This window comes from Stomoxys calcitrans, chromosome 1, assembly GCF_963082655.1.
Source record: "Stomoxys calcitrans chromosome 1, idStoCalc2.1, whole genome shotgun sequence".
In the NCBI taxonomy this organism is placed as follows: Eukaryota; Metazoa; Arthropoda; class Insecta; order Diptera; family Muscidae; genus Stomoxys; species Stomoxys calcitrans.
This window is the reverse complement of record NC_081552.1, coordinates 77,747,485-77,819,573: the sequence shown is the minus strand read 5'-3', so window position 1 is coordinate 77,819,573 and position 72,089 is coordinate 77,747,485. Positions and strand designations below refer to the sequence as shown.

At 38.5% G+C, this 72,089-nt stretch overlaps 1 protein-coding gene across 2 annotated transcripts; it reads right to left on the bottom strand.

Annotated features, from left to right (window-relative positions):
• Nucleotides 1–26,874: 26,874 nt before the first annotated feature.
• Nucleotides 26,875–48,202, bottom strand: LOC106094714 (adenosine kinase). 2 transcript variants are annotated; one of them, XM_013261954.2, is made up of 3 exons: nt 48,060–48,202; nt 31,592–32,075; nt 26,875–27,545 (listed from the first exon to the last, which is right to left on the bottom strand). In XM_013261954.2, exons 1-3 carry the CDS (start codon nt 48,071–48,073, stop codon nt 27,009–27,011), a joined length of 1,035 nt encoding a protein of 344 aa, XP_013117408.1. In that variant the 5' UTR covers nt 48,074–48,202; the 3' UTR covers nt 26,875–27,008. The 2 variants fall into 2 exon arrangements, with proteins under 2 accessions (XP_013117408.1, XP_013117407.1); XM_013261953.2 differs by lacking the exon at nt 48,060–48,202 and adding an exon at nt 32,171–32,510.
• Nucleotides 48,203–72,089: the final 23,887 nt, after the last annotated feature.

Here is a 72,089-nt window from a genome sequence, read left to right as displayed (position 1 = left end):
GAAGGTTAGATTCATAGAAATCTGTGTGAATCAAAAAAGTCATGCCCGTTTTAAATCGAAAATCTACAAAAAGCTTTTCTCTCTAAATTTAGCATCATAAAATTACATAACGAAGTGACCCAGATAAATTAAAGGTATTTTCGTTTTCCATGAACATCAATAAAACAGAATTGGTAGCACAGTGTTATTATTAAAACATAAATTATGTGCTAATCTATAAAGTGAGTATGTGGATTTTGGGGTCCTTATAACATGATTATCACGGGAATTTAAGGACCATTTTAGGGAGGGCGAAGTACGGGAGCAGGACATCAAGCTCCATCCATAGAAGAGTGTGTGAAGTGTGTATGATCGTTTTTTATGTGTAGAATTCATTAGACATTAGTGTTTGTCCCTGGACTAAAGTTGTCGGGTTGGGATCCTCCCCAAGATGAAACCGATAGCAGCCGGTGGCCACTTTACTGCCGCATATCCGCTCCATCTATAGAAGAGTGTGTGAAGTGTGTATGATTGTTTCTTATGTGTAGAATTCATTACACATTAGTGTTCGTCCCTGGACTAAAGTTGTCGGGTTGGAATCCTCCCCGAGATGAAACCGATAGCAGCCGGTGGCCACTTTACTGCCGCATAAACAGGAACGTAACTTATATTACCTGTGTATCGGAAGATATAAACGCAAGAATATGCGATTGGGAAGTGTTGGATGACCAAAGCTTCTCTGATCAGCGTTAAATAAGTTTCAGCCTTGGAGAAAATACTGCAAAGGTGTCCACTCGACTAAACAGAAGAAATAGGGATGGGATACATTTCGGCACAAATTATGCACGTCTATTCCTTCCCAGACCCAAAAAGGAAGTGACAACTACGAAGGATATAGATATAATGCTGAAGCGGATCACGAAGGCTCTGAATGACTCGCTTGTGTTAGCTTGTCCTAGTACCAAACTAAGGGGCAAACAACGACCGTCATGGGGGACCCCAGAGCGGGTTGGTCTAAGGAAAGACTTCAGTAAACCCTTCAACAGAGCGAAAGCCACAAGAGAATCACACGATTGGGACATCTATAAGGCTGAGCTAAGAAATATAAGGGCGAGTTGAGAAAGGCTCAGAACAAATTCTTGGTGGAATTCTGTAGCTCCGTGGAGGATATATATGAGGCATCTAGGCTAAGGAAGATTCTGTCCTTGAAAACTTTTACGGTGGGGTATATTCAGAAGTCAGAGAATGTATGTACAATGTCTAGTGAGGAAACACGAGAATAACTCGTTTTCCTGGGAAATTCTTCAACGCACAACGTGGCGCCAGAAGAGGTTGTCACTGGTATGCATTCATCGGAATTGTATCTGAGCCGAAAATGCTTTGGGCGATAAGAAGTTTCGACTCCTTTAAGTCGCCAGGTTCTGATGATGTATCACTGGTTAAATTACAAGCTGTGTCTGATAGACTGGTTTCTTCGTTTAGTGAAATATTCTCTGGGTGTATCAGCATGTCATGGGTTGCCTAAAAAGTTATTGCGGATTTTTTAAAAGAAAGTAAAGGCATTTTTAATAAAACTTAGAATGAACTTTAATCAAATATATAATTGCCATTTTGTTCGATAACCTTTTGCCATCTTCCTGGCAAATTTAGTATTCCACGCTCATAGAACTTCTGGCCTTTATCTGCAAAAAACTGAACCAAGTGCGATTTTATAGCCTCATCATTGCCGAAAGTTTTACCATTTAAGGAGTTCTGCAAAGATCGAAATAAATGGTAGTCTGATGGTGCAAGGTCAGGGCTATATGGTGGATGCATCAAAAGTTCCCAGCCAAGCTCACTCAGTTTTTGGCGAGTGACCAAAGATGTGTGCGGTCTAGCGTTGTCCTGGTGGAATATGACACCTTTACACGATTGACCAAATCTGGTCGCTTCTCCTTGATGGCTGTATTCAATTTGTCCAATTGTTGACAGTTAACATCCGAATTAATCGTTTGGTTCCTTGGAAGCAGCTCAAAATATACCACACCCTTCCAATCCCCCCAAACAGACATCATAACCTTCTTTTGGTGGATATCAGCCTTTGAAGTGGTTTGAGCTGGTTCACCATGCTTGGACCATGATCGTTTTCGACTAACTTTGTTGTAAACAATCCATTTTTCATCTCCAGTTATGATTCGTTTTAAAAACGGATCGAATTCATTGCGTTTAAGGTGCATATCACAAGCGTTGATTCGGTTTGTTAATTGAATTTCTTTCGATACATGTGGAACCCATATTAAAATTGACGCCAAACAAACAAACGTAAACAAAATTTCGCGCACTTTTTTCTAAAGCGAGCTAAAAGTAACAGCTGATAACTGACAGAAGAAAGAATGCAATTACAGAGTCACAAGCCGTTGAAAAAATTTGTCAACGCCGACTATATTACTAGTATATTACCGACAATTACTTTTTGGGCAACCCATATATACCTGTGGGATGGAGGGACACGAAGGTAATTTTCATTCCGAAAGCAAGAAAAACTTACCACACGAAGGCGAAAGATTTTCGTCTTATTAGTCTGTCATCCTTGAGAGGATGATAGAAACATATCTTAAGGTAAAGATCCCTGGAGATCGCCTATCGCGGCAGCAGCATGCATATAGAAGGGCAAATCCATGGTACAAGAACTTAAAGTTATGGTCATGCAAACAGCTGAGTACAATTTTTTAAATTTGACAAATTTCCTAATGTCAAACATTGACATGTGTGCTTTCATGCGTATGTGTTTGTTTACACGAAAACAAAATACTTGGAAAATTAAATACTGAGCGTTGGATTTATTTTTTATTCAGGTTTGCTTTTTGCAAATTCAAAAGTTTCGAGAAATTAAAAAAATGAAAAATGCATGGTCGTTTTACTGTTCTTTTTAGTTGTTTTCGTGGCAATAATAAATCATCTGCTTGGAAGATTTGATATTTTCACCAACACAATTTTCACATGCATATTTTATTGTTTTCATAATTGATTCGGTTTCTATTTCTTGATGTGATGTCTCGTTTATGAAAGGAAATGCTGGTATACGTTTTTCACTCAACATTTAATTTGGCTCTCATCGGTGGGAGAACAAAACAATAACTTATGAATTTCTCTGAGCCAGAAAAATTATTAAGCTTTTTTCTTCTTCTAACCTCGGCAGATATACTGCTGCCCAGCCGGCTTTTGACATTACGAGTTATAAACAATCCACCAGGGTTGCACAAAAAAATGTTGTTGATGGGCAAATGACCCTACCTTCTAAGTTCTTGTACCATGAGGCAAATCCAATAAAACAGCCCTTCATGACAAGTGTTGCCGTTTCTGGTAGATTCCTACCAAAATTGGAAGGATTATTCTTTTGATAGGTTGAAGTAAAATTTTAGTAGGTTCTTCCAACGTACGAGTATTAATACCAAGCACATTACCGAAAAAGTTGGGGATATGTCAAAATTGTTCCACTTCCTTTCGTTTCAGTGTATGCAGAATTAAACCATTTTGTTTAATCAAAGTACAACTTTGACCTCGAGCTTGAAGTTTCAATGAAAATCATCTGATATAATTGTTATAAGCCTTTAATGACCCGATCTGGACTATATTTCTCACGCACTCGGCGTGTACGTCGGCGGTCTAATACTGGTAAAGTGTTCTTACTGTTTCAAATTTCAGAAAAAAAATCCATAACTTCTGATATTGACTACAACTGGTACGAGAGTACCAGTAGATCCCTTGCTCCAAATCTTGTAAATCCAGGGTAAAAATTCGGCTTTTGTCCGATTGTCTTCAATCGGAAGATCAGGCTATATACCTACATACAAGTATGGTAAGATCTGTAGTGCGGACACTACAAAAAGAAAAGAAGAGTAAAGTGAACATTTAACCGAAACCTCAGATAAATATAATAATATTTTCTGTAGTGAAAGTTAAAAAACAAAAGTGAATGGCTACTTCAAGTTTTACAATTAACAGACAAAGAAGTCAAAAAGTGTTTGATCAACGAAGGATGACAGAAGGACAGGCTTAACTACCACCAATGGAATTACTAGAAGAACTCGCTAGACGAGAAAAACAATTATAAGCGATGAGACCGACATACCTTGAATTAAGGATTGGCCTCCTATCCACCGTAGCGCAGAGGTTAGCATGTCCGCCTATGACGCTGAACGCCTGGGTTCGAATCTTGGCAGGACCAGCAGAAAAATTTTCAGCGGTGGTTATCCCCTCCTAATACATTGCCTATAAAAGGGAGGTCCCTTATTATTGAGCTTAAAATTGAATCGGACGGCACTCATTGATTTGTGAAAAGTTTGCCCCAATTACTTAATGAAATGTTCATGGGAAAATATGCATAGATGGCAACCAAAGGGATAGCACAATGAAGACAATAAATAGCCTGCCTGTATTTACGGGAACCGGTGAAATTACTATCCACCCATTCTCCTGCAGCATCGAGGACATTTTATCCACAATTAACAACAACAAAACTAAAATAGAAGCAGTAAGAAGCATATTTTATCGGACGATACAAGGACCAGCAAAAAATTTTATCATCAATATTCCGGAACCTGACAACTGACAGTTAATTAAGGAAACGCTGAAATTTAGATAAAGACCAGACGTGCAACCCTACCAGCTTTACAGGAAAGTGGCTAATCGCAAAGTTAATTCAGTAAGCGAACTTTTGATAGAAATTCAAGATATAAAATATAAATCGGACGAATTAACAGTTTATTACTCGGACGACAATTTCATTAATTTAAGTAACACGGACAGTATATTTGTGAATAGGGTAAAAAAGGGAAATTTAAATAATATTTTGAAAACAATTATAAGTAGAAAATTTGAGGATAATTGTATTAGACTAGAATATAGAAAAATAAAATCTACTAAATAACATAACAATTTTAGTAGCAGTTCTTATAAAAATAAAAATCAAGGAAATGTGTACAAACAAGTGAATAGAGAATGAAATAATTACAACCATAACTACTTTAACAGAAATCCTAATAATTTGCAAATTTGTTGTCCATGAACATTCCACTAAGGAACAGGGGCAAACTTCTCACATAGCAATGAGTGCAGTCCGATTCAAGTTTAAGCTCAATGATAAGGGGGCCCTTTTTATAACTGTGTCAAATTTTAGTGAAATCGGATTGTAAATGCGCCTTTTATGGGGCCAAGACTTTAAATCTAGATATCGGTTTATATGGCAGATATATCCAAGTCTGGACCGATTTGGGCCAAGTTCCAGAAAAATGTCGAAGGACTTAACGCAACTCACTGTACCAAATTTCAGCGACATCGGACAATAAATGCGCTTTATATGGGCCCAAAACCTTATGTCGAGAGATCGGTCTATATGGCAGTTATATACAAATCAGAACCTATCTGAGCTATATTGCAGAAGTATGTCAAGGGGCTTAACTTAACTCAAATGCGCCATTTATGGTCCCAAACCCTTAAATCAAGAGATCGGTCTATATGGCAGCTATATCCAAAACTGGCAAAATCGGACAATAAATGCGCCTTTTATGTCCTCAAGACCTTAAATCGAGAGATCGGTCTATTTGGCAACTTTATCCATATTTGAACAGATCTGAGCCAAATTGCAGAACGATGTCGCAGCAATTTCAGCAAAATCGGATAATAAATGTGGCTTTTATGGGCCTAAGACCCTAAATCGGCGGATTGGTCTATAATGCAGCTGTATCCAAGTCTGGACCGATCTGAGCCAAATTGAAGAAGGATATCGAAGGGCTTAGCACTTTTCACTTACCCAAATTTCAGCAAAATCGGATTTAGACTTTTATGGGCCTAAATCGGCGGATCGGTCTATATGGGGGCTATATCAAGATATTGTCTGATATAACCCATCTTCGAACTTAAACTGCTTATCGAAAAAAAAGAATCTGTGCAAAGTTTCAGCTCAATATCATTATTTTTAATATCGTTCAATATTGTCTTAGATTTTTACGCTGATCAAGAATATACATATATACTTTATAGGGTTGGAAATGGATATTTCGATGTGTTGCAAACGGAATGAACCCCATCCTAACAGAAAACCAAACAGACAAGAATGGTATAGAAATCAAAATAATAATTCGGGAAATTTTCAACGATATGGAAATCAGTATAATAAAAATAATTCAGGAAGTTTTCAGCGGTTAGCACAGGTAGGACACCCAGGGCCGAATTCCGGTCATTTTCGCAGGAATTATCCTTGGCAAGACCACGCTGAACCGGTGGAAATTGATAATTTAGAAATAAATAATCCACCAACATCCGCAAAAGCAAGCCCTGATAGAGACTTATCGAAATACACGCAATATAATAACAAGCAAGGAGAAATAAATCAATATAAGATAAAAGAATGAGCAAATAGAATAGAATAAGCAAAACGAAAACCAAAATTTAATGACAAATAATTTATTTTTGAATATAACATCTAATTTTTTACCAATGATAAAATTAACAATAATGAATAAAGAATATGGAGTCTTGATAGATACAGGTATGCAAGTATAAGCATAATCGATGAAGACATAAATGATTTTAAAAAATATAAGTTGCAACACGTAATTCAATTCAGCACCATTCAATCAACAGGAAAAATAACAAATGAGATATTGACCGACATACCAGAGCAATTAAATATTAAAGAAGGACAAATTAGATGGAAAGCGAAACCATCTACAGGACAAAGATATAACTTTATAATAGGTATGGATTTAATCAATTCCTTTAATACAATAATTCGTTCGACATTCGACAGTAAAACCTCGCCCAACACTCAAACAACAAATTTTATTATAAATCCATATAAAAATCTTTAGTTTCAGATAGAAGTGTCAGACTTTGGCTGGAATAGAATAGTACTAGGACATTTAAATACAGAAGAATTGGAAAAAGTTATCAAAAACTTATTCTTTGAAAAGAAGATAAATTAACCATCACCATGGACATAAAACATGAAATAAGAACAACAACACAAGGATAAATTAAAGCTAAATTGTACAGATATTCAGCAGGACATGAAGTGGAAGTTTGAAGACAAATAAAGGAAATGGATAAGCGAGATATGATCAGGAAAAGTAGTTCAAAATACGCAAGTCCATTAATTGTAGTACCAAGGAAAATGGATAACTCTGGAGAAAGAAAATATAGAATTGTAATTAGCTATCGAAAATTAAATAAAATAACGATAGACGATAGTTTTCCATTACCAAACATTGATTCAATTTTAGATACACTAGCAAGGGCACAATTTTTTCAACTCTTGATTTGGCAAAAGGATGTCATCAACTATTAATAAGAGAAGAGGATAGGATAGGGAAAAAAGAGCCTTTGTAACACCTCACGGACTATATGCCGTTTGGAATCAATGATTGATGAATGAAACTTTACGCGATTTTATAAATAAAACTTGTGTAGTATATATAGATGACATTCTCATATTCAGCACCTCACTTAAAGAACGCGTAAAAGCAATTACAGATATTTTCTAAATTTTTGGAAAAAGCAATTTAAAAAATTCAAATAGACAAGTGTAATTTCATGAAAAGAGAAACTGAATCATTAGCACATATTTTAACAAAGGATTTACTGAAACCTAATCCAAATAAAATAAGAGTCATTCTAGATTTAGAATTGCTTAGAACAGAAAAACAAATTAAGAGCTTTTTAGGATTAACCGATTATTATTGAAAATCAGTTAAAGATTATGCAAAAGTTGCACAACCTACAACAAAATACTTGAAATATCCAAACTTTGATAAAAAAAAAATGTATACTAACTACGGTGCTGTGCTTTATCAAGAAGGACACCCAATTTGTTTTGTTTCAAAGACATTGAATAATCATGAAAGAAATTACTCAGCAACTGATAAAGAATTCTTAGCTATATTTTGGAGGGTAAACTATCTAAGACCATACCTATATGGAAGAAATTTTTAAATATTAACCGATCATCAACCAATTAAATTTTTACATTCTGAATATAAAGGAAATAACATCTCTCCAAGACATCAAAGATGGTTGCTTAAGTTAGGAGAATATGATTTTAATATAAAATATCGGGTTGCCCAAAAAGTAATTGCGGATTTTTTAAAAGAAAGTAAATGCATTTTTAATAAAACTTAGAATGAACTTTAATCAAATATACTTTTTTTACACTTTTTTTCTAAAGCAAGCTAAAAGTAACAGACTATAACTGACAGAAGAAAGAATGCAGTCACAAGCTGTGAAAAAAATTGTGAACGCCGACTATATGAAAAATCCGCAATTACTTTTTGGGCAACCCAATATATCTAGGGAAAAGAAAATCAAGTAGCAGATTTTTTAAGTAGAATTGGACAAAGTAAAGGCAATAATAATGGAGAAAATAAGAAAACATTAACTCATTTACATTAAAAGATAGACCAAAAAACATTTGAAAATATCATAAGCAATAGAAGATGATAATTTAACGTTAGCAACAGTTCATACAGCCGAAGAAAACTTACAAAATCATTCCTTTATAAAAGAGGAAATAGTTAATAAATATAAGACCCAAATAATTATTACTAATAACACAACTGAAGAATTTAAAACACCACATGAAAAAAATATCATTTTTGTAGCCGAATCAGACTTTAAAATATGGGAGACATTTAGGAAGTATATAACAAAAGGAAACATAGGGATTTATTCAGAACTATCAGATCATAATTACAATAAAGCTCAGGAAAAGTTAACAGAAATATTTTCAAATAATACTAAGTAAAAATGTACAAGATATCGAAGCAGAAGTCGAAGCTGTAAAACAAATTTCTTTATACCATATTAGAGAGAGTATGCATTCAGGAATTATTGAAACCTACAACAACATAAAAAATAAAATATGTAATCCAAGTTATTAGAATTAATCCAACTTGTAATAAATCTATTCGAAATATGTCAGGAAGTAAAATATGATAGAAATCCAATTAAAGCTAAATTTTCTCAAACAGAAACTCCTTCTACTAAAAATAGAAAATTTTCGATAAATTTCCTCAATTTGCGGCAGCTTATTTATTGAATGACAATAATACTATAACTATTATTGAAAAATTAGAATTTACTAGAATAGGTATACCACAAAAAATGGTAGCAGACAATGAATTCAATTCTATCAGACTAAAAGATTTTTTCAAAATGAAAACATAACATTACTTCTAACTAAACCAAACAGTCATACAGGAAATGCGGACATAGAACGTTTACATAATACAATAGCAGAAAAATTTAGAATTTTGTACAAAATGTCAAATAAGGACACACCAAAACAACTTATCCAGAAGGCAGTTAGAAACTATAGTGAAAGATTTCACTCAACTATAAAATAAACACCTAAAGAGATTCAGTAAGAGGAAGTAGACGAATGTAAAGAGAAGAGAATATAGAGAAAAATAAAACAAAAGAATTGATAAACATAACATTGCTAGAGAAGAATATACCGAAAAGAGAAAGGCGGGATATATAAAATATTATAAGGCTCTTAGACACAAAGAACAACCTAACTATAAGAAATCAAAATTAAATAAAATTCATTCTTGTAACATAAAACGACCATTAAAATTTACAGGTTTTGATAGTGATGACTCTGATGATAATGACGACAATGACTCACGGGACGATGACAACAAGGCATCTAACTGAGCAATCATGATTTATTGACTTACAAATAAGAGACCAAGACATAGTTATGGACAGTAACATAATTTTACACTTAATAGATACTGAACAAATAGAAAACATTATTAATGAAATGACAGACGATATTATATTAATGAATGCAAGCAGCAAAAATATACTATTAACTGAATTATTAGAGACAAGAAATAAATTAATGACATTAATACCAATAAAGAAAAGACAAAAACGAGGACTTATAGACGCAGTAGATACTTTATCTAAGTGGACATTTGGGACCATGGGCGATTATTAAAGACAGAACATACAAAAACATTTAAATATTACAAACTGACGAAACATTAAATAAACAAATGCATATGAACAATCATTTCAATTTAGCAATAGAACAAATAAAAAATATTGTAAAAAGCGATAGAAAAGAAATTGAAAAAAAATGTAAATACTATAACAAAAATGGAAAATCAAGAATACCGACAACAGATGTACTTACACCAAATGACGAAAATTCAATTGTTAAAAAGCAAAATAGAACAAGTACAAGATAATGTAGTTTCAGGTAAATAAGGAATAGTTCACCCAAAAATTCTAACAAATAACGAAATCATCAAATATAATATTGATCTTAAAAAACTAAAATATTTACAACAAGGTATAACTTTAAATAATAACTAACTTTAAATAATACTTATTTAATAAAAGGAATAAAAATTCTAAAAGCGATCACACATGTTAAAATAAGAACAATTGTGCCATTTCCACTTAATGAACAAAAAGAAATAGAAGAAGTTTTGTACTTATAATAATAAAACTATCAAATTTGAAGAAATTAAACATTTTAGACAACTAAAACCCAGCACTCACTGTATAATAACAAAAAGCTGTTGACTAATAGCTAGCAAAGAATTGGAAATTATATCTTCAGACCAAAAAATAATACAAAATTAAAAATTCAGTAAATTTATTTGTAAACAATACATGTAATAAAAATTATACTATTTTGAATGGAAATAACTTACTTCAATTTAATAATTGTTCGATCAACATTAATGACTACTACTTTTCTAATTTAATTGAAAAAGTCGACGAAAACATGATGAGCTTACGATATGATGAAATACACAATTTTACAAAGAAGCTAACATTTGAGCAAATATATGATGAAAATAAAGTAAACTTTAAAAATATTTCGAATTTGAAGAATCGTAATAAAATAATTTATGGATGTAATATTTTCTTCATATTTACAATAATATTAGTTATTTTCATATGGAGAACAAAATGTATCCACTTCAAAATAAGTTTGAATAATCGAATTCAGGAGAATTCTGATCTAAAGGGGAGGGTAGTTACATATGCAAACACCTACCAGCTTGATAAATTCCGAGAATTCTTAAATGAAATTAATAAAGCCAGACAGTAAATAACCCAAATACCATTTCCGGTACAAAACATTTCCAAATAATTTCAATCAGACCATAAACAATTCCAACTTCTAATTTGAATCAGCTCATAATATTTTCCAACTGACTTTGGCTAAATAATCAAAATTGTAAGTTAATTCACTTTAGCTAAGACCTATAATGCTATATGGTGTGTGATCTGATGGACGGCGCTTCAAAAGTCCACATACTGTTCCATACTCAACCGGATCCAAAGGACGGCTTGTTTGTGCATCACAGCCGCACTGCGGACGGTACCATCTGATGCACTGAATTTAATGCTACACCTAATGCCTTTGGACATTATGGCTCGACAAATTGTTGCGACCAGTGCCGTGAAACTAAGGCAGCTTTCTCTTTAGTCATGTGGCGGCTAGGGACACTGTGTTATCCTTGATACAATTTCCGATGTTTCAGGCAGAGTGGATTACACCCTAGCTGAGCCGCTTTTTAATATAAAGTATTGTACCACTACTCCTGGTACAACCGATTGGATCTACGATATCCCTGGTAAAGATGTTATATAGAGACTTCTATACCGATGGTTCCAAACTAGACGACCCGGTTGGCTTTGGGTTATACTTTAAAGGTCTAGAACTGGTCATATGGAAAAGGTTACCCGACCACTACAATGTGTATCAAGCGGAGATCGTTGCAATAATAGACGACCACAAAGAGGGGGCTGAAGAGGCGTTTGTTCTAGCCACTTTACTGTCACTGGCTAGAACAAACGCCTCGGTCACTGTGTCCGTCATGACAGCTCACTGTCTAATCGGAAAACATGCTGACAGACTGAAAGTTTCCAGCAACGACTTTTGCAGAAGCTGTGAGGACATCGAAGAAAAAGAGACTATAGAACACCTTCCGTGTGTGAGTCCCGCACTGGCAGTCAGAAGGTGTTCCACTTTAGGTTCTCGTTTCTTTGAGAACCTGTCTGATTTAGCGTGATGTGAACATTCGCAAGGTGTTGGGCATTTAAAGCGATCTGGATGGTTCAACGGTAGGAACAGAAGGCATCTTCATTCTTCTGTTACGGTGGTATCACAATGGACGAAAGCGTCTTAGTGAGTCTGATGCCACTTGAACCTAACCGAATTTACCGTATCGTGCATCTAACACGTCTATCACAATTTAATTTCTCGTGTTTTCGGACATTATCTCGTAAAGGCTACATTTTCTGACTGTTGGACCAAAGATGTCTTCCTTCGCTAATTTCGCTTTCAAATCTCTCCAGAAATCTCAAGGGTGGGCAGCGGTCGTATTCTCTCTCTAGGCGCTAGTAGAAAATATCCTTGGTCTGCTCGTCCTTGTCCTCCGTCGCACAGTGGGCTCGTCCTTGTCTTCCGTCGTACAGTGGGCCAAACGACAAAATAAAGTTAAATAAGTCTACAACTTTTTTTCGGTTGGTCTTAGCGTTTCAAAATGTTCTGGACATTTGTTGAGGAGGAATAGGCTTTCAGTACTACCGTGGGTCCCTATCTTTAAGGTGAGATACAGCGTGTCAAAGTTGACCACTTTTAAATTGCATGAGTCAAGTAAGCACTTACAATTTAATCTTTTTTGAAAAATTTTACAAATTTTTGACAAAAAACATATTTTTCATATTAAAAACGATGCCATTTTTAAACCGCTAAAGATATTGATTTTTATTTTGTGCATACATATACTGGGCGCTCCGGTAGCCGAGTTGGTAGCGTGCTTGAATTACCAGTGCAGGGGTCATGGGTTCAATTCCCGCCAGAAGCCTTGATCTGTCGCTACTGTGGTATCACAATGGACTTAAAATTGTTTAAGTGAGTCTTACTCTTACCTAACCTAACCTACCAACGTTATGGGGGTCCATTCTTACTATTCCTTTGTTTCTCATAGTGCAAATGCAAATTTTGCCCATGAATATTCCACTAAGGAACAGGGGCAAACTTCTCACATATCAATGAGTGCAGTCCAATTCAAGTTTAAGCTCAACGATAAGGGGCCTCCTTTTTATAGCCGAGTCCGAACGGCGAGCCGCAGTGCGACACCTCTTTGTAGAGAAGTTATACATGGCATAGTACCTTACAAATGTTGCCAGCATTAGGAGGGGAAAACCACCGCTGAAAATTTTTTCTGATTGTCTCGCCAGGATTCGAACCCAGGCGTTCAGCGTCATAGGCGGACATGCTAACCTCTGCGTTACGGTGTACTTCATAGTATAGTTTTTCATAGTATTTTTTACAATTTTCCGGGGGCGGTTTATTGGCCCCGCCCCAACCACATGGGTTTTGTGGGATGGATTTACGATAAGCTCAGATATCAAAATAAAATGGTTATTAACTCCATAAACCAATTATTTGAAAGTTGCCCCTTCTTTTAAGCATCTTTTTTACTGTTTTAAAAAATTGGTATTTATCACAAAAAACTTTTTATGCAATGGATTAAATTGGTAGGTATATTACTTAAATTTATAAATGTATAAAAAAAGAAGAAAAATTGCCGCTTCCATTAGAACCTCTCTTCATTGTTGGGGGCATGGTCTGTGGAGAGCGTTATAAACAAATTGATTTAAATATATGTATATCTAAAATTAATAGTAATAAATACCAATTTTGCTTACAGTAACACAAAATCTAGATCCACATATGTTATCTTCCGTCCTTAGCACAGTTTTTCTAGTGAATGGATAACAAACTATTAAAATAAAATCATACTAATAATATTTATATGTTATACATAACACATTTGCATTCCAGAATTTCCCCCAGTTTGTTGCGTTGCTTTGCAATCATAATTAAATAAATTCTATTTTAGGGAGAAATCAAAAACTACACTTTCTATTTTTTATTCTTTTTGTGTCTGTGTATGGTATAATCGAGACATATTTTTGACTCATTCTCACTTCTTTTCGCATTGGATATGTGTGAAAGGGACCACAATATAAACTTGGTCAATGCATAAATTATACTATTAAATAACAATTTAATTCGTACTTTATCAATTATAATATTATTAAAGCACCTTGTTTAAAATGTTTTTTATAGCACTATATTAGGTCTATATATTGGGTTGCCCAAAAAGTAATTGCGGATTTTTCATATAGTCGGCGTTGACAAAATTTTTCACAGCTTGTGACTCTGTAATTGCATTCTTTCTTCTGTCAGTTACCAGCTGTTACTTTTAGCTTGCTTTAGAAAAAAAGTGTAAAAAAGTATATTTGATTAAAGTTCATTCTAAGTTTTACTAAAAATGCATTTACTTTCTTTTAAAAAATCCGCAATTACTTTTTGGGCAACCCAATAATTTACTGTGTAATTCATTTAAAAGATCGACCAAAAAATTGCTCGTGGAAAACCAATAGCAAGTGCATCTCTGTCTAGTTGCAAGAGATTTCGTTTGGCTGGAGTTACGGTTCTCTACGCAAATGCAGTTGGTCTTTCGCTGTGGTTAATTAAATGGGAACGAACTCCTGCTATACCTGATGGACTCGGGTCACATGTTAAGTGAAGAATTGGTCTTGCATCGTAGAGGATTAATACGCAGTCACTTGGAATTTTCTTTTTAATTCGTTCAAAAGATTCTTGATAATATGCTGTCCATTTAAATCAGTGGTGGCCAAAATTTAAGTTTTTTCTACACTAGATTTCATACTCAACTCACATGTACGCTTATGCTGTGTTCGGGAACTCAACAATTTGTGCAAATTTGAACAAATTTTTACTGGAAGTCGTTCGCGTACTTTTTTTGCAGCAGAAGAGAGCAAATTTTGACAGTTCGAAAATAGAGATCCTGGAAATTTATACTGGGACTTTTTTTGCCAGCAGAAATTTGCAACTTTGAAAAGATGTTTTGTAAAGGTCAGCTGTTTTATGAAAAACAGCGTAACAGAGAAATACAAAAGCTAATACCAAAATGGATCAAAAGGGCAAAGGTAGTAAAAAATAAAAATATTGGTTATTGGTAATTTTTATATTTGTTTCATTTTTATTTACTTTAAATGAAGATTCATGGCAGCAACTTCTGTTCAGGTACAAAAAATCTCGACATATTAAGTTGTATTTTTACCTCAAGTCGGTTGTTCTACGTTAGAAGGTAAGTGCGGAATTATTTGGAAAATCTTGAAAAATTAAAACATTGTATCCTTCCAGACACCAAGAAAAGAGCAATGATCGGTTTCTTGAGTGTTTTGATGGAATCGTCCTCATCAGAGCGCTACGATGAAACCACCACCGTTCCTTTGAATTTGTTAAGAAGGGAAGATGCTACCATGGTATTTAGTGGGTCTGTCTGGGCAGTTTAAAGTGTTTGTAACTTTAAACTGGAAAAAATTAGTGCAAATTAATTTACAAATTGTGAACGAATACAGATATCTTCAATGATAACACAGTGTCGGAAGCCGTCACATGACCAAATAGAAAACTCCCTTAGCCTCACATCAGTGGTCGCAGCAATTTGTCTAGCCACAATATCCAGAAGCATTAGGTGGTTAGTACAACGTTCCTTTGTCAGCACACCAAGTGCTGCCGACAAGGGACTTGATAACGTTGTTTCTACTTTTGTGTACGGTGATAGCATGTAAAGCAGTTGTAGTCCTATTCAGCCTTGAAATGCATGCTGATGCTCGGCGAATGGAAATGCGTCTTGGCTAATGATGAAAGAAGACAGATCGGTCTGTGCGACTTTCCTTGCTCGTGTCCTTTCCTGGTTTCAGTAGAGAGATCACACTGCCCATCTTCCAAACATCGGATACTATAATAGTGTTCAGACAGGCTGAGGACAGTTGTAAGATACTCGACTCCAGGCAGATTCAGATTTTACTTTTATCAGTCGCAGACAATCAGCGGTATCGAGCGGATAGTCTCCGTGAGAGGTCGGTCGGCACCGGCTCTTGTACACATACTGAGTGCCTGCCATTGTACATAGAATTGGCTGTTAATCAAGCGATATATATATCGCCTTTATTTTAATTATCTGAATCTCATATGATCTTTATTGGCGTATGAATTATCTAGGAGGGTAAAGGGTTATTAAAGTTTGGATGTAAGATGTACTCCATTCTTAAATGACTTTGTTTGAGTCCGATATTCTCATGGGGATTTTGAGATTGGGAAGACCCCCAGAGTGATGGTTGGTGTGTTCAGTGGGTGGTGTGGACCCGCAGAAACGTGGTCCCGAAAGTGGGTATGAATTTCGTGGTCTACTCCCAAATACCTTTTATTTCAGCCCTATATTGGCATGATCGGCTAATATGTATGTTCGATTTAGGGGTGTTTTCGGGGGTGAGGTGATCCCCCATACACTTAGCCCTGAAAAAAATATCAGCATCGTGCTCTACTCTCAAATACCATTTATTTAAAGCCCATAATGTCATTGGTTTAAGGGGAGTTTATGTGGCGTCCCACAAACACTGGGCTTCAATTGGTTAACAAATTCGTTTTCTTATCCCAAATACCTATTATTTGAGCCACATATTGCCAATGTCGGTAAATTTCTACTCATTGGGGGTTGTTTTGGGGAAGAGGCGGCGCCCCAAATACATAGTCCCACATCTGGATATCAGACGATCAGTATAAAATTGTTGTTCTTCTGATAGGGGTAGATCCCCAGAAAACTGGTCCCGAAAGTGGGTATAAATTTCGTGCTCTACTCCCCAATACCTTTCATATAAGTTCCACATTGACATGGTAGGTAAATATGTCCGAAAACACTTAGCTCTAAACATATATTAGCATTGTGCATTAAATATGTATGTCCGGTGGGGTATGGGCCTTAAAACCTATCAATATCAAGCTCGACTCTCTTTAAGAGAGTGGGCGTCCTCCAGACAGTTTGTCCCGAATGTTGATATCAGATTCGTGGTCTAGTCCCAAATACCTTTCATTTGAGCCCCATATTTTTATAATCGGCAAACAGGTCCTATTTGGAGGATGGGGCCACCACTCAGTGACTTGGCCATGAAAATATATATCAGATTTGTGTTCTACTGTAAAATACTTTTTATTAGAGTCCCATATTGCAATGGCCAGCAAATACGTCCTGTTTGGGTGGTGTTATGGGTGTTAGGTGGCTCCATTGAAACTGTTTTCCGAATATTAATATTAAATTCGTTTTCGTTGATATCAGATTCTACAATCAAATAACTTTTATTTGAGCCCCATATTGCAATGGTCAGTTAATAAGTCCTGTTTGGGAGGATAGATAGAGGTTAAACAGTGCCGGAGATATCAAACCACCTTGGGTAACTCCCTGTTTCACTCTACGGTGCTTCGAGTTCTTATCCCTAATTTCTACAAATGACTGGCGACCACACAGATAATTTGGGACCCATCGTTTCAGGCCTGGCTGGAGGGACGTGTTGGCGATGTCCTGAAATAATTTGGCATGGCTGACAGTGTCGAATGCCTTCGATAGGTCCAGTGCCACGAGGACCGTCCCATCACATGGCCTGAGCTGATTGAAGCCACGGCGAATGTGTGCGGTGACGGCAAGCAAAGATGTTGTTGTGCTGTGCAGTCTTCGAAATCCATGTTGATGCTCGGCGAATGGAAATTCTCCTACGAGGCTCGGGAGGAGTAATGCCTCAAGCGTCTTTGCCACTGGTGAGAGAAGGGGGATCGGTCTATACGACTCCCCCAAACTCGTGCCTTTTCCAGGCTTCAGTCGCGGGATCACTCTGCCCATTTTCCAGACATCGGGAACTATAAGAGTGTTCAATGACAGGTTTAGGACAGTGGTAAGGTACTTAACTCGAGGTGAATCCAGATTCTTCAACATCAATGTAGAGATTCCGTCGGGGTCCAACGCCTTAGATGATTTGGCGCCACGGATGACATTCGTAACTTCGCCCACGGTAAATTGTGGTGGCTGTCCATCGGCTCGGAGACCACAAATACGGCGATTGGGTCTCCTTCTTGCCCTGTCTCTCTCGGGATGCACAATTAATTGACGGTTGAACAAACCGGCGCATCTCTTCGGATCAATCACTGTTATTTCGACAAAAGTGACTGTTTGAGTCTGTAATATTTTTTACAGGCTGTTCGAATCGAAAACAAAACAACAAACTTTTCACAAAAAAATAATTTCCGAATTGAACAACTTTATTGATCTGGTTGTTGCTAACGAAAAAGACTAATGATATATGCAAAGCAAAAAATTTAATTTCAACCCAATATGCAACAGCAGTCATGTATAAAAAAAGGCTTGTTGTACAAAAAAGGTTTATTTACATACACTCATACATACATAAAAGTGCACCCCCAATCTTTTAGCACAGGCAGCGGCTAGACAGCGATCAGACAGAAATGCGCATGCGGATGTGTGAAAGTGTATGCATGCATTTAGATGGTAGGCAGGTAATAGATTTGAGATGTTGCACAAATGCAAAAACAATAATTTGCATACAATTTTTGGGTAACAGCAGCAGCCAAACCAAACAGGGCCGGACTGCGGCTAACATCCTCCCCCCGTTGAAGGACGTGGGACTTCAACCGATTCATCAATTGGTAGTACGGCTAGTTTAGTTACAGCTCGCCTAAACATTCCGCCACTCGTTCGAACGTTCACCACTCGCACAACTCCGTCTTCGTCATTTATAGTTTCAACCACTCGTCCCATTTGCCATTTTAGTGATGGTAAATTTTCATCCTTTACTATCACCATTGCATGAAAGGATGTGTTGTCACTTTGAGACTGCCATTTTGACTGCTCTTGTAGAAGAGTTAAAAACGAACTGCTCCACTTTCTCCAAAAAATCTGTTGCAATTCCAAAACCTTTTGCCAACTGTTGAGACGGCCGAAATTCATCCATGACATATTTGGTTCAGGTATTGAAATAAGTAGGCCATCCACTAAAAAATGGCCAGGCGTTAATATATCCAGGTCCTCAGGGTCTTTGGAGAGCGGGCGCAATGGGCGAGAGTTCAAAATCGCAGAAATTTGGCAGACTAGTGTGCGTAGTTCGTCTAATGAAAGTGTATTGAGGCCAACTGCTCGGTAGAAATGGAATTTAGCAGACTTTACAGCCGCTTCCCACCAAAATATGGCGATCTGGGTGGAATAAATTTCCAATCAATGCCATCATCAAGACATTGATCATGAATGGCATTTAGATTTCCCATAACGTGTTGTAGCAATTTTGGCTTTATTCGAAAGCATCGGACACACTTTGAAATAATGGAATATACCAGCTTTCGTCCTCCGATTGGCCAAAATTGCTGTCGAATTGTACCCAATGATAGGCGCCAACGAATATAATTTGCTCGAGGATGCGATTTCCTTGTTTGATTTCAACGCCTTATACTCTTCAGGAAAATGGACAAGCTGTATATTTCTAACCAGAATGCGAGTACCATCACTAATGTCATCAGGGGTTAATACTTCAGTTTGGTCGCTCAATTTGGAATGTAAAAATTTATAAACATGCGCAAAAATTCGTTGTATTTTCGAAAAAGAATTGCGATACTTACACTGTATCGACAAATCAGTGAGGAAAGTCGTCAGCAGTACATTTCTTCGGCGCTCAGGTAAGTCATCCACAAAATTTAAAGTATCAGGCCAGTTTGAAGTTTCATTTAGCAGGAACCTTGGACCACCTTTCCACTGTAATCAATGGAGTAGCTCCCCAAGTTTCGCACCTCTTCACAAAATGTCTGCTGGATTGAGTTTTGTTGGAACGTAATGCCAAGAAATTCAAGTACCAAGTGACTGAATTCGCGAAATTCGATTGGCAACGAAAACGTTGAAGTTGAAGTTGGATGGTAGCCCTCGAAGCCAGGACAAAACCACCATCGAATCGGACCAACAATGGACTTCACAGTGAAACGCCAGAGATTTTACAACGGTATCAATCAACTCAGCTAGAAGGCATGCAGCTGAAAGTTCGAGCTTTGGTACAGTGAGCGTCTTCAATGGGGCAACTCTCGACTTAGAGCACAGCAATTCACATTTAATGACGTTGACCTCACATAGACAAATGCGCCGTAAGCAGCCAAGCTGGCATCGCAGAAATCATAAATCTGCAATACTGAAAACATACCGTGGAAATGTGAAACGGTGCATCAGATCGAATTTCGAAATGTACTCAATCCATGATGAATACAACGATTGAGGCAAGCTTTCATCCCATTGAAGATTGAGTTTCCACAGATGCTGCATAACCATTTTTGCCTTTGTAAAGATGGCCAATCGAAGACAATATGGACCGCTTTGTCACCACCTTGCAGTCATCAATGAAGGTAAACGAAAATATGAAATTATCACTCTGGGGATCCCAAGTGAGCCCAAGAGTTTTGGTGATATCGGTTCCGTCGTGAAATTTCAACAATGTTTGCAGTCTTCAGTAGGAACATTTCGTAGAGCATCTGGATCGTTGGAGCACCATTTGCGAATCAAGAATTCCCCCTTTTTAAGCAAAGCTGTCTCTTGATGCCTTATCTCTTCGACCTCTGATATGGAATTGCCACCGGAAAGCATGTCATCTACGTAGAAGTCACGCAGAACCACTTTGGAACCCAGTTGATGCATTGCACGGATAGCTAGGAACGCAGCGGGCTTTGTGCCATTGGTGACTGTGTTCAATTTATATGTTCTTATTTCTCGTCTCGTTCTCTCGTCACAGAATGCATTCGAGGTAATCGTCAGGGTGAGACACTCGTACACACCTGTACATTTTCGCTAAGGGCCACTTTGAAAAATCTATACCTGAGGAGGGTATTGAAGAGCTTTGGTTGTATAGTAGGGCCGGAATGTTGTATATTCCAGTTGGAAGTATCAAGATTTATGTTTGGCTTGTAATCTGTGATGTTTGGTACCACCATTGCAGCGAACGAAGTGGTGAAATCACTATGGCAAGATTTCACAACCAAATCAACAGATTTCTCAACCAGCATACTTCCGTCACCTATCCCGTAAACTGTGCCTAAAACCCGATTGCAATTTAAGCCAAGAATCTTTGCAAAACGATTTGCAATCAAGTACAACTGGGATGTAGAATCTAAAAATGATCGACATGGCACGAAATTCCCAAACTTATTTTTGGCGAGGATAATGACTGTGACCAACAGGACGGTTTCACCTGTGGTTGCCGATTTCCCAGATGAATCAGCGAAATAAGCACTGATTGGGATGTTGATGGTTCCACTGCATCAGATGGCTGGGTTTCTGGCGTTTGGCCATATGCAACATTGTATGGTGTTTTGATGAGCATTGTCTGCAAGCACTCGAATTGCACATTTTCAACACATGGCCCTTCTGAAGACAATTAAGGCACAATTTCAAACGTTTTGCCTCCTTGAAACGAAGAGATGGAGAGAGGTTGCTGAAAGATGGACAACTGACAAAGTAGTGGTCCGAATCACAAAAGGCACACAGCGGGGATGAACTTCCAGTAGCTACATGCACATGACGATTTTTAAATGTTTGTTTTTTGTTTTTTTGATGAAAAGATCTGGCACAAACGACAGAGTTGTTCAAATTTTCCAACATTCGATATCTTTGCTCCAAAAAGCTCGACATGGATGAACAGGACTCTCCTCCCACTTTTTTAGGGAATATCTGTCCATTTTAGTGGCAGCTAAATAAATTAAGGGGCCATCTGCAATTTGATCCCTACTGGCTACCGTCTGCTTGCAGGTGGGAATTAAATTTATCACTAACGTAAGCCAATGGATGGGCAACCTTTAACAGCTTACAGCGAAATAATTACTTTTATGTGAGTCAGAAAATTTAACAATTTATCGCTTCCATGTAATTTGTCTCATTAAGCTCCAACGATTAAATTGTGTCCAAGGCGGCACCAGTCAAGCTTGAGCGCAGATGATGGAATTTCTCCAGGTCACTTAAATCCGTGATGCTGTCGGCAATTGTTGAGAACAGTGAGAGGAAATTCGGCCAATCAACATAAACTCCGCCAAACTTCGCCAACTGTATCTCTGGTAGGCGTGTTTTGCGTGTCGAAGATGAAGTTTCGGAAAATGGACTGCCATCAACAGAAAATTGGCGCACCGTCGATGAACGTGGATTTGATTCCAATCTCCGGATGGAATTCATCTGTCGAGTCAATTTGGTCTTGACATCCAGATACAAGGCGGTGAACTTCACCCTTTCTTCACTTTCCATTTCGGCCGTTACCATCTCCTCCAACGCTGACTGAGGCTCCTCGAATGAGGCGCTTATCTGCTCCACAAAGTCGAGACGGACGGACAAATCTGCATCATCATATTCACCAAGCTGCGTCGGCGTAAGAGATTTTTTCAACATCTCCAACTGCTTCAGCATTGATGCAATCCTTGTCATGAAGGGCAATACATTTTTTGAATTTCCGCCATCACTTGCGTTGTTAGTATGTTTTGCGTCTGGCATTTTTCCTTTTTTTAATTTAACAACTTCGCGTTTATTTCACAAAAACTTTCAAAAACAAGAGAAATATCCGACTTGACGATATTTTTCTTGTGATCACCAAATAGATCACGTCCGGGTCACCAATGTTTGAGTCTGTAGTATTTTTTACAGGCTGTTCGAATTGAACAACTTTATTGACCTGCTTGTTGCTAACGAAAATGACTGATGATACATGCAAAGCAAAAAATGTAACTTTAACCAAAAATGCAACTGCATTCATGTATAAAAAAGGCTTGATGTACCAAAAAGGTTTATGTACATACACTCACACATACATAAAAGTGCATCCCCAATCTATTAGCACAGACAGCGGCTAGACAGCGACCAGAAAGAAATGCGCAAACGTATGTGTGAAAGTGCATGTATGCATTTAGATGGTAGGCAGGTAATAGATTCGAGATGTTGCACAAATGCAAAAACAATAATTTGCATACAATTTTTGGGTAACAGCAGCAGCCAAACCAAACAGGGACGGACTTTCGGTTAACAGTGACTGAGGTCCTGTCATCTCATCTACCAAGGTTCGAGAGTGACTTAATAGTAGACCACAGTTTGCTTACACCGGTGCCTAAGTTACATTGCTCCAAGTGTTCCAGCCACAAATTCCGCTTATGTTCATTGACTACCCTGTTTATTTCCAGATTCAGCTCGCTGATTCTGGGGTTAGCGGGGTCCATACCACAAATCCCATCACGCTCCTCTGCGAGAACCACAGCTTGCGCCGGAAAATTGGGCCGCACTCGGGGTATTCGTCCGGCTGGTATAAAGCTAGCGGCGGCTGCGTTAATGATGTCTCGGAATTTCCTCTCGGCCACTAGCACATCAGAGGGGGGTGGCAGTTCACTGAAGCGGCGATTGGTATACTCTCTGAAGCCAGCCCAATCGGCCTTCTTATGAATGATAAACGTTCGGCGCTCAGAGGTTATGAAGTCGGGTGGTCGGTCGATGGTGAGAATTATGGGGAGGTGGTCTGACCCCAAAAAGATGACGACTTGCCAGGATACGTCACTCAAGAGATCAGGGGATGCAATGGAGATGTCTGGCGAGCTGCTGCACCTCCTCGTAATCCAAGTGGGGGCATCCTCATTCACCGTGCAAAACGTGGAGCTTTCAATCTGCTCTGCCATAGCTATGTCACGCTGCTCGTTACCCACTTGACGTGTGATGCGCATTAAAGTCCCCTAGAACCAGACGATTATGGCCAGATATCAACCCACTAATGTCGGGGTTGCAAGCCTGGCCATTAATCGGGACGTAGCTACCAATCGGCGGTATGTACACGTTGTATAGCTCTATCTCGGCAGTACCGGACCTGACTATTATCCTAATGCATTCCATGTAGGGGTCACGAGGCAGACATGCTCACCCTTATCCCAATTTTCAGAAACGCCAGATCTCGGAGATAGGGTACCTATGGGGACGCCCGAGCCCCAATGAGAATATGTGTATATATATATATATATATATATATATATATATATATATATATATATATATATATATATATATATATATATATATATATATATATATATATATATATATATATATATATATATATATATATATATATATATATATATATATATATATATATATATATATATATATATATATATATATATATATATATATACACATATTCTCATTGGGGCTCGGGCGTCCCCATAGGTACCCTATCTCCGAGATCTGGCGTTTCTGAAAATTGGGATAAGGGTGAGCATGTCTGCCTATAACGCTGAAAGCCTGGGTTCGAATCCTGGCGAGACCATCAGAAATAATTTTCTGCGGTGGTTTTCCTCTTTTGATGCTAGCAACATTTGTGAGGTACTATGTCATGTTTAACTTCTCTTCAAAGAGATGTCGCACTGCGATACGCCGTTCGGACTGGGCTATAAAAAGGAGGCCCCTTATAATTAGCTTAAACTTGAATCGGACTGCACTCATTGATATGTGTGAAGTTTGCCTCTGTTCCTTAGTGAAATGTTCATGGGCAACATTTGCATTACACTATTTCAGTATAACACTTTTTAAAACATTTTGTTTTTACTTAACAATAATTATTTAATAAATTATTTTATTTCATTAAAAGATAAATAAAAACACACTAATTTTTTTTTGTCTACCCACGCCACCATATGTCTGTCTATGATAGAAACTAGACATATATTTTTCTCATTCGCACTCCTTCGCATTCTTCGTGCGAAAGCAAGCACAACAGAACGCAGAAATAGACTCTCACAATTTGTATTTTTAAATAACAATTTAATTCGTACAATTAAAAATATGTTCAACGAAGGCCTTCTTTATCAATCACTCTCCATGATACAAAAAAAACGGATTTCAATGTCAAAAATAATTAAAGCAATTAACACCCTGTTCGAAAAGTTTTTTATAACTTAATACCATGTTTAATTGGTCAAATTTAGGTCTATATTTTTTCTGTACACTAAAATAGATGATAGTGCCAACTGTTTACTGTACAGAAAAAATCAAAAACATGGTTCAATTAAGAAATTTGTTCATTCAATGAAAAAATTCACTGAAATCGGACCTTTAAACGAATTTGGATTTATGACAAGCTCAAAAATCTAATTAAATCAGTCATTAATTCAACAATTGATTTGAAAGTTGTGCCTTCTCTCAAATAACATGTTTACCAATTTAATAAGAGTAAATAATTGATATTTTTTGCATTATTAAAAATATTTAATTTTATTGGATTAAATTGCTGATAAAACATGTAATATATCGATTTAAAATATTTATTTTTTAATTTATATTTTCTAAAAGAAAGAAGAAAAAATTGCCTTTACTTTACGAGCCTCTCTTCATTGTCGTGGATACCATCTGTAAAAAGTATATTGTAGAACAAAACAATTTATATACATATTAAAGTGAATCGTAATCGCATTTTGAGCACAATATTACGAAATCTAGACCATCAACGTTAGTCGAAACCGATCATGGTCCAAGCATGGTGAACCAGCTCAAACCACTTCAAAGGCTGATATCCACCAAAAGAAGGTTATGCTGTCTGTTTGGTGCGATTGGAAGGGTGTGGTATATTTTGAACTGCTTCCAAGGAACCAAACGATTAATTCGGATGTTTACTGTCAACAATTGGACAAATTGAATACAGCCATCAAGGAGAAGCGACCAGAATTGGTCAATCGTAAATCGTAAAGGTGTAATATTCCACAAGGACAACGCTAGACCGCACACATCTTTGGTCACTCGCCAAAAACTGAGTGAGCTTGGCTGGGAACTTTCGATGCATCCACCATATAGCCCTGACCTTGCACCATCAGACTACCATTTATTTCGATCTTTGCAGAACTCCTTAAATGGTAAAACTTTCGGCAATGATGAGGCTATAAAATCGCTCTTGGTTCAGTTTTTTGCAGATAAAGGCCAGAAGTTCTATGAGCGTGGAATACTAAATTTGCCAGGAAGATGGCAAAAGGTTATCGAACAAAATGGCAAGTATATATTTGATTAAAGTTCATTCTAAGTTTTATTAAAAATGTATTTACTTTCTTTTAAAAAATCCGCAATTACTTTTTAGGCAACCCAATAGAATATCAACCCTATCTCTAACGAGTTTTATTTGTGTGTGTTTTTAAGAACAATACACACACAAGCAACGACAAATGGCGCGAACTAGTAACATACTCAAAATCCGAGTTGCACTTATCACTGATTTTGACAGATTGTGCACTCAATATTTTGTTGTTGGGCAACAGCCATTACCTGTAAATAAATATATCTAGAAACTCAGTAACCTCTTTTGCGGAAAGTGTTCGAATTATCCTCGTCACCAATTTTTTATAGTGCATTTTCACACGCACGTGTGAAAAGTCGAAGCCAGTACTAGGCTTTACGTAAGAAAACGACTTGTTGCGCAGCGACTGTGATTGTGCTCTTTTTGGGCGTAGTGAAATGTAAATTTTCCCTAGATGACAAAACAAGTTATAGCGAAACGAACACTTTTCATCAATATTTTCCGCTTATTTTTTTGTATGGAGTTTTACCGCGAAAACCGAACCTTAATTCAAAACGGAAATGTACATTTTTGGAAAAAAAAGATATTTTTAGTACCATTTCAAAATTTGTATTTTCCATCCCTGGAGTGAAGTGGCTCCAACTACGGTTGCCAGACGCGTGTTATTTATTTAACCTAAACTATTCTGTCTCAGGTGCACATTACGATGATCTTGAGACAACCAAAATCCAAATCCCAATACAAAATCCAACAAATTTACAAAGGAAGTCTCAGGTAAATGCATTTTTTTTAATTACTTGTATAAAAATATAACAACAATTTCAATATCTATAGTCACATAAGGATTAAGGAAGAATATTTAAAGGAAGAATTGAAAATATTTTATATGTGTAAAAGAGCAAAACATCGATTTTTATTACATACTTAATTTTATACAAAAAGATCATCTATTTTAATTAAGTTGAAAACAGAATTAATTTCTGTTGGAGGGGTTTTGTTTGTACTTGGTTTTTTTTTAATTATTATCACTCTTCAAAAGTTGGTTTACCCTCAAAGGTACAACCGCTGCGTTGAATAATCTGTCCAGCTGCCCAAATACCACAGCGTATACACACATCGAGCGATTTCTTTTGAACGTATTGAGCCAAAAAGCCACCGACAAAAGCATCGCCAGCTCCATTAGTATCGACCATTTGTTCACGCGATAACTGGGGTACCTCGAACTCCGAAATTTTGCCATCTTTAAACAGAAGTACAGGCAAATGGCCTTGGGTAATGATAACAATGCGTTTACGTTGTGTATTCTCTTTAGGCAGAGCTACCATTTTACGGCCAATCTCTTTAATATCCTTAGTCTCCCAGCCTTGTTCATTGGCGAAAGTTTCAACCTCCTGTTCGTTTCCAAAGAGTATATCAACATATGGCAAGGCAGCCATCATGGGTTCCTTAAAGAATTGTGATAGGAATGGAGCGCTCAAATTCATAATGAACATACGATTATGGCTGTGTGCATGACGTGCAACCTCCATGATACTTGGTGGACTGACGGTAAGGAAGAAACCCTAGAAAAAAAAACAATGAAAATAAGATACTAGAATGTTAAACTTTAAATTCTATAGAGCTAAATGATGGTCCGCTGTGTAGAACAGAAAACATTTTTGCACCATACAGTTCAACAACAACAATGAATGTGTCTCGTTACATATTGTACTGTACCTCGGCAACAGCACACCTACAACAAAGGAAATCCCACTAAAACAGCCCTCATAACCACAAATGTTCAATAATAAGTAGATGTGTTTCCGACTCTTTCTAAATGCGCTAGGTGCAAATACACAAATAACAAAGAAACCTTGTTGGCCACGTGCAAAGCAATTGGCCGGTCTGCAGCGTCAGTGTAGTCTCGTTAGTTCTGTGACACGCAGTGGAATAATATTCAGATATATATTCTGCCAGAAAGCCATCCTTCAAACTGCGTCGGGCTACCTCCACAGTTCTCATGTGGACCACCGCCATCAGGAGACAAAGATCCTATCAGTGCGAAGACATAACTACAATACCTTTAAGGCTGTTACGGACAGACCATCCAAATCATCATCTTGTGGATAGGTATTCACCGCACAGAAGCATTAAGGTACATCTACGTGATCTAGAGTGTGAGATTCGGCGCTACAAGAGAGAACCGCTAGATCAAGTGGGTCTAGACAACATTCATGCAGACACGGTAGCAGATGCGGTAAATTGCTACCGGTTGAATGTAGTCCTTGGAGAACGATCGCCTCCAATTGCACCTGAAGAAATTTACCTCCCCCGGCAAACCAGAGTAGTTCTGGCTCAATTACGATCCGGCAAATACAGCCGCCTCAACTATTACAGAGCAAGGATTGATGCCGACGTGCAAGATTGATGTGACTAGGGACCACACGTCACCTGTTTAACTTACCAGCTGGTTTGTGCCGGAATTCAAAAGAACCCCGGTCTCTGGTTCTGCTCGGTTTGCCAGCACCGCCTCCATCATCGGTCGTTGTCGGTGAGGTGGAACCACTGCATGGAGTGGGTACATTTCTGATCTTGCTCTGGCCTTTCATCACTACGTGAGTATAGTAACACCGAATATCTTGCTTGCAATTGAATTGCAATGGTCTGAGAGGCAAGATCGACGAGATAGTGGATTTTATAAGTCGGAAGAACATATCAGTTGCAGCGATCCAGGAGACAAAGCTGACCAACACCTGCAGCTCCCACAGTTGTCACGCATACAATGTGCTACGTAAGGATCGCTAAAGGAATGGAGGTGGCGGATTGTCCTTCGTGATACACCATTCCGTGCAGTACAGATCCGCTAGTGACCCCTACAGGAAGTGCATGGGGATAGCTGTCAGATCCGACACTGTCGAGATAGAGCTATACAACGTGTACATACCGAAGGTTGGTAGCTTTGTCCCAATTAACGGCCAGGCTTACAAGCCCAACATAAGTGAGCTACTATCTGGCCATAATCGTCTGGTTCTAGGAGACTTTAGTGCGCATCACGTTTCATGATATTCTCCCCTGGGTAACGACCAGCGGGGCATAGCTTTGCGAGCAGATTGAAGGCTCCACGTTTTGCACTGTGAATGAGGATGCTCCCACAAGGATTACGAGGAGGTGTAGCAGCTTGACAGACATTTCCATTGCATCCCCTGACCTCCTGAGTGACGTTACCTGCCAAACTGTCAGTTCAGACCACCTCCCTATAATTCTCACCATCGACCGACTACCCGACTTTATAACCTAGTTCCAAACGTTTATCAATCAAACAAATGCCGATTGGGTTGGCTTCAGAGACCGCCGCTTCAGCGAACTGACACCACCCTCTAATGTTCTAGTTGCCAAGAGGAAATTCCGAGACGTCATTAACGCAGCAGCCGCTCGCTGTATACCAGCCGGTCGATTACCCCAAGTGCAGCCCAATTTCCCGACGCAGGCAGTGGTACTCGATGACAAGCGTGATGGGATTCGTTGCACGGACCCTACTAACCCCTGAATCAGCGAGCTGAATCTGGAAGTTAACAGGGTAGTCATTTGTGGCTGGAATACTTGGAGCAATGTAACTTAGGTACCCGTGGAAGCAAGCTGTGGTCTACTGTTATGTCACTCTCGAACCAGGAAGAAGGGATAAAAGGACCTCAGTCACTTTTGGCGACGTGTGCATGCCATCACCGCACACATTTGCCGTGGCTTCAATCAGCCCAGGCCATGTGATAGGGTGGCCTCGACCTATCGAAGGCATTCGACACGGTCAGCCATGCCAAACTCTTTGAGGATATCGCCAATACGTCCCTCCAGCCAGGTCTGAAACGCTGAGACGAGAATTATCTGTATGGTCACCAGTCATTTGTGGAATTTAGGGATAAGAAATCTAAACACTGTAGAGTGAAACAGGGAGTTCCCTAAGGCGGGGTGATATCTCCAGCATTGTTTAACCTCTACCTATCCTCCATTCCACCGCCTCCTTGATGACATCAGCAATAGGTTAAACATCTACCTCAACGTACTTGCCTCTTATTTCGTTGCAAAAAATTTGAAGATATCTGTCACCAAATCTTCAGCCGTATTGTTCACTTCATACACGCATTAGGTGCGTAGGGAGCTGAATGTGATGGTCGACGGAGTGACAATTCCGACCATCAAGTGTCCCAAAACACTTGGTATCACATTTGACAGCTCTTACAAATAAAGTCAAATGTAGAAACAGGGTCCTCAAGTCACTTGACGGCAGTACTTGGGATGCTGACTAAGAAACCTTGTTGACAACGTACAAAGCAATTGGGCGGTCTGTGGTAAGTTATGCAGCGCCAATGTTGTCCCTTCAGCTTTGTGACGCCGCAGTGGAATAATATACAGATCTGTTAGAATGCCGCCCTTCGAACTGCGACGGGCTATCTCCTCAGTTCTCATGTGGATCACCTACTGCGAAGACATAACTACATACTATCTAAGCAATAACATTTAGGCTGTTAGTGCAAAAAACCATCCAAATCATCATCTTGTGGATAGGTGTCCTCCGCCCAGAAGTCTTAAGGTAGATCTACGTAATCTAGAGTGTGAGGTTCAGCATTATAAGAGAGAACCTCTAGATCAAGCGAGTCTAAACAACATTCATGCAGACACGGAAGCAGATGCAGTAAATAGCTACCGGGTGAATGTAGTCCTTGGAGTACGACCACCTCCCGTTGCACCTGAAGAAATTGACCTCCCCCGGCAAACCAGAGTTGTTCTGGCTTAATTACGATCCGGCAGATACAGCCGCCTCAACTCCTACAGAGCAAGGATTGATGCCGACGTGCAAGATTTTTGTCCCGATTGTGACCAGCGACCACATATCACCTGTTTAACTACCCAGTCAGATCTACTCGTCTCAGAACCATATTCATCTGGACGCACCCCATATTAGTCGCAGAGTTCCTGGATCTAGATACTCAACAGAATCAAGCAGACGAAAGATAAAACACAACAAACTGCTACAACAACAAATGTGCGATAGCTCTTATACAAGACACGATAGCGCCTATACACGAAATGATAGCACCTTTACATAGATAATAGCATCTATGCAAGCCACGTTAAGGGTGTTTTGCTAATAGTTCCAGACTAGACGACTATATGTGATATGGGGTGTACTCCGAAGAACTAGGACTGGGCATATTGAAAAAGTTACCCGATCAAGCGCCGGTGTATCAAGCGGCGATCCTTGTAATTAAATATGTGGCGGAATGACTACGACATGTAAAAAATGCAGCCATTAAATTTCTGTATAACGTATTTCTATCGCATACCTCTCACTGAGATGGCTATACAGTTCACGATTCACCTGTTGTGGGTGCCGGGCCACAGAAATATACCAGAGAATTTTAGAGAAGATTAGTTGGGAAGACTAGAAACTTCCTCACAGATTCCAGGAGAACTGAAATCTGTACATATGCTTCTAGCGACATGTCTCACCGCTGTTCCTTAATGCTTAATGGGATGTTCATAGGAAATTTGCAACATAAATCCAGTTAGCGCTCATCCATTCGATTTGCGAATTGACAAAGAAAATATATTTCTTAATATCTTAAAGACTCACCGATATATAATAATAATCTGCAGCCTCCATCAATTTTTTATTCTCTGGTATTTGCAAATGCTCCAAAGTGAAGTTGTTGGCAGCCGCCAGATTAGCACACAACGAACGATGAGTTCCAGTAACCAAAACTGCACATGTACCCGTTGGGACTTCTTGATTATATTGGTATCTAACATTTAAGCCGTCTTTAGTTGCATTCTCTTCCAATATTTTGGCATAATTATCACTGCCAACACAGCCAAAGAATGTAGCCACTTTGGGTTTTTGTAAAATCCATTGGCATACACGCAAAGAATTTTGCACTGAACCCCCAGCAATATACTCGGCCTTGTACTTTTCGATAAGTTCCTTGTAGAGAGGCATGTGTTTCTCCTCGGCCAAAATGGCATCGTTCGGTTTCATGTCATATTTCTTAAGTAAATCATCGCCAACATTAGCTGAAATATCCAGCAAGGGATTGCCGCAACCCACCAAGACGCCTTCCCTAGGGAAAAGAAAAAGTAGCAAGGAAGGTTATGACGATGTGTGTACACTTTTCAAGTGGAAATTACTACACATGTAGCACTCTCATTTATTTACTTGAGCACATGCATATTTTTGAAATCAGAAAATGAAATTAGTTTCCGTACAGCGGCCACAAGCAACGTACGATTCCAAGTAAATTGTGAGACTAACATTGTCACAGATGGCTTTAGATGATACCCTTCAAAATCTATAGCTTGGAATAATAATTTGTTGTTGCCTTTGCTTTTGGCAGTAATAACAACAGTCACAAATAATCGCCCCAACGAAAAAAAAAAAGATTAGATTTTTTGTTGTGGTTTTTGTAGCAACACCAAATGTATAGTAAAAATAAAGAAGACAAAAACAACAAAACCTAAAAACCCATTTTCAACGTTATCAGTGATCTGTGACAAAATATACATATATTTTTAGAAATACTCCTTTTATCTGCTGTGTGTCGATGGGGATTTGTGTCGATGGGGAAAAGATCACTGCACTGATGTCATCAATGTACAATTAACATATGCCATGCTATATGTTTGATATAAACAAACCAAATAGAGTTTGACAGCCAAAATTGCAAGTGATGCCGTAATGTACAAGTAAGCTTTGCAATAAACTGTTCCCTGTGAATGCATGACTGGAGATAAGCTATTGACAAATACTGTGCATATGCGTGCAAATTAGGGATCCCAAGTTGGGATGAAAAGTCGAATTTTCGACTTCTATAAAAATAGCAAAAGTCGACTTTTCGACTTTATTTAAAAGTCAAATTTTGCAAAAAAACAAAATAGAAGTTACGAATTTTTGGTAAAAATTTTCTAAATAAGATACTTCTATTACCTACAAGTTTTTGCAAACTTTTGCCATCAAGATATGATCGTGTATTCTTTGTATTTTTACAAAGGGGAGGTGTTAAGAATATTTTTAAATGCAAAATTGGCGCACTTTTATGTCAAACTGCCGTCTTAAAGCCAATGTGGCTAATATTTTGTACTAAATTCCCAAAATTTCCACATTCCCGCTTATTTTTGTCCTTTTTTTGTATATGAATTAAAAGCTTGAAATGGTCTATATATCCTAGCCGACTTTCAACTAGTTTTTTTCTGAATGTTAAAACCCAAGAAGAACATCACATTTTATGGCAAATATGAGTAACGAACTTTTATTCTTTATCACTTCCTCTATAAAATATCTCTATTCTATCCGATTTTATGTATCCGGTATGTATGTTGTCGTCGTCACCATTAAACATGCAAAACAACGGAGTTTATCATTGCAAATTCCATCTAGACTTCGCTAAATTCCATGCAAAAATCTCTGTTTGTGAAATGTACCCTTATATAGGAGATACTTTAAAATATTGGTGGATTCGTCCATGGATTATACTTTCGCTATGCCGAGAAAAAGCGGCTTACAAAATTTTAGAGAAATTGGACCAAAAATATGGGTTTCAGAGCAAAAATACCAAAAATTGGAGGTACGTTAATATGTGACCTACACCTAAAGTTGGACCGATATGGACCATATTCGATATATTCGCATTTTATAGGCTTAAAATGTTTAATCTGTAGATCGATCTAATTGGGTAACTGCATCAAAACATGGACTGGGATGAGTATATTACTGTACTTTATTTTAATTGGCCAGTAGAGGAAATTTATTCCTCTAGCCGAACATAGAAAAGATGCCCAAGCGCATCGATCTTCTGCGCATCTTCTCCAATTTGATGTCGCTCTCCACTTGGTCATTCCATCCGAGTTGTGGTCTTTCCCTTTTGTGCTGGAGCTTCTTCATCCATTCTGATAACATGACCTAGCCAATGCAAACGTTGTATTTTGATGGGTTTAACTATTCTATCGTCGTCATAAAGCTCGTGGTTCATACGACGCCCACTATATTATAACAATGAAAAGATATAGTCCTATACAATCCATACTCGAACATAAGGAATAAAAAAATACATTTGTGCGAAAACTAAGCTTCCATAAACATAAAACTATGAAGATGAATCTTAAACTTATAATGACGTAATCCCAAAATTTGGCTTGGATATGCACAAACTTTAGCACAAGTTATTTATGGCAAGGAGTAAACCAAAGATCAATGAATCGTAAAGTTGGAAACAGTTCTTACCTAGCAGCAACATAAACAAAGCCAAACTTGTCTCTGTGCAGCTTTTTTGACTATTCGACTTCAAAATCGATAATTCGACTTTTTAGTCATTGAAAGTAGACTTTGAATTTTTAAACTAAAAGTCGACTAATCGATTAGTCGAAAGTCGACTTTGGGGTCTGTAGTGCAAATTGATAACTCTACCGAAATATTCTAAGTTGGATTTACTAGGCTTGGCAATTTTTCTACTCAAGTGTTGGGGTTCGCTAAGAACACCTACAAAAAAAATCTTTTTTTTGTACAAAATAAACCTTTTGCCCTCCAAGATTTTAAAAACTACTTTTTTGACAAAATTTTGCCATTTATTGCCTCTTGTTGTTGTAACCACATTTTCATGTGGAGGTTGCGATTCTCGTCAAGCTCCTGTGTGAGAAAACTCGTTCCGGTCCAAAGGACCGATCACCGCGGGAACAAGGTTGCCATTGGTTATTTAAAGGCGCCAATAGCTCGCCTTGGCATATCGAGCATCATAGGTACTCAATATTTGTGCAAGAGCCGGTGCCGCCCGGTCTCTCACTGAGACTCTCCGCTCGATACCGCTGATTGTCCGCGACTGCCGTTACAGCTACTCCGTATGGAGCATTCCACTATCCGCAACATGTGGACGCGCCCTGTAGCTCCCAGCTAAATCGGACCTCAATGTTCCAGCATATGTGGTGCTCACAGCTATCACGTGCCGGGCCTCTCTAATGGTTTTATAAACCAAAAGGGTTGGTTACGCTAATGTTGAGAGGCTATCATCAATACGCACTGTGGGCGAAATGATCGATATAGCGGCTCAAAACTTGTGGCCCTCAGGGTATTTTTTGATTGTTTTGCTAAAATGTTATTTTGGTTGTGAATAAGGTAAGCTACAATAAAAACCAAAACATGATATTTAAATGTTTTTTTTTTGTATTTTTGATTTTTTTGTGAATTTCTTTAATTTTTCATATTTTAAAATTTGTTTTTATACATACACCTCGAAATACTGATCTGCGACCCTATAAAGTGATTGATCGTCTTGATATTACAAGTCGGTCTATCCGTGTCCTTCCGTCCGTTCATCTGTCTGCCGAAAAACCGATTGAGGTCGAACGAATAATGCTAGCACCTTGCAACTTTGCAAAGATGATTCTTATCGATGTAGGTTGTTGTAACAGTTTGTTGCATTCTATCTTTCGGTCCGTGGTCACAATCGAGACAATCATCTTGGATGCCGGCATCAATCCTTGCTCTGTATGAGTTAAGGCGGCTGCATCTGCCGAATCTTAATGAGCCAGAACCACTCCTGTTAGCCGCGAGAGGTCAATTTCTTAAGCTGCAATGGGAAGCGGTCGTTCTCCAAGGACTACATTCACCCGGTAGCTATGCACCACATCTGCTACCGTGTCTGCATGAATGTAGTTAAGACCCGCTTGATCTCTTGTAGCGCTGGATCATGTAGATTCACCTTAAAGCTTCTGGGCGGGAACCTATCCACAAGATGATATTTTGAATGGTCCCTGCGTTAACAGCCTAGAAGGTATTTCTTAGACAGCTTGTAATTATGTCTTCGCACTGATAGAATATTTGTCCACGGTGGTCCACGTGAAAACTAAGGAGGCAGCTAATCGCATTTTGAAGAGCGGCATTCTGACAGATTTAAATTTTATTCCACTGCGTGTCACATAGCTGACGGGACCGCACTGGCGCTGCATAACTTACCACAGAACGCCCAATTGTTTTGTACGTTGTCAACAAGGTGTCTGCACCCCAAGTGCTGCCGGCAAGTGACTTGAGGACCTTGTTTCTACATTTGACTTTATCGCAAATTGCTGTGGCATGTGGGGAGAATGTGTAAGAGCTGTCGAATGTGACGCCAAGTATTTTGGGATACTTTATGGTGGGAATCATTTCTCCATCGTCAATCACATTCAGCTCGGATATCACCTCACGCGTATTTGTAGTGAACAATGTGGCTGAAGATTCGGTGGCAGATATCTTCAGATTTCTTGCAGCGAAATATGAGCCAAGTTCGTTGAGGTAGACGTTGGGTGGAGGGCCTGATGCAATGATCGTACAATCGTCCGCATATGATACGATCTCTATGACGTCTGGAGGGGGTAGAAAGGAGGATAGGTAGAGGTTAAACAGTGCCGGAGATATCAGCCCGCCTTGGGAAACTCCTTATTGTACTCCACGGTACTTCGACTTCTTATCCCTAAGTTCCACAAATGACGGGCGACCACACAGATAATTCGCAACCCATAATTTCAGGCCTAGCGGACCAACACGTCCCTAGTGTTGGTGATGTCCTCAAATAGTTTGACATCGAATCGTTTGACGTATCGAATGCCTTCGAAAGGTCGAGTGCCACGAGGACTGTCCTATCACATGGCCTGGGCGAATTAAAGCCACGGAAAATGTGTGCTTTGATGGCATGCAAAGCAGTCTTCGAAATCAAAGTTGATGCTCGGCGAATGGAAATTCTCCTACGAGGCTCGGGAGGAATAATGCCCCAAGCATCTTTGCTAGTGGTGAGAGAAGGTAGACCGATCTGTACGACTCCCCCAAACTTGGGTGCTTTCCAGGCTTCAGTAGCGGGATCACTCTGCCCATTTTTCACACACCGGGAATCATAAGGGGGTTCAAAGACAGGTTGAGGACAGTAGTAAGGTACTCAACTCAGAGTAAATCCAGATTCTTCACCATCAAAGTAGAGATTCTGTCGAGGTTCAACGCTTTGGATGATTTGGCGCTACGGATTATATAACTTATAATAACTTCGTCCACTATAAATTGTGATGGCTGTCCATCGGCTCGCAGACCACAGATACAACGAATGGCTCTCCTCCTTGCCCTGTCACTCTCGGGATGCACAATAAATTGACGGTTGAATAACCTGGCGCAGCTCTTCGGGTCGGTCACAGTTAAATATCTTAAATCGTTGCGCACGTGAAAACCCTAAAAACATACATTATTTTGATACCTTTATTTTTTGTTGATCTTTTTTTTCTCATAATTTTTTTTTTTGTGGCTACCACACACCACAGTGATAACTACCAAACCAATGGATGTACAACTTATTTATTAGTTGACAACCGGGGGTGATTTTATTTATTAATAAAATCACCATTTGGATTTAATTTAAAAAATTTGGTCGAAAGATTAACCGGACTGCAGTTTCTGGGATTCCATCCCTTATTCAGCAACATTCTTCGACGAATTACCCAGTCAATCATCAATATTATGAGCTTAGACAAAAAAAGTCTAAATGAGAAAAACACTATTGCTCACAAGTTCGAAGAAAGCTGTCAGGAACAATTTTGAAAACATTTTTGATTTTCAGTGCAGCTGTATGAAAGTCAAAAATGTATTCAAAATTGTTACTGACCACATAGACATCCATTCTCAAGTTAATGGTGTTCTACGAAGCTTGTACTCAGGAGCTTTTTACTACAATCTTCAGAAATTGAAACGGCTTATGAAAACTGTGGGGAGATTTGCTTACTTTTTTGGGGACTTTCTTTCCCATTATTTTGATCTACGTAATACAACGCTTTTCTACAAGTTCGTTAAAGAGGGAACGCAAGTGTCACTATGCAGATTTAACTTTTCACGCCCGAGTAGAAGTGCTCATATCATGTTGGCCCGGCCCGTATTTTCAAGTCTATATTTCAGATATCGCTTACAGTAAGTGTGGATAGATATTAGAATTTATAATAAGCAGAGCTAAGGATATTTTCACACACTAACATGTAATGTTTTTCGCCTTAAACTTATTGGGGTTTTTCATCTGCTTCACCATAGTTGCTTGCTTGTTTCGTTTTTGTGTTCCTATTTGAAAACTTCTCCTCAAAGAGGGGTTTCGCCTTTAACTAACTCGTTTTTTCCTTCTGCTTCACCATAATTGTTTGCTTGTGCCGCTTTTTATGTTTCTATTTAAACACTTCTCCTGCACTGCGGCATATCGCTCGGGCTCGGCTATAAAAAGCAAGTCACTTGTCGTAATTGAGCTTAAAACTTCAATCGGCACTCATTGGTATGTAAAAGATTACCCTTGTTCCTTTAATGGAATGTTCACAGGCAAATTTGCATTTTGCAACTAAATTATATGTATATACAAGTTTTTCTATTTGGAAATGTGCTCTAAGTAATCAGTTTTGGTCGTGAAGGCCTTTGTATTACTTTATAAATAATTGATAATGCAAAATCCGTAAACTGCCGAATATTGGTAGATATGAAGGCAACTGTGGCGCAGAGGTAAGCATGTCCGCCTATGAAGCTGAATAACTGGCGGTAGTTATTCCCTTACTAATAATGGTGACTTTTGTGAGGTATTCCGAGATTAAACTTCTTTACGAAAAGGTGTCTCTAACGGGCACGACGTCCCTTATTATTGAACTTAAACTTGAATGACAGCCCTCACTCCCCTGTTCCTTAATGAAATCTTCATGGGCAAATTTAAATATTACGCACAAACTACTTCAAACATTTTGCAATAAACAAAAAAATATTGCACTTGATCTTATAATAATAGTAATTAGCTCTTTTATTTATATAGAGTTATAGTTTTTAATATGTTTTCGGGTTTCATTGTAAATTTCTTATTTACATGTTTATTTTCACCTCAACTGTCAGAGTATTAGGCCTACTACCAATTCTGTAAAATTTGATGAACTGAAATCTCTGCTATCCGATCCCAAATTTGATGTTTTTGGTTTTTTTTTTTTAAACCTGACTTAAAATAGTTGTTTCCAGTAAAGCTATTAGTATTCCGAGCTACAAATTTTACAGAAACGATCGCGAGAATATGTGGTGTAGTAGGAGTATATGTTTCCAATTCATTCAAACATAAGGTACTTTTTCGAGCTATAGCTTTGGGCACCAGCGAATCTCTTTTCCTTGAGTTGAGTTCTGTGTCTTTTGAGCAACTGCACCACAACTTAGTTTTGAATTAATCCAACGTTATTGTTGTTGGCGATTTTAATTGTGGTTTGTTCAATGTATCAAGGTCTACCTTCTTGCAATCCTCGTGTACTAGACTTGCTTTGTCTATTGTGCACAATTCCAGGCCGACTCACTACAGTGTTGCCCATGGGACGACATCTCTGATCGATTTTATGCTGGATTGGTGATAGCTCAGTAATTTTCCGTCTTAGTCAGGTTCAGTGTCCATCAATTTCCCACCATGCAATGATTCTTAGTTCATTTGTGAGGAATTAATAGTTTCGTGACTATGAAACATTGACTGAGGCGGTATTTTACAATGATTGTCTACCTTCGGTAGTTCTTCCTTCTTCTATAGTTCTGACGCCGACGATTTAAATACGAGTACCGCTTTGCTCTTTGAAACTCTATTCTCGTTTGTACCTGCTGTTAGGCGAAGATTTCGAAGCTTTGGTGACAATTGGATGAAATGTAGAAAGATTGTAGATGCTCAATTCCCCAGGGACTTATCATTTACGGCTTTCCAGACAATACTCCAGAGAATTGGAGAATATTAATTAGTTTTATTCGACCTTTAAGTGCTAATAGTTTTAATTAATTTTTTATGAATAATTGCTCGATGTTGTTTGTGTAGCAGTGTGTTAAGCTCGAGATCAATGTTGTTTGTTTTTTATTTATTTATTTAACAATAGCAAAACAGCATTTTATTTGCAATATTAATATACAATATAAAATGCGGTGTTTGTAAGACGTTTTATTAATGTAACTCTTGTTTGCCAACTTCTTGCGAACCAAAGGAAGGCGAAATATTGTTAAAATAAATAAATAATAAACAACAATAACATACTGGATAATTATGGTGATTGTAACAGAAACTCAGGTGCTGATATCCACCCATTCCTTGATTTAGAAGAGGCGTTTTCTTTAAGCTGTATTAATGTTGACTATGTTGTAATGGCTTTGGGAACAATTAAGGCTATGTCGGTGTTGGTGTTGATGGTATCCCTATCAAATTTTTAAGACTTTTGTTGCCGTATACTTCTGACTTAATTCTCCATTTATTTAATTCTGTTTTAATGACTTCAGAGCTTCCTTCCATCTGGAAAACTGCGCGTGTGGTGCCATACCTAAATCAACTGTTATTCCCAGTCCGGCGGACTTAAAGCCGATCTCAATTGTTCCAGTTCTTTCCATAGCCATATTGACATAGTTAATTCTCGGGTTTTAAGGTATTCTGCGTAGATTGTACTCTGCTGTTATTCACATTCCATTATGGGTAAAAACTAGACTTGCTCACGCCTTTTTAATGCCACAGATTCTGTACGGATTGGAAGTAGTATCAGGAACTTTGGACTACAATCTTCAAAAATTGAAGTGAATTATGAATATGGTGGTTAGATTTGTGTAAAATGTTCGTGTTTGCGATCATATTTCGAAGAACTTAAGACTTTCTGGGCACTTCCTTTCACTGTTATATTGATCTACGCAGTACTACATTTTCCTACATGTTTGGTGAAAGTGGAGTGTCAGTGCCATTATGTAGATATTTTAATTTTTCTCGCTCAAGTAGAAGTTCTTATATCTTGTTGGCCCGTATATTCAGGTCTATATTTGAGAGATCATTGCAATCGGTATGGCGAGGTGTTGTAATTTATTACCAGCTGAGCTACGAATCTTTTCACACTCTAATAATGTTTTTGTCTTAAACTTCTAGACTTTTTTCTTCTGATTCCACTTAATAGACTTTTTGGATTTCTTTTTTTTTTGCAATGCTAACCGCGTAAGGATTTTTTTAACTTTTTAATTTGTGATTGAGTGCGTAGTGAAGACTGGGGAGCCAATTGATTTTTCGTATATGAATTTGAATATGTATAAAGTTTATATATACATGAAGGTATAAGTTTTCTATTTGAGGATGAATTCTTAGTAATACGTAGTTGTTGTTGTTGTTGTAGCAGTTTATTGTGTACTATCTTTCGTCTGCTTGATTCTGTTGAGTGTCAAGACCCAGGAACTCCGCGACTAAGATGGGATGCGTCCACAGGGATCTGGGTCTGAGTCGAGTGGGTCTGGCCGGGCAGTTAAACAATCGGGACATACATCTTGCACGTCGGCATCAATCCTAGCTCTGTGGGAATTGAGGCGGCTGCATCTGCCGGAACGTAATTGAGCCAGAACCACTCTGGTTTGCCGGGGGAGGTCGATTTCTTCGGGTGCAATGGGTGGCGGTCGTTCTCCAAGGACTACATTCACCCGGTAGCTAATTAACGCGTCTGCTACCGTGTCTGCATGAATGTTGTTCAGACCCGCTTGATATGCCGCTTGATCTAGAGGTTCTCTCTTGTAGCGCTGGACATCACGCTCTAGATCGTGTAGATCAACCTTAAGGCTTCTGGGCGGTGGGTATCTATCCACAAGATGATGATTTGGATGATTTCTGCGATAACAGCCCAAAAGGTATTGCTTAGACAGCATGTAGTTATGTCTTCGCACTGGTAGGATCTTTGTCTTCTGATGGAGGTGGTCCACATGAGAACTAAGGAGACAGCCCGTCGCAGTTCGGAGGGCGGCATTCTGACAGATCTGAATATTATTCCACTGCGTGTCACAAAGTTGACGTGACCACACTGGCGCTGCATAACTTACCACAGACCGGCCAATTGCTTTGTACGTGGTCAACAAGGTTTCTTTGTCTGCACCCCAAGTGCTGCCAGCGAGTGACTTGAGGACCTTGTTTCTACTTTTGACTTTATTGCAGATTGCTGTGGCATGTGGGGAGAAAGTGTAGGAGCTGTCAAATGTGACGCCAAGTATTTTGGGACACTTGATGGTCGGAATCATTTCTCCATCGACCATCACAGTCAGCTCAGAATTCACCTCACGCGTATTTGTAGTGAACAGTGTGGCTGAAGATTTGGTGGCGGATATCTTCAGATTTCTTGCAGCGAAATATGAGGCATGCTCGTTGTGGTAGACGTTCAACCTATCGCAGATGTCATCAATGGGTGGGGGGCCTGATGCCATGATCGTACAGTCGTCCGCATATGATACGATCTCTATGCCGTCTGGAGGAGGTGGGATGGAGGATAGGTAGAGGTTAAACAGAGCCGGAGATATCACTCCACCTTGGGGAACTCCCTGTTTCACTCTACGGTGTTTTGACTTCTTATCCCTGAATTCCACAAGTGACTGGCGGCCACACAGATAATTCGCGACCCAACGTTTCAAGCCTGGCTGGAGGGACGTGTTGGCGATGTCCTCAAATAATTTGGCATGGCTGACCGTGTCGAATGCCTTCGATAGGTCCAGTGCCACGAGGACCGTCCTATCACATGGCCTGGGTTGATTGAAGCCACGGCAAATGTGTGTGGTGATGGCATGCAAAGCTGTTGTTGTGCTGTGCAGTCTCCGAAATCCGTGTTGATGCTCGGCGAAAGGAAATTCTCCTACGAGGCTCGGGAGGAGTAATGCCTCAAGCGTGTGTGTGTGTGTTGTAGCAGTGTGTTGTTCACTGAGGCGGCACCCCTTGCCAATGGAGAATTCCATCGGGTCAATCCGGTGCGTACAACCGGCTACCATGGGATTGGTGTTGTGTTGTTAGCGACTGGTGAGAGAAGGGAGATCGGTCTGTACGACTCCCCCAAACTCGGGTCTTTACCAGACTTCAGTAGCGGGATCACTCTGCCCATTTTCCAGACATCGGGAACTATAAGAGTGTTCAATGACAGGTTAAGGACAGTGGTCAGGTACTCAACTCCAGGTAAATCCAGATTCTTCAGCATCAATGTAGAGATTCAGTCGGGGCCCAACGCCTTGGAAGATTTGGCGCCACGGATGACATTCGTAACTTCGCCCACGGTAAATTGTGATGACTGTTCATCGGCTCGGAGACCACGAATACGGCGAATGGCTCTCCTCCCTGCCCTGTCTCTCTCGGGATGCACAATAAATTGACGGTTGAACAACCTGGCGCATCTCTTCGGATCAGTCACGGTTATCTCGCCAAAAGTGACTGAGGTCCTGTCGTCCCGTCTACCGGGGTTCGAGAGAGACTTAACAGTGGCCCACAGTTTGCCTGCACCGGTGCCTAAGTTACATTGCTCCAAGTGTTCCAGCCACAAATTCCGCTTATGTTCGTTGACTACCCTGTTTATTTCCAGATTCAGCTCGCTGATTCTGGGGTTAGCGGGGTCCATAGCACGAATCCCATCACGCTCGTCTGCGAGTACCACTGTTTGCGCCGGGAAATTGGGTCGCACTTGCGGTATTCGACCGGCTGGTATAAAGCGAGCGGCTGCTGCGTTGATGATGTCTCGGAATTTCCTCTCGGCCACAAGCACATCAGAGGGGGGTGGCAGTTCATTGAAGCGGCGATTGGTATACTCTCTGAAGCCAGTCCAATTGGCCTTCTTGTAATTGATGAACGTCCGGCGCTCAGAGGTTATGAAGTCGGGTGGTCGGTCGATGGTGAGGATTATGGGGAGGTGGTCTGACCCCAAAGAGATGACGGCTTGCCAGGATACGTCACTCAGGAGATCAGGGGATGCGATTGAGATGTCTGGCGAGCTGCTGCACCTCCTCGTAATCCTAGTGGGGGCATCCTCATTCACCGTGCAAAACGTGGAGCTATCTATCTGCTCTGCCAAAGCTATGCCACGCTGGTCGTTACCTAGGGGAGAATGCCATGACGAGTGATGTGCATTAAAATCCCCCAGAACCAGACGACTATGGCCAGATAGCAACCCACTTATGTCGGGGCTGTAGGCCTGGCCATTAATCGGGACACAGCTACCAACCGGCGGTATATACACGTTGTATATCTCTATCTCGGCAGTACCAGACCTGACTGCTACCCCCATACATTCCATGTATGGGTCACTAGCGTCAAGCGCAGGCGAGATAGGTCTATACTGCACGGAATGGTGTATAACGAAGGCCAATCCCCCACCTCCATTCCTTGAGCGATCCTTACGTAGCACATTGTAGCCGTGACAACTGTGCAAGCTGCAGGTGTTAGTCAGCTTTGTCTCCTGGATCGCTGCGACCGATATGCTCTTCCGACTTATAAAATCTACAATCTCATCAATCTTGCCTCGCAGTCCATTGCAGTTTAACTGCAAGAACGATACATTTCCCGACACTGGCCTGGCAATAGTAGGGCTAGGGTGCTGTCGTTGCATAAATTGCCGTACGGGAGAGGTCGGGGGGGGTCACATAAACCGACGACGAGGACGCCGAAGGCGACGACGGCGACGCTTGTGACCCACTGCTGGCTATGTTCGCACAGCACCTAGCGACATAGCCAGTATGACTATACTCCCGTAGCGAAGTTAGGCCAGAGCAAGAACGGAAATGTACCCACTCCAAGCACCGGTTACACCTCACCGACACTGACCGATGATGAAGGCGGTTCTGGCAAACGGAACAGAACCAGGGTCCGGGGTTCTTCTCAATCCCGGCACGGACCAGAAGCATACGGAGAAGGCACTCCGGGATGTGCCTCTCCATGACGAAAAAAGACGAACACGTACACTGAGGCGGCAGCCCTTGCCGATGAAGATTCCATCGGGTCAATCCGGTGCGTACAACCGGCTGCCATGGGATTGGTAATACGTAGTTGGTCACTAGGGCTTTTGTATTACTATCAGAAGTAAATAAAATAAATAAAGGGTTATTTTTTAACTAATATCTTTTGGCAACACTGGTTTAAACAGCTCACGCATGTTTCGTGTTTTGTTTCACTGTCAAGCATCTCCAGTTTGGTCAATAATTTATCCATGAGTCTTCTTAAAAACGAACAACGCTTGCAAATTATTGGTTTTTATTATCAAATGCGTGCTCTATTAAGAAAGTTCATCGCGCGCTTCTTCCATTGAGCGACGAAGCTCAATTTTGGCTCAATGGATACGTAAATAAGCAGAGTTGTCGATTTTGGAGTGAAGATCAGCTACCGATGCATCCAGAAAAAGCCCGTTTGGTGCGGTTTACGGGCTTGTGGCATCATTAGACCGTACTTCTTCAAAGATGAGGCGAATCGTAACTTAACTGTGAATGGTGAGCGCTACCGTGAGATGATATCCAACTTTTTTCCCCCAAAATACAAGATCTTGACTTGCATGACATGTGGTTTCAACAAGACGGTACCTCATGCCACACAGCACGCGTTACAACGGACTTATTGAGAGGCGAGTTCGGTGAACATTTTAGCTGTGTTCAGGAACTCAAAAATTTGTGCAAATTTGCACATTTGCCAGCAGAAGAGGGCGCGAGAGAGCAAATTTGACAGTTGAAAAATAGATAACCTCTAAATTTCTACTGGGGCTTTTTTTACCAGCAGAAATTTACAACTTTGAACAGATGATTTTATTTTATGAAAAGCAGCTTCTACATGAAAATGCAAAAGCTAACACCAAAATGGATCAAAAAGTCAGAGGTAAGTAAAAAATAAAAATATTGTTTAGTGGTAATTATTAAATTTGTTTTAGTTTTATTTACTTTTAATGAAGATTCAAGGCAGCAGCCAGTGTTCAGGTACAGAAAACTCGCCAAATGAAGTTGCAATGTTATCTCAAGTCGGTTGTTCTACATTATTTGCGGAATTATTTGGAACACCTTGAAAAATTGTAGCACTGTATCGTTCCAGATACCAAGAAAAGAGCAATTATCGGTTTCTTAGGTTTTTTGGTGATTTCATCCTCATAGAAGAGCTACGATAAAATCAACACCGTTCCTTTGAATTTGTTAAGAAAGGAAGATGGGGACATGGGATTGATTGGGTCTGGCTGGGCAGTTAAAAGTGACGCACAGTGGGATTGGAAAAAATGATTGCAAATAAGTCTGCCAATTATAAACGGATACAGATAGAAAACTCCCTTAGCCTCACACCAATAATCGCAGCAATATGTTTAGCCACAATATCCATAGGTGGTTAGTCCAAGGTTTCTTTATCAGCACAGCAAATGCTGCCGACTAGGGACTTGAGATCCTTGTTTCTACTTTTGTGTAAGGTGATGGCATATAAAGCAGTGGAAGTCCTATGAAGCCTTCGAAATGCATGCTGATGCTTGTCGAAGGGAAATTATCCAACGGGAGGAGTAGTCTGCACGACTCCCCCTTGCTCGTGTTCTTTCCAGGTTTCAGTAGCGGGATCACACTGTCCTTCTTCCAAATATCGGGTATTATAACAGTGTTCAGACAGGCTGAGGACAGTTGTAAGGTCCTCGACTCCAGGCAGATCCAGATTCTTCAGCATCAGTGTAGAGATTCCGTCTGGGAATAGCGCCTTGCGCGACTTGACGCCACGTATGACATTCGTAGCTTCGTGCACGGATACGACGAATGGCTCTCCTTCTAGTCTTGCCACTCTCGGGTCAATAAATTCACGTTTATCTAAGGAAAATACCTCACAAGTATCGCCGGCATTTTTTTATGGTTTCCTAAGCAAGCGAATAAAATTTAACTAAAACAAAAATCAGCTGTTCTGCAAATTTTTTGACTGTAAATTTCCTGCAAATTTTTACTGGAAAAGTACGTGAAAAGATTTTTTTTCACGTTCGGGACCGGTTAAATGGCCGCCTATATCATGCGATTAATACTTTTAGACTATGTTTTGTGGGGCTATGCTTTAATTGACGCATTGGAAGACAACATTGAAGCATTTTTTCGTGAGATACCGGCTGAAATGTTGGAAAGAGTATGCCAAAATTGGACTAAGGGGGTGGGCCATTTGAGGCGCAGTCACGGTCATCATTTGCATAACATAATCTTTAAACATTACATTATATCGTCCGTACTATCCGTCCGTACTAATATTTCATGGATTTTTTTTTTCATTTCAATGCGTGTTTTTTTTGAAAAACTTTCCTATAGCTCTTAAAAAATCACCCTTTCAAATAAATAGATATTCTCCAACTAAGCTAGTAATTTGTAATGACACTTCGTTAAACATATTATTATCTACAAATCACTTTGCATTGTATGTCTGTAGACAAGTTTATTATTGCTTTTCAATCATACATGCAAACAATTCATATTTCACACATGTACAATCAATCATATTGACAGTAATGATATAAATAATACTAAACCATATTTGAACTTGTACTTGTGTTTAAATATTTCGTTGTTTAAACAAACAAGTACAGTTACGTACATAGGGTTTAAGTTTAGATGAGTCTAACAATGGGTTTTATAAAAAAAGTTAGTTACTCAAGTTAGCTAAGCTAAGCTTAGTGTACCATGCATTGCGTATCAAATGTTTACAGAATCGTGAAAAAAAGGTTTGATTTCAAAGTTTTAGGTTCTAGGGGGAAGCCAACTAATCACTCCTGAAGCATATAATACTATAATACATATTAAACTTTAGAAATAACTTTTTTCGAAGCGAATAAAATGTAACATCAACACAAACTCTGCATGCAAATGAAAATATTCCTACGAAAATTCCTTTAAAGCACAGAGAAGTGGCTTCTATATTCTATATATCTATCAATTAGTGTTGTCCATATTAATTTTTAACCCAGGCATAAGACGCTTTTCTCTCTTTTATTATTTATTAGTTTCTAATGAATTAACGGACTTAGGATTCGTGTTTCTAGGATCAACCCATATCTACACACCAATTTTTAGGGAGATCGGAGATGCGCCTTGCATTTTTACCCCATACATTTGTATCGGTATACCAATTAAATAATCTTATAACTGCCAACTTCAGCAAGTTTGTCATTCACAATAGTTTTTCATAAAACTTCACTAGCTCAGTCAGATGAACTTAACCAGCTTAGGTTCAGCTGCGTTATTAGAATAATTCGTCTTTTCACGCATTCACGGAAATAACAAATGATTATTACAACACTCATTTTGATCATCCATACATTACCTTAAATTCTCCATATTATGAAATGTAATACTAAAAAACTTTCTTTCAGTAAGAAAGCAATTTTCAACTTTCCTTTAAAACAATGAAAATTACTAAACTTCTTAAGTATTAAGGCCGTCACAGCTCACAGTAAAACTTGACATAAATAAACCAACCATCTGTTGCAACACGTTGTGGTGTTATGTTTGTATTGTTGTTGCTTTTTTTCAATGAAGGTAACGATTTATCGATAACATGGGCCATAAAAAGAAGTTCACATTCAATGATGTTTTGTTCAAACAATCCGAATATACAACAACGGATTTATTTGCCGTGTTTATTTTATACGCCTTTTATACGGCACATCACGATCGTACTCATCGTATGTACGTGTTGATTAAACCCCGTTTACACTGCACATTAAATCCGGATTTAATGGCTCCATCATCTGTTTTACCTTTATAAAATCAGCTGACGAGAGCCTTAAATCCGGATTTAATCAGCAATGTAAACGGGATTTTAGAGCTTTCGCCAAAAAGGGTACTTTGATTTAATTTTACTTTATTTAAGTTTTCATACTTTTTCTCTTTTTATAACTTTATTTTAGATAAAATGTGTTTTTCAATATCTGTCAAGTAATGATTACACATTTCTGTGTAAAGCCTAGTACTAACTTAGACTTTTCACACGAACAACTGTCAATGCGCACTATAAAAAATGGTGACGAGGATAATGCGAACACTTTCCGTAGAAGTGGTACTGAGTTCTATGAGCAAAATAATAGCGACATGTCGCTGCATCAGGATAAATTTCGCACAATTTCAATTGCACATATAATTAAATGCTAACGAAATGGGTCGCATCAACTCTGCTTCAATCCTGTTAGCTTTGTTGCATGACATAATTACGAGGTAGTGTACCGTAGACAGCTGAGTAAATTTTTTTTTCGCGAAGTGCACTTTCTGTCAACGAGTTTTGATTGTGTGTGAGTTAAAGTTAAAAACCATAAGACAATAAACAGAGAAAAATGACGCGAACTAGTAACATACTAAAAATCAGAGTCGCATTAATCACTGATTTTGACAGATAGTACACTTAATATTTTGTTGTTGGGCAACTGCCACTACTTGCAAATGAATATATCTTGTTTTGTTGTGTGTTGTTATATGACTTTTGTTTGTGTTCTAACAAAGAAAATAATCCGTCGGATTTCGCTGTAATTTAATAGGCATTTTCGCTGTGAATGAAGTCAATACTAGGCTTAAACGGTAATCGATAGACGCCAATCATCGAAAAAATCAAATGATATAGATTGTTCAGCCATGACCCAGTTGTCCAGCCACACAAAAAATATAGTCCTAAATTTGAACGATTAAATATGGTATTGACTTATAAAAAATTTTTCAAACAAGGTTTTAATTGCTGTATTTATTTTTGACATTAAAATCCGATTGTTTTTTTATCAAGGCAAGGATTGGTAAAGAAGACATTCGTTGAACATATTTTTAATTGTACGAATTTAATTGTTATTTAAAAATACAAATTGTGAGTATCGATTTCTGTGTTCTGTTGTGTCCTCTTTCACACATATGTAATATGAAGAAGTGCGAATGAACCAAATAAATGTCTAGTTTCTATCATAGACAGACACATAGGTGGCGTTGGTAGACAAAAAAATATCAAGAAGAAATCGAAAGTGTGGATTTAATTTATCCCTCAATAAAAAAATGTATTAAATAATAATTTTAAGTAAAAACAATATATTTTTAAAACTGTTACAGATGGTATCCACGACAATGAAGAGAGGTTCATAAAGGAAAGGCAATTTTTCTTCTTTCTTTTAGAAAATATAAATTAAAAAATAAATATTTTAAATCAATATATTACATGTTTTACCAGCAATTTAATCCAAAAAATAAAATATTTTTAAAAATGCAAAAAATATCAATCATTCCCTTTTATTAAATTGGTAATCATGTTATTTGAGAGAAGGCACAACTTTCAAATAAATTGGTTTATTTAGTTAATAAATGTTTTAATATGATTTTTGAACTTGCCATAAATCCAAATTACAAAATTGTTAATCAATAATACAAATTCGTGAATGTAAAAATTTCTTAATTGAACCATGATTTTTATTTTTTCGGTGTAGCTTACTTTTAAAGCAAGTTCCATTTTAAGCAAATCTGGGCTTGCGAATCTATCAGTGGCATGTGAATTCTTTCTCGCAAGCAAGAAGCACGACCATTTTTAAACAGACCCCTTTTGGGCGCAAGGGGCCCGTTACTATACCGAGAGAATTTTCCTTCATAAATATAATATCGGGTTTCATAACCTTTTGTTCATAAATATTATAAAAATTCTTAATGAATAAAAATGTATGAATATGATCGTTTATGAAAAAAGTTCTTATATTTATGAAACTTTGTTTCTAACATGCAAATAAAATTTTGATAGTATTAAAAATTTTTGAGATTCCATTGCAGGATTTTTTCCGGCTTTAGACCATTGTTTAATGCTTTCTCTTCAAAGAATAGTATAGCGAAAAACATTTAAGTCAGCAAAAGGTGTGCTGTTGCTAGAAGCATTTGACCAAGATAAATCTTCAGCAGGAGATGTTTTTAAACTTCAATTCCTCGTAAAGGCGATAGCCAGTTCGGGATGCTCCTAAAAATGTTAAAATGAGTTAACAGATTATCGAATTCTAATGAAATATCACGTATCCTCGGGGTTACTTCTTCTTGAAAAACTTTTTTTTTGCACAAAACACAGAATTTTCTTTTTACACATTTCACTTCAGTGCAAAGATAAAAACACCCAATATCTTTAAGATTTTACGTAGAATGAATGACGCAGGGATCTGATTGTGCATGGTGTCATTTTGTGCATTGTTGTAATGTAAAACATACATGTAGGTATGCGTCTGTATTTTCTCATTATTTCTTTTGCACACTAGAAATCATGTGTGCAAAAACGGAAAACAAACAAACAACCGAGAAATAACCACAAAATGCTGAACCTCTTCCAAGTATACATTAAGTAGTTTACTAGGACTTCACTTGGAAAATTCCACCATCAAATCATAAATGAGACAATTTTTATTGTATACCCACGTGGACAGATTTCAATAACATAATTTATTAATATTATGAAAATTTTCTTTATATGTATAAAACAAAGTTTCATAAATATAAGAACTTTTTTCATAAACGATCATATTCATAAATTTTTATTTTTTATCATTAAGAATTTTCATAATATGTATGATATATTCATTAATATAATAAAACTTTTTATAACATTTATGAAAAAATGTTATAAAAACCGAACAGTCCTTTTTGTTTAGCGGAAATGGTACTGAGGTCTCGGCTGCGGCTTAGCTCGCCGGATGGGGAGGTTCTTCTTCCACTGAACTGCACAATTAATTAATTTTCGTACCATGTTCGAAAGTTCAAATTCAAAATGTCAAAGGGATATTTACAATTTATAATAAAAACAAAAATCGCTATAACAAAAAAAAATGGAAACGGATGTAAATTAATAAATACCTTTTTGCCGTTCAGTTTAAAAATTACACTCGGATTTCCATTCTGTGAGGTTTAGCTGATCTATCTCAATGGTTTCCCGCTCCTAATGACTTTGCGGTCATCCATGGTATTTTATTGCCATTATGTCTTCTTTTTAAAAAACCCCAATTTTATTCAGTCACCTGGCAATTATTCATTCCACCATATTAAAGTATAAAACCACCATTTTTAATTTTACGAATTCAAAATATATTGCAAATTATTAAATCTTTCAAAATAATCATCTTATATGTTAACCTAGTTTTATTAAATGTAGAAGAAAAATAGGGTCATTTAGGGAATAAATATCAAATAAATTTACAAATTATAACAGTATTCTTTCTTATTTATTCATATATACTCATGAATAGGCAATGTACATATATTTTTACATAGTTTTTTTATGTCTTACTTTCCTATTCATTATTTTTATATACTTTTCTTTCGGTATATTTCCGTTATAACTACAGTTTTTTTCTTCTTTTTTTAATTTAACCTTTTTTATTGCTCTATAGGCTCTTTTCAAACTCAAATATCTTTAAGACATATATATTGTGCTCTTTTCTTGTCACATACATTACTTCATTTCAAATAACAAAAACTTAATTATGAAGTTTTGTTATTTAATTAGGCATTTATGTTAATTTTTCCCCTTTTTCAGATGATGCACAAGGTTGGCTTCGGAAGTGAAATATGGACCAATTCATGTCGTGATTGTCTACAATGCTGTCTTTTATACAAAGTTGGTGAGGAACTCATTATCGTCGCAGGTATTGTATTTATTATTTAAGATGTTGAGCATAAATACGACCAATAAGAGCTCCTCTTAGGGTTTCTACCTCATAGGAACAGTTTCCTAGAGTCTTTCTGATTCTGTATTTCAACCAGGGGCTATATAATTTAGCATTAATTCCTTTCGCAAAATTGCTCTGCACAAAATTTTTCCTATAGACTTCTTGACCTGGCCTGAATGTCACTGTACGGCTCCTCCTATTATATGACCTTTTATTCCGCTCGTACGCTTCATGAATTTTTCTATTTACTTTCTGATGTAAAATATGCATTCTGTCAGATATAGGCAGGGTACCCGTTGAAGCATGTATCGTCAATCACAGGGCACACTCAATTTTTGGTATCATCTCTCATCCCATCTAGTCTGGTCGGTATGTAGGTAGCTTCGTATACCGCTAAGAATAGTATGGTTAACACGTTCACTGGCGTTTGACTGTGGGGCATGTATTGCCGTACGTACATGTGTTATACCGAATGATTTGATGAGCTCTCTAAATGCCTCCGACGTAAATTGTTTGCCGTTATCTGAATATATACATTCAGGTACACCAAATTTATAGAAGATCTCCTCAATAAGAAGCTATTGACCTGTGCCACAGTCAAAATTACAAATTTAGTCTTATGGTCGAGAACAATAAATATAAAAGTCTTACCAGACTTCGTCCGGGGATATGGTCCTTAAAAGTCAATGTACATTTTTTGGAATGGTCGTTGTGTAACAACTTCATTTCCCATTGGTGTTCTCAATACCTGTTTAGGGTGCTTAATTTCCTTGCACATACTGCAGTCACTGACAAATTGTCTGACCTGGGTCACCATCGATGGCCAAAAGAAATATTGTCGTACATTGTGTAATGTTTTGGCCACACTACCATGACATGTGTTGTTCTCATGTGATCTTTGTATGATTCCTGGCGTTAGATCACCTGGCAGCCATATCTTCCAACATTCCCCTTCGTTCTCTACATCATCTCGGTTAACTTTAACCCTTTTGTACACAATGCTTTCGCATACTTTTAAATCTGGTAATCGGTCCTTGTTCTGTTCCACTGTATCAAAAATATTCAAATAGTCTGGGTGTCTTAATGCTTCTGAATCAAAATCTATTAGAGAAGTAACGTCAATAAGAATCTCCTCCATGTCCATGCGAGATAACATGTCAGGTACCACATTCCTTGTACCTTGTCGGTGCTCTATCGTGAACCTATATCCTTGGAGCTTTAGACTCCATCTAGCAAGTCGTCCATTGAAATCCTTCTGCCTCATTAGCCACTGTAGGCTTGAGTGGTCGGTGATAACTGTAAAGTCCATCCATTCTATATATTATCTTAATCTTTCAATGGCCAGAATTACGTTTAAACATTTTTTTTCAGTGGTTGAATAATTTCGTTGTGCGCTGTTCAATTTCTTAGAGAAATATTTAATAGGATGTTCCCCATCTTCATCGTCTCTTTGAAACAGAATAGCGCCAACACCGACATTAGACGCGTCACACTGAACAAAGAATGGTTTAGCAAAATCGGGACTGGAAAGTACCGGACTAGATACCAAAACAAGTTTTAACTTCTCGAATAAGTCCAAGGCCTGGGGTATCATCTAGAATCCTGGTTTATTTTTCAACGTGTCTGTCAGTGGTGCTGTCAAAGTAGAGAAATCGTGGATGTACCTACGGTACCATCCGACGGTACCTTCGAACATCCTTTTGAATCTTCGGTGGCCTGATGTTAAGAATTGCCTGTACCTTGCCTTGATGAGGTCTCAGTCTACCTGCCACAACAATATATCCCAAATACCTTAGTTCACGATAACAAAATTTGGACTTCTTCATATTAATAATTAGGACGGCATTCGTAAGTTTATCTCCAACTGTCCTTAACGTTTCCATAAGTACTGCAAAATCCTGTGATACAACCAACAGATCGTCGAGGTACACAAACACTCGGTCTTTCAACTCTGCAGGAATCACTCCGCCCATGAGTCGACACATACTTTGAGCGGTATTGCACAATCCGAAGGGCATTTAATGTCTATAGTATGTTGTTCAAGACGAGTTTTTCCCAAGCCGTTTGACATTTTCCAAGATTAACCTCTGTTCATTAGTTAGTACATTCATATTATTATGCTCCAAGATTTCTTTGCCAGTATCACAAACTTCAGACCCAAAAGAGATTGTAATGTCCATTTTCCACCGAAAATTGTATCCTAAGATATGGTTTTGTTTCAAATTCCGAACCAAATGTAGAGTCATCTTTCTTATTTTGTCACCACATTGTATATCTACTACAATCTTGCCAACGATTTACTGTTCCTTGCCATAAGCGGTCCTTTTAAAAGACTTAAAATCTAGAATCTTAGCGTTAATCTTCTCGGCATTATCAATGCAATTTCTGCCTAAGCAACAGAGAGATGCACCACTATCCATTAGATCAAATAATTCTAAACCATTCAACTTCACATTCAAGTATGGCCTGATGTCATTTTCTACCTCCAGGCAAGCAGATGCTGTTTCCTTTCTTTCAGTTTTTTTTATCGCATAACCCTTTCTCGCCTTGACTACCCTTTTACTTATGACAGGTATAAAGTCCTTGAAATTCTCGTTTATCCTTCAATTATATTCTTTCAATCCTTGATCATATGGAACAATGGTCTTCAATTTTACTTTCTGATGCAAAATATGCATTCTGTCAGATATAGGCAGGGTCAACATTTCACCGTCCTCTAACGCATTCAATTTCGTCTATATTTTATATGCATCCGCATGCGTTTCCATATTGTAGCCTGTAAGGGCAAAATAAGGAGATGTACCCGTTGAAGCATGTATCGTCAATCGCAGGGCACACTCAATTTTTGGTATCATCTCTCATCCCATCTAGTCTGGTCGGTATGTAGGTAGCTTCGTATACCGCTAAGAATAGTATGGTTAACACGTTCACTGGCGTTTGACTGTGGGGCATGTATTGCCGTACGTACATGTGTTATACCGAATGATTTGATGAGCTCTCTAAATGCCTCCGACGTAAATTGTTTGCCGTTATCTGAATATATACATTCAGGTACACCAAATTTATAGAAGATCTCCTCAATAAGAAGCTATTGACCTGTGCCACAGTCAAAATTACAAATTTTGTCTTATGGTCGAGAACAATAAATATAAAAGTCTTACCAGACTTCGTCCGGGGATATGGTCCTTAAAAGTCAATGTACATTTTTTGGAATGGTCGTTGTGTAACAACTTCATTTCCCATTGGTGTTCTCAATACCTGTTAGGGTGCTTAATTTCCTTGCACATACTGCAGTCACTGACAAATTGTCTGACCTGGGTCACCATCGATGGCCAAAAGAAATATTGTCGTACATTGTGTAATGTTTTGGCCACACTACCATGACATGTGTTGTTCTCATGTGATCTTTGTATGATTCCTGGCGTTAGATCACCTGGCAGCCATATCTTCCAACATTCCCCTTCGTTCTCTACATCATCTCGGTTAACTTTAACCCTTTTGTACACAATGCTTTTGCATACTTTTAAATCTGGTAATCGGTCCTTGTTCTGTTCCACTGTATCAAAAATATTCAAATAGTCTGGGTGTCTTAATGCTTCTGAAACAAAATCTATTAGAGAAGTTACGTCAATAAGAATCTCCTCCATGTCCATGCGAGATAACATGTCAGGTACCACATTCCTTGTACCTTGTCGGTGCTCCATCGTGAACCTATATCCTTGGAGCTTTAGACTCCATCTAGCAAGTCGTCCATTGAAATCCTTCTGCCTCATTAGCCACTGTAGGCTTGAGTGGTCGGTGATAACTGTAAAGTCCATCCATTCTATATATTATCTTAATCTTTCAATGGCCAGAATTACGTTTAAACATTTTTTTTCAGCGGTTGAATAATTTCGTTGTGCGCTGTTCAATTTCTTAGAGAAATATTTAATAGGATGTTCCCCATCTTCATCGTCTCTTTGAAACAGAATAGCGCCAACACCGACATTAGACGCGTCACACTGAACAAAGAATGGTTTAGCAAAATCGGGACTGGAAAGTACCGGACTAGATACCAAAACAAGTTTTAACTTCTCGAATAAGTCCAAGGCCTGGGGTATCATCTAGAATCCTGGTTTCTTTTTCAACGTGTCTGTCAGTGGTGCTGTCAAAGTAGAGAAATCGTGGATGTACCTACGGTACCATCCGACGGTACCTTCGAACATCCTTTTGAATCTTCGGTGGCCTGATGTTAAGAATTGCCTGTACCTTGCCTTGATGAGGTCTCAGTCTACCTGCCACAACAATATATCCCAAATACCTTAGTTCACGATAACAAAATTTGGACTTCTTCATATTAATAATTAGGACGGCATTCGTAAGTTTATCTCCAACTGTCCTTAACGTTTCCATAAGTACTGCAAAATCCTGTGATACAACCAACAGATCGTCGAGGTACACAAACACTCGGTCTTTCAACTCTGCAGGAATCACTCCGCCCATGAGTCGACACATACTTTGAGCGGTATTGCACAATCCGAAGGGCATTTAATGTCTATAGTATGTTGTTCAAGACGAGTTTTTCCCAAGCCGTTTGACATTTTCCAAGATTAACCTCTGTTCATTAGTTAGTACATTCATATTATTATGCTCCAAGATTTCTTTGCCAGTATCACAAACTTCAGACCCAAAAGAGATTGTAATGTCCATTTTCCACCGAAAATTGTATCCTAAGATATGGTTTTGTTTCAAATTCCGAACCAAATGTAGAGTCATCTTTCTTATTTTGTCACCACATTGTATATCTACTACAATCTTGCCAACGATTTACTGTTCCTTGCCATAAGCGGTCCTTATAAAAGACTTAAAATCTAGAATCTTAGCGTTAATCTTCTCGGCATTATCAATGCAATTTCTGCCTAAGCAACAGAGAGATGCACCACTATCCATTAGATCAAATAATTCTAAACCATTCAACTTCACATTCAAGTATGGCCTGATGTCATTTTCTACCTCCAGGCAAGCAGATGCTGTTTCCTTTCTTTCAGTTTTTTTTATCGCATAACCCTTTCTCGCCTTGACTACCCTTTTACTTATGACAGGTATAAAGTCCTTGAAATTCCCGTTTATCCTTCAATTATATTCTTTCAATCCTTGATCATATGGAACAATGGTCTTCAATTTTACTTTCTGATGCAAAATATGCATTCTGTCAGATATAGGCAGGATCAACATTTCACCGTCCTCTAACGCATTCAATTCCGTCTATATTTTATATGCATCCGCATGCGTTTCCATATTGTAGCCTGTAAGGGCAAAATAAGGAGATGTACCCGTTGAAGCATGTATCGTCAATCGCAGGGCACACTCAATTTTTGGTATCATCTCTCATCCCATCTAGTCTGGTCGGTATGTAGGTAGCTTCGTATACCGCTAAGAATAGTATGGTTAACACGTTCACTGGCGTTTGACTGTGGGGCATGTATTGCCGTACGTACATGTGTTATACCGAATGATTTGATGAGCTCTCTAAATGCCTCCGACGTAAATTGTTTGCCGTTATCTGAATATATACATTCAGGTACACCAAATTTATAGAAGATCTCCTCAATAAGAAGCTATTGACCTGTGCCACAGTCAAAATTACAAATTTTGTCTTATGGTCGAGAACAATAAATATAAAAGTCTTACCAGACTTCGTCCGGGGATATGGTCCTTAAAAGTCAATGTACATTTTTTGGAATGGTCGTTGTGTAACAACTTCATTTCCCATTGGTGTTCTCAATACCTGTTAGGGTGCTTAATTTCCTTGCACATACTGCAGTCACTGACAAATTGTCTGACCTGGGTCACCATCGATGGCCAAAAGAAATATTGTCGTACATTGTGTAATGTTTTGGCCACACTACCATGACATGTGTTGTTCTCACGTGATCTTTGTATGATTCCTGGCGTTAGATCACCTGGCAGCCATATCTTCCAACATTCCCCTTCGTTCTCTACATCATCTCGGTTAACTTTAACCCTTTTGTACACAATGCTTTCGCATACTTTTAAATCTGGTAATCGGTCCTTGTTCTGTTCCACTGTATCAAAAATATTCAAATAGTCTGGGTGTCTTAATGCTTCTGAATCAAAATCTATTAGAGAAGTAACGTCAATAAGAATCTCCTCCATGTCCATGCGAGATAACATGTCAGGTACCACATTCCTTGTACCTTGTCGGTGCTCCATCGTGAACCTATATCCTTGGAGCTTTAGACTCCATCTAGCAAGTCGTCCATTGAAATCCTTCTGCCTCATTAGCCACTGTAGGCTTGAGTGGTCGGTGATAACTGTAAAGTCCATCCATTCTATATATTATCTTAATCTTTCAATGGCCAGAATTACGTTTAAACATTTTTTTTCAGTGGTTGAATAATTTCGTTGTGCGCTGTTCAATTTCTTAGAGAAATATTTAATAGGATGTTCCCCATCTTCATCGTCTCTTTGAAACAGAATAGCGCCAACACCGACATTAGACGCGTCACACTGAACAAAGAATGGTTTAGCAAAATCGGGACTGGAAAGTACCGGACTAGATACCAAAACAAGTTTTAACTTCTCGAATAAGTCCAAGGCCTGGGGTATCATCTAGAATCCTGGTTTCTTTTTCAACGTGTCTGTCAGTGGTGCTGTCAAAGTAGAGAAATCGTGGATGTACCTACGGTACCATCCGACGGTACCTTCGAACATCCTTTTGAATCTTCGGTGGCCTGATGTTAAGAATTGCCTGTACCTTGCCTTGATGAGGTCTCAGTCTACCTGCCACAACAATATATCCCAAATACCTTAATTCACGATAACAAAATTTGGACTTCTTCATATTAATAATTAGGACGGCATTCGTAAGTTTATCTCCAACTGTCCTTAACGTTTCCATAAGTACTGCAAAATCCTGTGATACAACCAACAGATCGTCGAGGTACACAAACACTCGGTCTTTCAACTCTGCAGGAATCACTCCGCCCATGAGTCGACACATACTTTGAGCGGTATTGCACAATCCGAAGGGCATTTAATGTCTATAGTATGTTGTTCAAGACGAGTTTTTCCCAAGCCGTTTGACATTTTCCAAGATTAACCTCTGTTCATTAGTTAGTACATTCATATTATTATGCTCCAAGATTTCTTTGCCAGTATCACAAACTTCAGACCCAAAAGAGATTGTAATGTCCATTTTCCACCGAAAATTGTATCCTAAGATATGGTTTTGTTTCAAATTCCGAACCAAATGTAGAGTCATCTTTCTTATTTTGTCACCACATTGTATATCTACTACAATCTTGCCAACGATTTACTGTTCCTTGCCATAAGCGGTCCTTATAAAAGACTTAAAATCTAGAATCTTAGCGTTAATCTTCTCGGCATTATCAATGCAATTTCTGCCTAAGCAACAGAGAGATGCACCACTATCCATTAGATCAAATAATTCTAAACCATTCAACTTCACATTCAAGTATGGCCTGATGTCATTTTCTACCTCCAGGCAAGCAGATGCTGTTTCCTTTCTTTCAGTTTTTTTTTATCGCATAACCCTTTCTCGCCTTGACTACCCTTTTACTTATGACAGGTATAAAGTCCTTGAAATTCTCGTTTATCCTTCAATTATATTCTTTCAATCCTTGATCATATGGAACAATGGTCTTCAATTTTCGTAATGGTGTCCGTGATGGACTGTCACTAACTATCTGTAGTGATTTCGAATGCGGCATGGGCTGGTCAACTTTTCGCATGCCGTGGTTAGTCAGTACTACAGTGTCGAATCTTTCGAAGAACATGTGGTCCCAGTACTCCCCATGCTCTTGTTGAGGTTTCCCACACATTCGGGACATTTGGGTGACGTCACTCCATCGAACCCATGTTTATAGCAAAATACGTTACGCTGTTGCAACGCACAATCAATAAAGGAATGGCCTGGTTTCCTGCACTTCCAGCAAATATTTTGTCTAGCTGGTCCTGATACGTTCTGTAGGGCCTCAATCCTCTCAAATGTCTTCCGTTTCATGTTGCCCATAATCAATTTCATGTTGTTGTTGGCCGTGACGATACGATAAACGTTTGACAATACTACCCTCTGCCTTCTTGCACTCCTCCAAACGTCCATCTAGTGTCTCTATGTTCTTGGCGTATATAAGTTGAGCTAATCCCTCCTTCAAATTGTCCTTGATAATACGAACAATCTCGTATTCATGATAGGGATCCTCCCCTGGTTCTTCAGCTTCACAATCTCTGATATATAAATGTCTGCACTTTCTGATGGAAGCTGTCGGCGTTCTATTATCCTCCTTTGTATTTAGAAATCGCTCTAGAAATTACGAAATTTCTTAATGAAATTGTATATCAAGCGATCTCATTAACATAAGGAATTCTGTTGGCGAAATTGCCAAATACAGTCGTGTGGCCTACCTGATAAAAAGTGATGGAACCCTTTAACAAAAATATCCCATGGACAATTATAACCCAACCTCAAGGATTCCGCCCTAAAGACAAACTCCTCAACACTGATAGATTTTGGGGAGCCATGAAATTTCAAACCCCACTTTTGAAGCTATAACGGCGTGATTGGCTTATAATTCCTGTTCTGAAAATACGGTTCCCACTGGGTTTATCATTTTGAACTGATTGTCGCGGCTGTCGGTAATCGTCGGGTCGATATCGAAATTCTGGCTCGGTTCGGCCGGTTCCATTTGTAATTTGGTCCTGAGTATTGTCAACACATCCCTTCACCTGTTTGGACAATTTTTAATACAATAAATGTCCTACTTAGGTATCTCTAGCACAATATATTTAATAAAATTTTTGTTAAGTTTTTGTATTTTAAGTTTTATACCTATAATTTTTAATAACTCTTTATTTAGTTAATTTAATTTTTACACCCTATTAGAATTTTTGTTTCATACATAAAAAATAAACAGTAAATAAAATCAAGATAAGAATAAAAGTAATTCATTACATAAAAAAGCAAAACAATTCAGTATAGATTCAAAACGAAAAAAAATTAGAGTAAACATTATTTGTTAATTTTGAAATCTCGTTTTTTTCATAAAATGTGTCACTTTTCTAAGCTGTTGCGTTGGCCTTCTATCATTTATCGACGGTGGAATTGCTTCCAAAAATATGTAAACAATTAATTAAAATTTTGAATCATTTAGCGCATATTATTTGCATTTAGCAAATTATTTACATATACATAGCAAATTATTTACATTTAGCAAATATTTGCTCCCTTAAGGCTGGTACTACGTTCTTTTTTGTGGAAAAATTTCGGAAAATTGTTCTTTCGATAGTTTGACAAGGTTACCACATTTGATTTTTTTGGGTTTCTTTGGCCATAATGTTGTCATTTACATATAAAAATTAATATGGCATCAAACAATTTATCAGCTGCTTTCGTGCATTTGTACACACAAATGTGTTTGGGTCGTACTGAAATTCATGCATGTTGGAAGTTATTTCAACCAAAACACACCCCTTCTTAATTAATAAATAATGAAACACAAAACAATTTAAAAAGAGACAAATTCAGCATATTCTTTCTTACTTACCTCAATTGGCTATGAAAGAATATTTGTTTCACTAGCCGAACGTAGAATAGCGTTCCAAGCGCCTCTATCTTCTGCGCTCATTCTAAAATATCTGACACTAAGTTTCGAGGTGTCTCCCACCACTTGATCTTTCTATGTGGCTTTTGGTCTTCCCGGTTTGCGTGTACCACTGTGATTGCCTTCAAAAGACTTCTTTGCTGGAGCTTCTTCATCCATTCTGACAACATGACCTAGCTAACGCAGCCATTGTATTTTGATGCGTGTAATTATGCTATCGTCGCCATACAGCTCGTGCTTCATACGTCGCCTATATTCTCCTTTAAGGCAAACTGGTCCATATATTTTACGAAGAGTGTTTCTCTCAAATATTCCAAGCACTGCCTCATCTGCTTTCACAAGTACCCATGCTTCAGAACCATATAACAGCATGGGTAGTATCAGTGTCTTGTATAGTGTGATCTTCGTCAGTCGAGAGGTGGCCTTGTTTCTAAACTGCTTACATAGTCCAAAGTCGCATCTGTTTGCCAGTATTATTCTTCGCATATTCTCAAAACTGGTGTCATACGGTTACGGCGGTGCCGTGGTAGATAAAGTTACTGACTGTCTCAAAGTTATGGTTCCCAATTTTCTCCATTTTCTTTACCTGTTCGGTTGTAAAAGGCTTTTTGGGATTTGAAACCATCCATTTCGTCTTATATCCATTTACTGCCCATTTTCACTGACTCTCTTTCGATTCTTTCAAAGGCTGCAGTTACTACTTCCGCAGACCGACCTATGATATCGATGTCGTCGGCATAGGCAAGTAGCATGTGTTCTCTTGTGATTAGTGTGCCATATCTATTCACATCTGTATCTCGTATGATCTTCTCACACAGGATATTAAAGAAATCACACGATAGGCTGTCTCCTTGTCTGAAACCTCGTTCGGTATTAAATGGTTCGGAGATATTCTTTCCTATTCTTACTGAGGAACGCGTATCAGCAAGTGTCATCCTGCAGAGTCTTATTAATTTTGCAGGAAAACCAAACTCAGACATGGCTTGAAATACCTTTGAACGTAAAGGAGTATCGAAGGCGGCTTTGTAGTCAACAAAGAGATGGTAGGTGTTGATTTGTCCTTCTCGGGTCTTTTCCAGGATTTGGCGCAGTGTGAATATCTGGTCTAGTGTGGATTTACGAGGTCTAAAGACGCACTGATAGGGCCCATTTATCTCATTGACTTTAGGTTTTAATCTTTTACACAGTACGCTCGAGAGTATTTTGTATGCGATATGGAGGAGACTTATTCCTCTGTAGTTGGCATATTCTGTCTTGTCTCCTTTCTTGTGTACGGGACATAGTGTGCTGAGGTTCCAATCATCGGGTATGCGTTCTTCTAGCCAGGTTATACAGATAAGCTGATGCATACACCTTATCAGCGTGTCGCCTCCGGTCTTAAATAGTTCAGCTGGTAATCCTTCGGCTCCTGCTACCTTGTTGTTCCTTAGTCGGGTCACTGCTATTTGGACCTCATTCTGACTAGGAGGTAAACATTCTATACCATCATCATTGATTGGTTCCTCTTCGCCGCCAACGTCGGACACAACAGTTGGGTAAAATGTTCTTTCGATATCCTCAGCATGTTACCAGATTTTCTTCTTTGTCTCTGCAGAAGGATGTGCCTGCACCAAAGCCATCGGTTTGATGGTTAATTCTTTGGTAGAATTTCCGGACTTCATTCTGAATCCTATACATCTCAATTCGCTCACACTCACGTCTTTCTATTTCCTTCTCCTCTCTCCTTTTCTCCCGATACCTCTTCTTCATCTGGCGCGTTGCTACTAATTGCAGGGTTGCTCTATATGCCACATTCTTGGCTTCAGTAGCATCTCGACTCTCTTGGTCGTACCATGGGTTTCTTGGAGGAGGCTTCCGGTACGCAAGTATGGATTTCGCGGCATTTTCCACGGAGTGGACAATAGTTACCACTGCGCCATTATATCATCGGAGCAAGGAGTGCTTTCATCAAGCAGTTGGGTCAGTCGAGTCTCCACATGCCACATGCCGAGTCTCCACATGCCGTTGCCATTTGTTGTGTTTTTGCAGCTTTTCAATGTCCAACTTCCGTGCAGTGTCAGATCGTACTTTTCACGCCATGTTCAAACGGGTGCGAACTTTTGCTGCAACAAGGTAATGATCCGAATCTATATTCGCTCCACGGATCGATCTTACATCTAATATGCTGGATGAATGCCAAATTTGGGGAGTTCAGTTTTTACTATTCCTTTGTTTCTTATAGTAGTTCTCATAGTTTTCCGGGGTCGGGTTACTGGCCTAGCGCCCCAACCGCATGGGTTTTGTGGGATTGTATCCCTCGTTGTGGCGAGCCGTTTGCGCCAAGATCCGACGCTCGACGCCAGCCGCCCCTAACCTGGGAACAGACGCTTATGTTGGCTATTGGTTATTTGAAGGCGCCAATAACTCACCTTGTCATCTTAAGTATCATTGGCACTCAGACTCTCCTCTCGAAAATCGCTGACTACCCGCGCCCCAGTTGCAGCTACTCCGCATAAAAACGGAGCTTTCCACCAACCTGTGGACGCGCCCGGCAGCTTTCAGCTAAGCTTCCCGTGTTAACGATGGACACCACACAAGTCGGAGCTCGAAGTTCCAGCCTGTAATTTGTGACCGGTAATTTGTGTTATAAGATGTGAATTTACACCAAACATCCTGTATAGTGAGGACTGCTGGTTATGTGTACATGTGACGTATACACCCCTATTTTCACCAATACTATAACAATGACCACGCATGAGGATGTGCCATGTAAACTGAGCATTTCTGACAGACGATAAATTAAAATAGATAAATAATGGGTCTCACTGATAAATTGCAATTACAAACAGCTATTAGAAATCCGACGTCTTTTCTTCATTCTTAAGAGCCACCCATTGTTGAATTGTTTAAAGATAGTCTCAGTTGTACAACATAAAAACCATATCGTAAAAACGTCATCTTCTCATCAACACACAAAGAAATTTTTGTACGTGTGCGTACATGAGCAGAGAAAATGCGAGAAAGAAGATAACAACAAAGAAAATGCAGACAAATATCTGACATCTTAATGCCGTCAAACCTGGTCGGCTGTTAACAGCTGTTCGCGTGATTTGCGACGAGATTTCCAATAACAACAAATTCAAAACAACACAACCCTGTGGGAAAGGTGTCGCAAATTCTTACTAAGCTGTCAAACTTCTGTACACTGTCAAATTGGCATTCTAGTTTTTAGTTGCATTATCATGTGAAGCAGCCACAAGATCAAAATATTGTAGTTATGATTATAAACGTGTAACACTGGACTCTGAAATTGGAAATTTTTATCAGTTGAGCTTATGAGTTTACCTCCTAAATGTACCAAAGCAACGAGGTTTCCCATAGATTTTCAATGTGAGTAATGACTGGTACCAGGATGCACTAATAAGGTGAGGTCATGCGAACAGCTGAGTACAATTTTTTATTATACCCTCCACCATAGGATGGGGGGTATACTAATTTCGTCATTCTGTTTGTAAATATTCGTCTGAGACCCCATAAAGTATATATATTTTCTTGATCGTCGTGGCATTTTATGTCCGTCCGTCTGTCCGTCCGTCCGTCCGTCTGTCTGTCGAAAACACGCTAACTTCCGGAGGAGTAAAGCTAGCCGATTGAAATTTTGCACAAATACTTCTAATTAGTGTAGGTCGGTTGGTATTGTAAATGGGCCATATCGGTCCATGTTTTGATATAGCTGCCATATAAACCGATCTTGGGTCTTGACTTCTTGAGCCTCTAGAGTGCGCAATTCTTATCCGATTGGAATGAAATTTTGCACAACGTGTTTTGTTATGATATCCAACAACTGTGCCATGTATGGTTCAAATCGGTTCATAAACTGATATAGCTGTCATATAAACCGATCTTGGGTCTTGACTTCTTGAGCCTCTAGAGGGCGCAGTTCTTATCCGATTTGACTGAAATTTTGTACGTAGTATTTTGTTATAATATACAACAACTGTGCCAAGTATGATTCAAATCGGTTTATAACCTGATATACATAGCTGCCATATAAACCGATCGTGGGTCTTGACTTCTTGAGCCTCTAGAGGGCGCAGTTCTTATCCGATTGGAATGAATACGTGTTCATTATGGTCTGAATCGGTCTATAGCCCGATAAAGCTCCCATATAAATCGATCTCCCTATTTTACTTCTTGAGCCCCCAAAGGGCGCAATTCTTATTCGAATTGGCTGACATTTTACACAGGTCTAAAACATATAATTTAATTGTGGTCTAAACCGGATCATATCTTGATATCGCTCTAATAGCAGAGCAAATCTTTTCTTATATCCTTTTTTGCCTAAGAAGAGATGCCGGGAAAAGAACTCGACAAATGCGATCCATGGTGGAGGGTATATAAGATTCGGCCCGGCCGAACTTGTTTTTCTTTTGATTTTGCAATAAATCTGAATGTCAAAGGCTTGATATCACAGTTGTGATATTTTTCTAAAATCTGATGATTTTATGTTCCATTTGATCCGATATTTCACACATAAGCAACAAAGCGGAGTTATAATGATGAAACTACAAATATAAAAAAGATGAGTTGTAAAACAAATTTTATTTCTAAAATCAGTTTGACATTTCAATTCAATTTGCCACTCAAGATATTTTCGTTGGGGGTAGATTTTTGTTGTTGTGCTACCTCTTAATTGTATCAGGGGCTGGTACTATGTTCGTCCTTCGCGACGTTTTTTGTGATTATTTTTTTAGATAGTAGAATTTAAAGGTATAAAACTTTCTGATTTCATTCAGTATGACAATTTCTCATTAATTACAAAAAAAATTGAAAAAAGTATAATGTTTTCATTGAGATTTTTGCATTGTTTGAAAACGAATATAGTACCAGCCTTTGTTTGGTGTCGTACAATTTTAAGGTAATTTAGTAGATAGTGCAACATTACGTAGCAATCAGCAACTAGGCTGCATGACATAATTACCAGGTAGTGCACCGTAAACAGCTGAGTACAATTTTTCTCGGGAAGTGACTATCTGTCAACGAGTTTTGGTTGTATGTGGTATCATAGTTAAGAACCATAACACACACAAACAACGAAAAATGCCGTGAACTAGTTACATACACAAAATCAGAGTTGCACTAATCACTGATTTTGACAGATAGTGCATTCAATATTTTGTTGTGGGGCAACTGCCACTACCTGTAAATGAATATATATCTTGCTAGACTGTTCGCATGCTCAAAATTTTGCACAAACTTTTCCGGAAAGTCGTGAAAGCGTGAATTTAACGACGTCGGTAACTTTCGACAACACAAATTTTTCTTACTTAAAGGTTGGTACTATATTCGGCTTTCTATGCCTTTTTCACCGTTGAAAACCCATTTTTTTGTGATAACTTATTTGAAACACTTCACAAATAACAATGATAAAATAACAATTTATTAAAATTTTAACACAAATAATGAGAGAATGTCCTACTGAATGAAGTCAGCAAGTTTTTTTGCTTTAAAATCTATTATCTAAAAAAAGTAACCGGCGAAAAATAGATCGAAAAGCGAATATAGTACCAACCTTAATAAGGGAATGTCCTACTGAATGAAATCAGCAAGTTTTTTTGCTTCAAAATCTATTATCTAAAAAAAGTAATCACGAAAATATGTTGCGAAAAACGAACATAGTACCAGCCATAAGGGATGGCATTTTACTCTGCTTTCGGAATAGTCGCGAAAATCATTAAAAGTTTCGCGAGCGGAATTTGACAGTTATGTTTTGTTTTTATTTTCATACCAAAAGATGCTTTTTATCTGCATTTATAGTTTTATTATTTTTTTTTCGCAAATAAATAAAATAGCAAAAAGAACAAGTAAAAGCGCGCTAAGTTCGGCCGGGCCGAATCTTATATACCCTCCACCATGGATCGCATTTGTCGAGTTCTTTTCCCGGCATCTCTTCTTAGGCAAAAAAGGATATAAGAAAAGAGTTGCTCTGCTATTAAAACGATATCAAGATATGGTCCGGTTCGGACCACAATTAAATTATATGTTGGAGACCTGTGTAAAATTTCAGCCAATTCGTATAAGAATTGCACCCATTGGGGCTCACGAAGTAAAATAGAGAGAACGATTTATATGGGATCTGTATCGGGCTATAGACCGATTCAGACCATAATAAACACGTTTGTTGATGGTCATGAGAGGATCCGTCGTACAAAATTTCAGGCATATCGGTAATAATAATTGCGACTTCTAGGGGTCAAGAAGTCAAGATCCCAGATCGGTTTATATGGCAGCTATATCAGGTTATGAACCGATTTGAACCTTATTTGACACAGTTGTTGAAAGTAAAAATAAAATACGTCATGCAAAATTTCAGCCAAATCGGATAGGAATTGCATCCTCTAAGCCAAATGGGACAAAAATTGTGGCTTTCAGGGGCTCAAGAAGTCAAATTGGGAGATCGGTTTATATGGGTGCTAAATCCAAATCTGAACCGATATGGCCCATTTGTAAGCCCCAGTATTCTACACCAATGCTTAAGATGCTTAATCTGTGCATATCTATAAGTGGCTAGCGTTACGTGTTCGACAGCTATCGTGATTTCAACAGACGGACGGACATGGCTAGATCGATTTAGAATGCCGAGACGATCAAGAATATATATACTTTATGCGGTCGCAGATCAATATTTCCAGGTGTTACAAACTGAATGACTAGATAAGTATATCCTAAAACGGGGGTGGGTACAAAATGTACGGAAATTATCAAGTGTTTTTAGCTTCTGTCGCCAGAAAATTAAGTTGTGAGTTATCTTCTTTCATACACATGAAGACGTCAAATAAAGCACCTCATGCAAAATTTTCTAAAGATCGGACCAAAATTGTGGCTTTTACAGCCTTAAAAAGCCAAATCGGATGAATGATATATAAAGGAGCTATATCTAAATCTGAACCGATTTTTATGAAATATTGCGCATACATTGAGACTTCAGAAAAACGACTCCACAATTTGGTAAAGATCGGACCAAAATTGTGGCTTCTACAGCTTTAATAGTTCAAATCGGATGAAAGATATATATGGGATTTTTTTGAAATATTGCACATACATTGAGACTTCACAAAAACGACTCCACAATTTGGTAAAGATCGAACCAAAATTGTGGCTTCTACAGCTTTAATAGTTCAAATCGGATGAAAGATATATATGGGAGCTATATTCAATTCCGATATATTAAGTGCAGTAACAAAACAGTCCGTGCCAAATTTTGTGCTGATCGGTTGAAAATTGTAGCTACTACGGTCATTTAAGTGCAATCGGGCGATGCATATATATGGGAGCTATATCTAAATCTGGACCGAATTTTATGAAATTTTGCAAACACCCCATGCCAAATTTTGTAAAGATCGGTAAAAAATTGTGGCTTCTACAGCCTTAAACGGCCATATCGGATGAAAGATATATATGGGAGCTATATCTAAATATGGACCGATTTTCATGAAATTTTCCACACATATTAAGACGTCAAATAAAACACCTCGTGCAAAATATATTAAAGATCGGACTAAAACTGTGGCTTCTACAGCCATGTCGGATGAAAAATATAAATGGGAGCTATATCTAAATCTGAACCGATTTTTATGAAATTTTGCACTTATATGTAGACCTTAAATAAAATACCCAATGCCAAATTTTGTGAAGATCGGACGAAAATTGTGGCTTTTACAGCCTTAAAAAAGCCATATCGGATAAAAGATATATATCGGAGTTATATCTAAATCTGAACCGATTTTATTTAAATTAATAGCGTTTGTCCTTGGGCCAAAAAGGTGACATGTGCAAAATTTCGTGACAATCGGACAACAAATACGACCGGCACTACATGGACTCACAGACGGACATGGCTAAATCGAATCAGAAAGTGATTCTGAGTCGATCGGTATAATTATCAATGGGTCTAGCTCTTCTCCTTCTTAGCGTTGCAAACAAATGCACAAATCTATAATACCCTGTACCACAGTGGTGGTGCAGGGTATAAATTATATCTATTTTGAAAATGGAGGGCAGAGCACTAAATCCAGTCTGGAAGCCATAAATGGAGTTCGTTCAAAAAAGTACGTACACCAAATTAAAGGGGAGATCACTACCTTTAATTTGGTTTATCGCACATACACCAGAACTGTTTTTTGTAGCACCATCCTTACAGATTTCTATTTTGAAATTGGAGGTCAGGACTCTAAATCCAGTTTGGAAGCCATAAATGGACTTTGTTCAAAAAAGGGTATTGCTATCTTCTTATAAAAATAAATATAAAAATCAATTTGTGTTTGTTTGTTTGTATGTTTGTGTGTTCCTTATAGACTCAGAAACGGCTGAACCGATTTTCTTGAAATTTTCACAGATGGTGCATAATGATCCCGTGGTGAAAAAAGGGTACTACATTTCTTGTTATCTGAGGGGGGGGGGGGGGGGGGGACGAATCTAATTTCCAAATGCGGGACCACGTTTCTGGAGGTCCACCCCCCCCCCAAACAGGACTTATTTACTGACCATGGGAATATGGGGCTTAATTAAAAGGTATTTGAGTGTAGAATTAGAATCTGATATCCAAATATGGGACCAAGTGTTTGGGGGGCCGCTCTCCCCAAAAACATCCCCCAAGGGGACAAATTTACGACCATAGCCATATGGGGCTCAAATGAAAGGTCTTTGGGAGTAAAGCACGAATCTGATATCAATATTTTGGAAAAGTGTCTATGGGGCCACCCCTCCCCCACAACACCACCCAAGTAGTAAGTATTTGCTGAATTTTGCAATATGAGGCTCAAATAAGAGGGTTTTTAGAGTGAAACACGAATCCGATGTATATTTTCAAGGCCAACTCACAGAGTGGCCGCCCATCCCCCAAAACACCACCCAAGCAGGTCATGTTTGCTGACTATGAAAATATGCGGCTCAAATTAAAGGTATTTGAGAGTAGACCACGTATCTGATATCAACATTAGGGACCAACTGTCTAGGGGACGTCCCACCACCATTACAACCCCCAAATAGGACGTATTTGCTCACCAAGACAATTTGGGTCTTAAAAAGAGTGGAACTAAATATTCATAGTTTTAAGGGCCAATAACCCAAACCGGACATATTTGCTGACTTTTGCAATAGGAGTTTAAATGAGATTTGAAAACGAATTTGGTATCCAATTTTGAGGCCAATGGCAATATGAGGTTTAAATAAATGATATATAGATATGTATATGAGAATAGAGAACGTTACTGATATATTTTCCGGGCTTAGTGTTTGGCGACCACCCCAATCCCCAAAACACCCCTAAATCGGGCAAACACCTCAATGTGGGCCAAATGAAAGGTATTAGGGGGTAGAGTAAGAATTGATAGCCATTTTCGGAACCAATTTTCTGGAGGTCTACCCCTTTCCCAAAATACCCGACAAACAGCAATTTTTGAGAGACCATCGCAATACGGGGATCAAATAAAGGTATTTGGGAGCAGAATACGAATTTTATATCCAAATGTAGGACCATGTATTAAGGGCATCACCCCTTTCCCAAAACACCCCCAAAGGGAAAAAAAATTTTCGCCCATCCCAATATGTGGCTCAAATGAAACGTATTTGAGATTAGAAAACGAATTTGTTAACCTATTTTGGGGCCATGTGTTTGGGGGACGCCTCATCCTGTTAACTCCTCTTAAGACAATGGCAATATGGGGTTTAAATAAATGGTATTTGAGAGAAGAGCACGATGCTGATATTTTTCGGGGCCATGTATCTGGGAGTACACCCTACATCCAAACTTAAATTCGTAGACCAATAAAGATCATATGGGATTCAGATAAAGGCACTTATATTGTTAAATTGTTTGTCAAGCAATATGCTATTTTCGTAGCATGGTATTTCACTAAAAAATCTTTAATTGTCGAAAATAAATATTCCAAGGAAACTTTTGTTCCATATAAAGTAAAAGAAGGCGCAGCGGAGGGGCCCGGGTCAGCTAGTCTTATATATAAAAAACAATTTGCGTTCCGTATAGACTCAAAAACGGCTGAACCGATTTTCTTGAAATTTTTACAGATG

Excerpts from the sequence above, each read along its gene's own strand:
- LOC106094714 (XM_013261953.2), bottom strand. The coding sequence starts at position 32,268 with ATGTTAGTCTCACAATTTACTTGGAATCGTACGTTGCTTGTGGCCGCT. Across the intron at positions 32,076-32,170 it reads AAAAATATGCATGTGCTCAA|GGAAGGCGTCTTGGTGGGTT; the intron begins GTAAATAAATGA and ends TCTTTTCCCTAG. Across the intron at positions 27,546-31,591 it reads CAGATTATTATTATATATCG|GGTTTCTTCCTTACCGTCAG; the intron begins GTGAGTCTTTAA and ends TTTTTTTTCTAG.